Below are 70,691 nucleotides of genomic sequence, written 5' to 3'. Positions count from 1 at the left end.
TAATAGCTGAATCGAACAGATGTCAAGAGTACAGCGGAACACCCTTCCTCAAAATGCCAAGTCGTTAAAAATTTTAATGCCCCATATTTGAAAGCTCTTATACTAAAAAAACATGCCAAGGGGACATGAAGTTTTCATGAAACCAGCCTCACAAAAATGCCTAGCGCGTCACAGACCCAGGGTCGCAAAGTGGATCCCGGCGCAGAGACGCTTGCTTGAGAGTGAGGGCGATCGTTTAAGGGACGGTAGGTTCCCTGCAAATTAGCACAGTCCCCGTCTTCCTTGAAGTAGGGATATAAAAGGATTGCGGGCTTGGTTTCCGAGAGCGCCCTGAAAATCTCCAACAAAGTAAAGGGGTGTATTCGTTTCCCGTGGCGGTCGTCACACGGCAGCAACGATGGACCTGGCTTCTGCAGACGTGCGTCCTCTCCCGGTCCTGGAGGTGGGGGGTCCGAGATCCAGACGGGGCGGCGGCTGGAGGTCTCCTCCCGAGACCTCTCTGTCTGGCGCGTAGACCCCGTCTTCTTCCTGTGTGCACACGTGGTCACCCCTCTGTTCTGGTCCCCTCTTCTTATAAGAACACCAGTCCTGTGGGATCAGGGCTCATTCTAGTGACCTCCTTATACTTTAATCTCCTCTTTAAAGTCCCACGTCCAGCTGAAGGCTGGGGGCTCCCACATGGGTGTCCCCGAGGGACACGATTCAGCCCACAGCACTCAGCAAGAAACCCCAAAATTACCCCCTGCCACGGACAGCATGTCCCTTCGGGAAACCCCTGGACCATGCAGAGCTGCCTCAGCTCCTCTCCCCTGAGCTACGGCCCGTGGTCCTGTTTCTTCTTTCCATGGGCCTCATTTCTCTGACATCCTTCGAAGGCGGTAACGGAGCATGGCCTGTGTCAACCTTGAGCGACATTCCGTCTGCATTGTCACGGGGCACGTCTACAGGGAAAGACGAGCCTTCCCAGACCTTCCGTGACGGCCCCCGAGCAGAGAGCCAGACGCACGGTAAGCACGCGCGGAAGGCGGCTGCAAGCAGGGGCTCCCTAAAGTGCACACTTTGATAAACAAATATCGAATGTTTCCCCAAACCCCTGCTCAGTGCCCACGATCCCTTCCACGCAAGATCAACACAGCCCTCGGCCCGTCTCGGGTAAAACAGCAGCACGTGGCACGGACGCGACCCCAGAGCAGGGACGGCCAACATGGGGGGAGTCCTCAGGAGAAGGGAGAGCCCGAAGGGGTAAGTGGGGATGTCTGCTGCGTTTCGAGTTGGTAGCATCAAAGCACGTCTCCGGGGGCGCCGGGGAAGAAAACATCAGGAAGATAAACCAGGACGACGGGAGGAAGGCATTTGCCTGAGAACTCCAGAGAAGTGACTTCGGTCTGGGTCTTTCCTTAGCAGAGTGAACTGAGGGGTGGTCCCGAAAAAAGCATCCCGGCCCCGCCTGGATCTCAGCATCCCGGCCCCAGCTGGATCTCAGTCTCCCTGCCCCACCTGGATCTCAGACTGCTGATGTCCACAGCCGGGGGACGACGCCTGCGTGACACTTTGAGCCCCCTCCACTGTGGTCACGTGTTACGGCCGACCCAGGAAAATGTTACGCGCACCTTGTTTATGATCCGTCTCACTCTGTCCTTTCTCCCAGGAGAACTCGTGACTGGGAAAGGCGCCACGTTTGTTTTCACCCTGAGCACCTCGGAGGGCCGGGAAGGTCGGCAAGCTGTCCAAACGTGAAGATTCCAGCAAGACATTTTAGCGATTTTTTTTCCTTTGTGCATTCGTGGAACGTCACGCACGGGCTTCGGTTCTCCCACGCCCCTCCCCGCGCACCTGGACCAGCTCCCCGCAGCTGTATTGTCACAAACTACCACATAGGCACGTTGGCTTCAGACCCACATGCATATTATCTTCTACTTGTGGAGGTCAGACGTCCAACGCGGCTGTCCCAGGGGTAGAAATCCAGGTGCGGACAGGGCTGGGTCCTTCATGGGGCGGCTCCTGGAGAGAAACGATTCCTTGCCTCTTCAACTGAGAGGCCAACTGGGTTCCTTGGCTTGGGGGGACACACATCGCTGTGGTCTCTGCTTCCCTCCTCATCCCTCCGTCTCTGACACGGATGCCCCGATCCCCCTTATGAGGACCGTTGTGATGTCACTCGGACACCCAGGGTGGTCCACGATCTCTCCATCTCCAGACCGTTAACTTGATCGCCCCTGCCGAGTTCCTCTTTCCTTAGAAGGTAACGTATTTCTGTGTTTCTCACCTTGGGCTGCAGGCACGTCGTTGTGCCGAATAATGCCTTTGCTCAGCCACCGAGTAACCCCTGCTGGTCATTATAACAACGGTCAATTATAACAATGGTCAACGATGACGATGGCCTCGTCACGGACCTAGGGCAGCTTTCTTAAAACACCACCGTTTCTGGGGTGTGGTGGGTCCAGCACATTGAAGAGAGAGGGCGTTTCGCGTCACTTCCGTGCTTTTCCACGGTTGCATTTAACATGGTGACGTTTCATGTACTCGATGCACCCATTATTAGACTTAACATTTGTCTTTGTATCAAAAACACCATGAAATTTCCAAATTCTGTGTGTGTGTGTGTGTGTGTGTGTGTGTGTGCAGTAGGAGGGGAGGGGGAGGGAAGGAGGAGGGAGGCCGGAACGCAATGTTAGTAAGCAAGCAAGCGTTCCCTGCTAGGACCTGGTGAGTGTGCAGGGCTGCCCAGCAGTCCCCAGGGACAACCCCACATGCCCAGCAGTCCCCCTCCCGCGTCCACATCCCACACACCGTCGTCTGTAGCCTCGGGATCTCAGGAGCGAAGTCAGAGTCCCGGAATCGGGAAGAGGAGCCACTCCCCACCCCGCCCACCTGCTGCGTGGTCCGCCTCCCGCCCCTTGCGAGCGCCCTACCCCATCCCGTGCGCCTCACGGAGAAGGTGCTGGTGATCGGAAACCACCCCCGCTCCCCAGCTCTGCGCACGCCTCCCCGACCGAAAACAGAAAAGGTGCCGGGTGCGCGCCCTGCGCTCTCAGAGAGCAGACACATTCGTCCCCGGACGGGCGGCTCCGGGCGACAGGGGGTCCTCCTGGTCACCCGGCCGCGCAGCGAGGGCGGGCAGGTGGCACGTCTGCGCGTCCGGGTTGACCGCTGGTTGGGGACTCCCAGACACAGGTGCGTCTCCACGTGCGGACAGTGTCCCCGACGCGCGCTCGTCGTCGTCCCGCGGGGGCCCCGTCAGAAGGCTGCACGCACCACAGCGGCAAGCCTGAGGGTGGCGGGCTGGACGGCAGAGCGCTGGCCCTCGCCACCTCCAGTATCTGCACCGTGAGACCCGATGGTCCACGAAATCTCTCACTTGCAGCTCGCATCAGAGCGCGCACGTTTCCTGCTCCCCTGGGGATGCTCAGCGCTGGCCTCTAGCCCGGGGAATTGGAGACAACCCTGGAGTGTCTCCTTCTTGTGCCATCTCCGTTCCACGCGAGCACGAGCTGGTCAGCTCGGGGACACGCACACCTTTGTCACACGGGGACACACACACCTTTGTCACACGGGGGCATTCGCTCTGACTCACAGACGCACCATTGCCCGCCCGCTGGGACCTCCAAACCACCGGCCAGAGACCAAACAGGGGACCCACAGCAACGCCCCATCTGAGCACCAGCAAACAGAGTCGCGGGAGGACAAATGACTCAGTCACCGTCCCTCCCCATCCACCAGGAAGGGCAGGGTGGGGTCGACCACGTGGACCCTCTGGGAAGTTGTCCCCATGCCCAAGGAAGAGAGTCACGTCAGAGGACAGGACACAAAGGTCCTCGTGGGCACCCGCTGGCTGGCCTCCTCCCTCAGACCGGCGTCTGGAACCCAGGACACAGACCGATGCCTTGTACGAGTGTGCACCTGGGGAGCCCGCTGTCCTTACTGTCATGTGGTTTGGGGGGAGACCCACCTGCAGCCCCCAGGACACACTGGGTCACCAGGCCCCATGGGCCCCGTGGGGCTGCACAGTCCCCTTCAGTCCCCAAGGACATGGAATAAAGCACCCACCGCCCCACTCCTTCACGCAGCCTTCAAGCCGGGAGCCCAAGCGCATCCCTCCCACCTGCTTGTGTCTCTGCTACCCCAAGCGCCTCGGGGGGGCCGCGACCCACGCAGCAGCATGAGGACGGAGGGGAGTTTCAGACACCTTCAAGAAGGAACCCCGTGTCCCCGACTCCTCCGCGGGTCTCCAGATGTCCAGATCCCACGGCTCACGTCTCCTCCGGCCCTACGGTCAGTGTATCCAAATGACCCTCCTTGCTGGCAAAGAGGTTTCCCAATGCCAAACCCTGTGCCAGACACTCAGCCTCCGTTCATGCTGGTCATGGAGACACATGGGACCCCAGGCCCCTCGAGAAGCTCTGGCAGATCCGTCATCTCAGTTCCAAGACCATCTGCCGGCACAGTTCCCTCTTCATGCTGGGAAGCCAGCCTTTTCCTCTTGAGACCTTCGCCTGATTGGGCAAGTCCCACCACGAGACCGACCTTTTCCTCTTGAGACCTTCACCCGATTGGGTGAGGCCCACTGTGAGGCCAGCCTTTTCCTCTTGAGACCTTCGCCTGATTGGGAGAGGCCCACCATGAGAGCAGCCTTTTCCTCTTGAGACCTTCGCCTGGTTGGGCGAGTCCCACCACGAGACCAACCTTTTCCTCTTGAGACCTTTGCCTGATTGGGTGAGGCCCACTGTGAGGCCAGCCTTTTCCTCTTGAGACCTTCGCCTGATTGGGTGAGGCCCACTGTGAGAGTGGCCTTTTCCTCTTGAGACCTTTGCCTGATTGGGTGAGGCCCACCATGAGAGCAGCCTTTTCCTCTTGAGACCTTTGCCTGATTGGGTGAGACCCACCATGAGGACAGCCTTTTCCTCTTGAGACATTCGCCTGATTGGGTGAGGCCCACCATGAGGCCAGCCTTTTCCTGCTGAGATCTTTGACTGATTCAGTGAAGACCACCCACACCATAGAGACTTGAATGCTTTACGCAAGGACTGCTCATCTAATGTCCCCAAGTACGAGACACTTCCTCACAGCCCTCTCCATGTGATGTGTATCAACCCAGAGCCCCCGGGACCCACACTCCGAGATTGAGAGAGGCGAGAGCAGTTGGGTGACAAGTGCACCCGTGTCCTACCTAACAGTTTTAGCTACCGGCTGACCTTGACAATCATTTATTAATGGTAACTTTCATCAACCCACAGCAGACCAGAAATTACAGAATAAAATACAGTGACAATAACACTGTGTAAGCGATGCAGTCCACCCCAGGGATGGACGGACAGAACCTTCCCTTCCAGCATTTAGGATTCTATCCATTTGATAGAGACCTGTTTGCTGGTTTTAGTTCTCCACGTAGTAAGAATCTAACTCAGTGAGCAAGCATTTTCCCCGTAAAATATAAACTCAGCTTCTGCGTCGGATACATGTTATCCACTGGCGGGTCCTATTTTAACTCGGGATCTCAACACGCTCGTTTCGGGTCTGTCAGCCAACAGAATAAAACTTCTCGGACGTGGGCACAATCTCCAGTTTATGGCACGTGGAGGCCTCACGGCTGCTCGCAGGCATGAATTCTTTAGGGCCGAGGGGGTAGCGGCACTGCCATAAAGAACTGCGCAAAGCTTGGGGCCCTGGGCCGGTTTACGATGCTCATCAATCCTCCCTGCCTCCCGCGGTGGGATGCCGTTTTACCGCCCGTGCCGATGGCCGTTTCTGCAGGCTTCCCGTTGTCGGCTGGGTTCTGTTTCTAGGGTCTTTTCTTTCTCCTGGAAGGTACGACCATTCTGCTAACACGGTCCTAAATAGTGTGTATCATATCTCGGCCACTTCAGTGACATGCGTGATGCTGCTCTTTGAAATATGAGGGCCCCGAAGGGTGGAAAATGGAGCCGGCAGGCCTGGATTCAATGCGTCGGTGCCCATAAGTCAAGCTTTATCACACAGACCACCCTCGTCACAGATAGGCGGCCACTGCGGGGAGCAGAGCTGCCTGGGGGCATGGGATGACAATGAGCAGAGTGGGTGGCCTCGGGGGACCTCAGAGGGACATGCATGGACACACAGAGAGACTCATACGGACATATAAACACTCAGGTGCACGCACATGCAGACACATATACACATATAAATAGATACACACAGACTTATCACACAGAAACACACAGCTGTGTGCATGGACACACACACACACACACTTACAGCATCAGAGGCCAGCCCTGTCCTCACACACTTTCATGACCACGTTGAGGGGACTTCATCCTTCAAAGGGGACAAGAGCTCCATGGGAAGCCGGAGTCTGCCCCACGATGTCCCGTACGTGACAAAGCCACTTACCTTCTCTGAACAGCAATTTCCTCCAATGGGGAGACAACATATACCTGGATTTTCTGGTGTCCCGGAAGCAATGAGGACACCGTGCGTACAGGAGGCGTTCAACTGTGTCTGCTAGAAACAAAGACTTTGAGCTCACAAGAACATAGCATTGGGTTCTGCTGCAGGCGGAGCGAACTCCACACAACACAAATGTTTCTAAGTAACACACGTGAAACGTGGACCATCCACGCGTCGTGAACTCCCTGGGTGCCTACAGCACCTCCACCATTTCGTGTTTGCAGAAACTAAGGCCCGTCCCAGAAGCTTCATGGGAAAAAGACAAAAGAAGACAGAGGAGTGGCCACGAGTGGACAGGGATGCATGCTTCATGAACAGCGTCACGGGAATTCTTAGGGACACCTGAGAATCTCCAAGACGTGTGCAGGGGACCTGCCTTTCTTGTTCCCTCAAACCCGCCACGCCACTGAAGTCCTAGGCCCAGTACCTGAAACAGGGTCTTTGCAGATGTGATTAAGGGAAGGATCTGAGCTCATCCTGGATCAGGGTGGCCCTAAATCCAATGATGGGTCTCCTCGTAAGACGCAGAAGAGGAGAAGCCACGTGAGGATGAAAGCAGGGATGGGAGGGACGCGGCCACCAGCCCAGGGACGTCTGGAGCCCCCAAGTTGGAAGAGGCAGGAAGGACCCCACCCCTAGAGCCTCCGGAGGGAGTGTGTTCCTGCCCCACCTGGATCTCAGTCCTGCCCCGCCTGGATCTCAGACTTCTGGTCTCCGGAGCTGAGACAGGATGAATTCCTCTTGCTTGAGCCTCCAAGTTTGTGGCACTTCCTTTTGACCACCCAGGAGACTAATAGGAAGCATATTTGTTCCAAAAATAGATTAAACCACGTAAACTACTCATTTACAAACAAACAAAAAACTGATGGTTTTATGCTCATGCAGGACTTTCTTAGGTCCCCAGTGTCTTCTCCCCTTACTCCACTGACATCCCCAAAAGGAATCATTTCCAAGGAACACGCCCTGCCGCAGAGTTTTTGGAGTAAAGGAATTTCGTTTTGGTCTGGGAAGCAGACAAGGATGATTTTGTCATTTTAGCTGAGTCTTATCCCATCTGGATCAAACATCAGGGCGAGGACCGACCTGAACAATACCAGATGCTCAGATGAACAGGGGGGTTGGGATAGTTTTCTGTTCACGTTGAGAAAAAGACAAACTTAGAAGCAAACAAGACATTCACCTCCACTGAGTTCTTTGAGGGCTGAGAAATCTCACATAGCTTTCCTGTCCTCTAAAAACAGAGAGAAAAGGTTGTGCCCATTTGACGAAAAAATACATGGCAAGAAAGTACTTTATTGAAAGACCATGAGCTGACAGATACCTCACTCAATGACAAGCCCTACAAAGCAATTACAGGGGAGAAAAAAAAAAAACAACAACAACAAAACAAAAAAAAAAAACACCTTTCTTCTACCCTTTTAAGTTCTGTCCCTGAGGCATGTGAATTAAACTGAGAAAAGGCAGATTTATTGGAGACAAGCTCCATTTCAAATGCATCTGGGACCTCAGAGAACAGAAATAAAAGTCTCAGAGAAGTGTTAAGCCCAGGGGTTCATATACCCCACTGGATCAAGAGGGAATAAAGTTGGGGAGCAGCCATGAGACACATGAAAAGGCGTTTAGGGGCTTCTAGGTGCGTCACATTGTGGAAAGGTACGTATTTGGGAGAAAGTCATGGCGGAGGGTAAGTGTTACTTTAGTAAGCCTGGTTTGTGCAGACCCAAGCCAGTGCCCACCTTCTGTTTGCGGGGATGATGGTTGTGTCCTGTTCCTGGCGTCAGGGACGATGGGACCCCTTCGCCAAGACAGGTGTGGGTCCTCTGAGAAGGGACGCCGGTGAGGGTAAAATGCTCTCGGTGCATTTGCTTCTTGATTGCCGTCAGCCCAACTGTGCTCTGACCCCCTTCCCCATCGAAGGCATCGCCACTGAAACCGCATGTCTGTGTAAAGAGCGCCAGTCGGATGTCCCAAAATGTCAGAACTTGGGAAGACTGCCTTCTCACACTGAAATGATACACGTTTTTTAAAAATAAGCAGAAGGCGGATTTTTAGCGGGAGAACGCATCAGCCACAGGCGGGAACTCACCCAGGTTTTTGATGGGCGTCCCCTTGGCATCCGTCCGTGGGTCTAGTGTTTGCGTCATGGAGCCATCAGACTCACTCTTCTCTGTGGCTCCTCTTGGCCGATAAGCCCACACCTCCTCCTCGTCTACCCCATCAGCTTTCCAAAGAGACCCCCAAGCGTCCCGAGACCCCCCTGCCATCACCCCTGAGGCCAACCACTAGAGAATTTCAAACACACCATCAGACATCCATCGGCCTGGAAATGAAAAAACACACCAGGAACCAATGTGTGCACCACTGCGTGCACAGCCGTCGGGAGGCAACTCGTGGTCACCAACGCACGGGTTTACAATGTGTTGATTGTGGGGTGTCGTGTTGAGCCGGTGCAAGGCGTGGTGAGGGCAAAGGACATTTGTGATACCTTGAAATAAAGATCTGTGTTTTCCCTGCTGATATATTTCCCCTTAAATGAAGAGACAGCGTCCCACCCATGGGGGATCCGTCATAGGAAAGGAAGCAGGACACCTGTTAGGTCTGCAGGAACAGGGCCTCTCTCCCTCTGGGTTCTGCATGTTGTCTGGGGGCGAGACAAATGATCCAAAAGAATGAGAACAGAACCCCGCTGAGCTCACATTCGGAGCAAGACCCGGCGTGGCACAGGGAGATTCTGAGGGGGCCATGGGTCCAGCCCTGGCGCTGCATTCCCCAACCGGGGGCCCGTCCTTCCGCTCTGAGGAAGACGTGAGCCCTCAGCAGTCATGGGGTGAACCTCCAGCTGTTGACGGTTCCAGGCTCCTGTAAGACCTATTCCTGACTTGCTGGAACCAGGCTGGTTAGTCTGCTAACCAGCACCCAGAGCATCGGGGAGGTGTAGACGGTCAAGCTCACCCCATTCACCTCGTCCAGGACCCAGAGCATCGGGGAGGTGTAGACGGTCAAGCTCACCCCGTTCACCTCGTCCAGGACCCAGAGCTTTGGGGAGGTGTAGACAGTCAAGCTCACCCCGTTCACCTCGTCCAGCACCCAGAGCATCGGGGAGGTGTAGACGGTCAAGCTTATCCCATTCTCCTCGTCCAGGACCCAGAGCATCAGGGAGGTGTAGACGGTCAAGCTCACCCCGTTCACTTCCTGCAGGACCCAGAGCATCGGGGAGGTGTAGACGGTCAAGCTCACCCCGTTCACCTCGTCCAGGACCCAGAGCATCGGGGAGGTGTAGACGGTCAAGCTCACCCCGTTCACCTCCTCCAGGACCCAGAGCATCGGGGAGGTATAGGCAGTCAAGCTCATCCCATTCTCCTCATCCAGGACCCAGAGCATTGGGGAGGTGTAGACGGTCAAGCTCACCCCGTTCACCTCGTCCAGGACCCAGAGCATCGGGGAGGTGTAGACGGTCAAGCTCACCCCGTTCACCTCGTCCAGGACCCAGAGCATCGGGGAGGTGTAGACGGTCAAGCTCACCCCGTTCACCTCGTCCAGGACCCAGAGCATTGGGGAGGTGTAGACGGTCAAGCTCACCCCGTTCACCTCGTCCAGGACCCAGAGCATCGGGGAGGTGTAGACGGTCAAGCTCACCCCGTTCACCTCGTCCAGGACCCAGAGCATCGGGCAGGTGTAGACAGTCAAGCTCACCCCGTTCACCTCGTCCAGGACCCAGAGCATCGGGCAGGTGTAGGCAGTGAAGCTCATCCCGTCCATCTCCTCCAGGACCTAGACGTGATGGCCATCGGTGGTCCACGTACCCGATGCTTGGAGAGAACAGTAGCATTTGTTTCTCCAACATGTTCCGCGTTTGACCCTCACGGTGGCCTTGGGAAGCAGGGGCAGGTGTCTCTGAGTGAGGGAAACTTATTTTACCCCCGGGACATTCAAAGACCCACCGAGGGGCTTCCCAGACCTCCCTGCAACGACCCACATTCCTTTACTTGCGGCCCGAGTCTTCCCTGACCCCGCGGGGCCCCTCCTGGCCAGCTGCTACTTCCCAGACAGAACAAAACCAGAGCAGCAAAGCCTCCGAGAAGGGCCGGGCTTGCCTGTTCCCTGGCGGAGGTCAGGAGAGGCCACGTAGTCCACGCTGCAGACGACGGGCAAAGGTCCAATTTCCCCATGTGCTCCGAGCCGGGCAGCTGGGGACACGGCTCCTCACACCTGCGGAATGAGGGCCAGACCCGGCATTCCGCGTGCAGCCTGTCTGGACACAGTCGGGCGTGCCCCGGGCCAAACCTGCAGCTTGCTGGGGAACGCAGAACGCGGCACCGCGCACGGACCCACGAGTCTGGTCTCTGCCGTGCAAATCCCGCGGCGGCCGCTGAAAACCCGTGGGGGAAGCCAGCAGCCTGCAGGCTGGCCCCGAAACTGAAGGTTTCAGCACGCGTGGCTTTTCTGAGACTGGAAAACAGCCCTTGCGTGGCGCACGCTGAAACGGGTTTATAATGATCAAATATGGTGTGAGCGAAACCGATATATTTATAAACCCTGTGATATACACTGTACATAAAAATGTGATAGGAAAAGATGCACGTTACTTGTATATTATTTTATGGAATTATGAGTACGTATGGTTATATAGTCATGGTCATCACAGATTATGATTGTATTTGATTGATTATATGATCAATCAATCAATTTATGATCATATTGATTATATGATAATCATAACCCAGGTGATATGATGTAATGTACTATTATATAACATAATTATATACTTTATATATTATAAGATAATATATACTTTATATATTATATATGCTTTATATATTATACTTTATATATAAGATTATATATATTTTATATATTATATATACTTTATATATTATAAGATATACTTTATATATTATAAGATACTTTATATATTATAAGATATATACTTTATACTTTATATATTATACTTTCTATAAGATAAATGTATATGTAATACACATTACATAATGTATATATAATTGATATGTAGTGTGATACATTGTATAACCATAGAATTATATACAAGGCAATACTTAATATTACGTTATATTATATTTATATGTTAATTTATATGAATCAATATTAAATGGTTACATAATCATGTACAAGGTTATATATAGTTATATATACTACATCATGTTATATACATTATATGTTTCACAATCGTTTCCAATAGTTATATATCTTATATATTATTACACATTAACAATAGTATTGCATATATTATAATATTTATTAAATGTAATACATAACGCACATGTGTTAAATTAATATATTATCTAAATTATATTATATAACATTATACCTTATATAGAATATACTATATATTATCATGATTATATTATATGCAATATATAATATACCATATTATAATTATATCATATTCTGTTGTACAATATAATACATAATATAGCAATACAGGACTCTAATAAAATAATATATATTGTAGGGACACCTGGGTGGCTCAGTGGGTTAAGCGTCTGACTTTGGCTCAGGTCATGATCCCAGGGTCCTGGGATCAAGTCTCACATCGGGCTCTCTGCTCATCAGGGAGCTCTGTTTCTCTCTTTCCTCTGCCTTTCCCCCGGCTTGTGCACTTTCTCTTTGTCTCCCTCTCTCTCACATAAATAAATAAAAATCTTTAAAAAGTAAAAATAAAAATATATAAAATGTATATTAGATTTTATCTATTTACTTTTATATAATTTACATTAAAAACAGGTACTTTTTTATTTTATATGTTATAAAATTTACAATTGATACATCATGAACAGTGTAAAATCAAGAAGAGAACTATAATGTTATTCGAGGCCCCTGGTATTTTACTTTATAATAATTAAAATAAATAAAATAATAATTTTAGATAAATGTTACATAAAAATAAATAAAATAATAATTTTATAATATATTAGTAAATATAATTTTATCATATATATTATAATATAAAATTAATTTATAAATTAATTTATAATTTTATCATACTCATCAAGCTGTGTGACAAGACTCAAAACTTGTGAGGGGGGAACAGATGTCACTTCCGTAATGAGCTTTCTAGAGGCATGTGTGACTCCTACGCTAAGAGGACCACAGGTTTGCAGGTTCCTTGGTAGACCCAAGGCTACAGGGTACCAGGTATAAAGTGGAAGTGGACATGGCTTCTGGGCTCCGTCCAGCAGCCCCTAGAAGTAGGGACGCTCTGCTCCGTTCCTCCTGGGCCGGGATTAGCTCTGTGATCTTCCCATCTTCCTCTACCTCCCTCCTCCCAGACAGTCCTGCCCACTCCCTGACCCCCAGTCTCCTTCCTTTGTCCTGCTGACCCCACTTCTCCCAGAGCCGATTTTCCCTGGTGTCCTCCTCCAGGAACCACCTGCACCAAGGACACGACCATTTTCACCTTCAGGTTTCTGTGTCCTGATGCCCAACCCTCCCAGCCTTCCACACACCCTCCTGTGTCTCTACCCCAGTCTTATTGTACAGCTGCATCGGTACGGTTCCCAGAGAAACAGAACCAATGGGATAGGTGGATGGATAGAAGATAGATAGATAGATAGATAGATATGATGATGGATTTGATAGATACATAGATGGATGTATGGATGGATGGATGGATAGATATGATGGATGGATGGATAGATATGATGGATGGATGGATGGATGGATGGATAGATATGATGGATGGATGGATAGATATGATGGATGGATGGAGAGATACGATGGATGGATGGATGGATGGATAGATATGATGGATGGATGGGTAAATGGATAGATAAATGATAGATAGATAGACAGATAGATATGATGGATAGATAGATACATAGATAGATATATATGATGGATGGAGTAGATAGATGGATAGATGGATGGATGGATAGATAGACATGATGGATAGATAAAGATGATGAATGGATTAGATACATAGATGAATGGATAGAAAGATGGATAGATAACTTATGGCTTGATACAGATATGATATCATCTCCCTTCCTCCACTTTTTGTTCTATGCAGGACTTCAACTGATTAGACAAGACCCACCCACACGGGAGAAGGCCATCAGCTTTATTCTGTGCACTGATTCAATGCTTGCCCCATCCTACAAAACCCTCACAAATATACCCAGAGTGCTACCAGATATCCAGGCACCCACAATACCTAAAACCATGTTGACAGGTAAAATTAAGCATCGCGTGAAAGCAGTCACAGTCTTGTGGAGAGGCTGATGCACAGAGTGGACAGTCCTGGTGTCTCCCCAAGTCCAGCCGCACAGGAGAGCTCCTGGCTCTGGTGCCCCTGAGTGTCTCATCCGGGAAGCATCCGCCTGCAGGCAGAGATCCCAGAGCCCACCCTCTCCCGGTAGCCTCTTCCAAATTCTTCTCTGTCATAAACCCCGTTAAAAAGGAAAGACACCATTTCTTCCGGGCACCTTGGTGGGAAAACCATTTTTGCTTGAATGGGAAAACCCCGGACACGTCAATGTGCAAAATTCCAAAGAAAACGTTCTCCTCCCATCCCAGAGATACTGCCTGTGAAAACAGTTATCTGTGGGATCAAACCTCCGACTGACTTCCTGCTTACCCCACCCCACAAAAGTCCTTTGAAATTCCTCTCCTATCAGGAAGCAAGTAAGGGTCATGGTGCGTGGCCGGGGCTCACCCAGGAACGCTCGGTTGTCTTCCCACTAAAGGACATGTACCCAACGTGTTTTTCTAAAACCTGGGTTTTCAGTCTTTTTCTCAAAGATGTTTCTAAAGCCCAGACTGGGTTTCTAGGCGAGGCTGAATGGACCATAAACCCTCTGTGTCCACCTTGTGAACTCAGCGGCAGCTGTGAACTCCGGCGGCTGTCAGCACCCATGTGGGCGTCCACCGCTCGGTGGGACCCAGCCCTGCGCGCGGTCTCCTGCGTCCATCAGCAGCGGTGCTGGGTCCTTCCCCCTGAAACACGCATCTTTCATCAGAATGAATTCCCGGGGTTTGGGCTACACGTGCAGTTCGAGCAGCGCGCTCAGCATTTGGAAACCCCTGTGCTGGGGCTTTCGACACATCCCGAGAAACGCTAAACCACCCGTCGGCACTGCAGCCGTATTAGGCGACAGCTGTACGATTTTCTGACCTGCACCAAAGACACAGCGACGTCACATATCAGGTTCCCTGTCCCGGGACCAGGGGCCACGGCAAACTCCATATGGCTCTGCCGTGGACCGGGAGAGGTTTTGCAGAATGTGACAGCCTGTTTGGGGGACGTGGGGGACCGGGGAAGCCAGGTCTTTGTTCTAGATGCCTGGAGTTGCTGTGACAAATGGGTACAACTCACGGGGCTTGAAATCACAGGGATTTATCTAGTTCCCTTGTTCTGAGTCTAAGATCCAGGCAGGGCAGGGATGGTGAGATCCAGGTGAGATCCATTTACATGTTCCTGGAATCCGTAAGCTCATGATTCCCTCGACCCCTGTTTTGGGTAAAGCAGAGTTTTTCATCTTTTTGCTTATCTTTCTAAATTCCCAGACCTGTGTCTTTGGGCCCCTGAAACGCACGCGGGATGTAGCAGGGACCGTGGGGTTGTCCCCAGAGACGTAGAGCAGCAACGGCGGCAGCGGCACAACTGGCCGGCGCCCATCCCAGCCTCCCTGACCTGGGCCAGGTCGTGTGCATTGTCTATGCGTCCCCGAAAGTCCTACCTAACCTGGGAACTGGGTGTGGGTTCGGATCCTGCATCGGGCGTACCCCGAGGCCAGCCTCAAGTCTGAAATCCAGATGCCCCAACGCCAGCCGCGGGCCAACCCCGTAAGGACTTTCTGAGCACAGCTGATACAGACCTGCTCTGTTTCACTTTTTTTTTTAATTGCTTGATTAAACTATAGTTTATAAAACAAACGACTCACCCATTTGATTTGTACAATTCAGTGCGTTTTGCCACTATCGTGACAATCTTAGAACATTTCCACCACGTGAAAACAAACCAACCAACCCGTGGCCTTAAGCTATGACTCATTCGTCCTTCATCTGCGTCCGGCCCCACAGAAACGCTCGTGTCCCTTCTGTCTCTGTAGATTGGCCGGTTCCCGACATGTCACAGCACCCGGGGGGACCCATGATGATGGGGCTTCGGCGTCTGCTTCTCTCCCTGAACTCCACGTCCTCGAGCTCCGTCCACCGGGCGGCGGGGGTCAGAGCTCCGTTCCCGTTCAGGGCCGAGCCCTCGTCCATCCCTGGACGGACCCCATTCTGAGTATCCGTCCACGAGCTGATGCCCACACTGGGTGTTTGTACACGCCGACGGCTGCCTCTGGTTCCGCTCTGGACATTCGGGTGCACGTGTCCGCGTGGACGTGCCTTCTCTTGGGCATAGACGCGTGGACCGGCTCGGTCCCGCCGTCCCTACCTCTCATCGTGTGAGGCCGTGCCAGCCTGCCTTGGGAAGCGGCTTCTGCTAACTCTGTTGGGCACAGATGGCCCCTCGGCGTGTGTTTCCTCTGCGTGGATCCTGAATTAAAAGGTAATTCTTCACTCGACCGGCCAGCATGTTGTTTTGCAGACGCGAAAGCTGTGCCTGGAGGCAACAGGCTGTCCCTGGGTTAGATCCCCGCCGTCCCCGAGCAGTGAGCGCCCCCGCAGCCTTCGTTGTGTTTGGGGAAGTCACTGGAAACCATTTGCAAAGTGCCTGCACACAGGCAGCCAAGGTGCGCCCTGGGAGGGCAGTGGGCCCGTCGACGGGGCCTCGGTAACAAAATCCCAAAGACCAGACACCCTGCACAGCCCACGTTTCCACTTCTAGTCCCGGAGGCTGGGACTGTGAGATCCAGGCAGGGCCGAGGCTCGTTCCTCCTGAGGCCTCTCTCCTGGCCGTGTGGACCCCGTGTTCTCCTCGTGTCCTCACCTGGTCATCCCGCTCTGAAGCGTATGTCCTCCCCTCCTGTTCCCGTAAGAACCCCCGTCCTATGGGAGCAGAACCCACCCTAATGACCTCATCTGTTTGAAGACTCCGTCTCCAAATAGAGCGCCATTCCCAGGCCCGGGGGGTTAGGAATTCCCGATACGCACGTGGAGGTGGGGAACGGGACACAGATTCCCCCAGGATCTGACCGCCAGTGTCGGTGGCGTGAAGTGTGTTCGAGAAAGTCGCCAACCTCGAGTCTGCGGAACACTCCTGTCTGCGACGTCCCCGGCGTGGGTCTCGGAGCGCCCAGCGAACGCACTGGGAACACACACACACGGGTGGGGTCGTGTGGCTGGAACCCGAACCCTACCCGTAACCCGTGAAAGCCCGGAGAAGACTGAGGAACTCCAGGGGAGCCGGGAGGACGGGGCGCAGCCCAAGGAACGAGGTCCCCGTGCGTCTGGCGGCAGGTTCAGGGCACAGAGCCCGGGTGCGGGGCCGTGGGCAGGCAGGCCTTGTCCCGGCTCAGCTGACATATGTCCCCACACGTCTTCGCCAGCGGAAGCCGGGGTCCACCTGCCCGGGAAGCGTCATTCATTTCACTGGAAGTCGTCTCGGGGACCCTCAGCCTTGTGAAAGGGCAACGCGGCCTAATGAGCGGCCGGGACGCCGCCGGCCGCCCACACCCGCCGCTGATCAAATGTCGGGAATGTCCCTGAGGCTCAATTCCACAAACGGGGCCTGTCCTCGCGCGGTCATCTCGTTCCTTCTCGGTCGGCGAATGTCATGGCTTTGGCTGGACAAAGCGCTGGCCCTGCCCTGCGAGCCCACGACGCGGCCACCTCCCGGGGCAGGGCCCGCGCAGGGCGACATCGAGCCGTTCTGGGCACCAGCGATGCCTGCCCAGTTCACGTTGACGCCCAAAGTCAGAACCAACCTCAAACCCCCGTGTATGAAAGTCACATCCGGGGACGCCCGGGGGGCTCCGTCGGGGAAGCGTCTGCATTCGGCTCAGGTCATGATGTCGGGGTCTTGGGATCGAGCCCCGTGTCGGGCTCCCTGGTCAGTGCAGAGCCTGCATCTCCCTCTGCCCCTTCTCTCTCTCAAATAAAACCTGTTTTTTTTTTTTTAAAAATGTGTATGCGTCCTCCTGCCCGTGTCTGTTGTGGGGTTCATTTTCAGAGGGAACCAGGAAGCCCAAGAGGGTCCAGGAAATAGGACAGACTCTCTCCCCGAGCGTCCTCATGGGGACGATGCCTCGACACACCCAACTGTGGTTTTGCTTTCCGTGTCGGAGACATACACGATATATACGAGAAAAAATACAGAGAGATATGGTGTATGTATATATGAGAATATACGTTTTGTGAAAATCTCGAACGTTGCACTTTCTGGGAAAATCCTGCAAAACAACTTCCTTTCAATAAATGAGACACGTGTTCTACGGGTTGACGTGAATCAGCTGATTGACGCGACACGCCGAATGAGCACAGTTCCTAGGCCCTGGACCGGAGGCATCCGCCAGGGCTCCCGTGGCCCCGTGTCTCGTCCCAATTCATGAGGATTCAGGCAGAGCGCACACGAGCGTTTTTACGGTGCTAAGGGAAAGGAATGTGTGGGGTTTTGCACACAGCGTGGTCGACGCCTTGGGGAGAACCTGCAGCGGGGTCTGAGGGGCGGGTCCCCGTCGACAAACAGGCCCCAGAGCCCAGGAGCAGGGACAGAGGCGATCCCGAGCAGGATCCCTGGTTTTGCAAACCCGACGTGTGGCAATGCCCCTTGGTGTTGGGTTTTCTGTCCTCGACGTCTGGTTTGAAACTCAGGACGTGCCCACAGTGAGTCCATTTTGCTGAGCAGACCACGCCTCCAGTGTGGGGCCGGAGAGCACAGACGTATCACTGACCCCACGGCGGGACCCCCACGAGCCCGATTCTACTCACAACGTCCCGAAGGAGAAGGGGTCGAGGACGCACACATGCGTCCATCCCCATCAGGCTGGTAAAAGCAGGAGCACAGGCGGGCGTGGTGCACGGCGGGAGCCGACAGACCCTCAGCCACAGGCGTGGACGTAACACATATGCCCGTGCGCGTGAGGAGGACGTCTTGGGCCACTTTCACGGCCAACAGCCTTTCGAAAACTGGGTTTCTGGGCTGAGTCTTGAGACAATACGTCAGCGTAGGAAACAGGTGAAGCCACCATCTGGTTGGCATTAGCGTCCCTCTGGGCTTCCGGAACACAAGCCAAGAGCGTGGGCATCGCTTTGGAGGAGCAGCAGAGACCACGTCCTAAATGGGGAAGCCGGGAGGGTCGCCCCACCGTCCCGGAGACCGGGAAGGGACGGCCCCCTCCGACTGCGACCCCAGTAGGAGATTTGCAGAATCAAATCAAACTGACATCAAACCACTTCATCCCCACGAGAACCCGCTCATTTCTCCTCGGATCCGCGCAACGCCTAACGGGACACAAGAGCGTGGCCACCAACCCTTCCCAAACCCGGTGACCTTCCACCGGCGGCCGCCGCACACTCTGAAAACGCACTGAAGACCGGGGACGCCCTTCCGGACAGCAGCCTGAACGGCAGCCTCGTCCCTAGACAGCCTCAAGACACCCTTACCCTAAGCAAGTGAGAGACGTCCCCCGCCGCGTCCTCGACTCACGGAGAAAACGCAGCAAGTTCACAAACGGATCACAATGCGATGTTTCCAATTTCCCGGGGTTTCCGGGCCACTCGGCCCCTCCTGGACCGAAGAGAAAAAGCCTCCAAATGACAGGCAGTGCCCACAGCATCTACCCTCCGTGGATGGAATTACTAGTGAGTTTTCCTACCCTTTACTCGTTTGCATAGAGTCTGACGTTTTTCGAGCTGTGAACGCTGTTGGCTTCTGCCCTGGGTGACAGCTTGGGTTGTGTTCGGGCGACACACATGTTTCTTGCACACGGAACCTCTGTTGTTCCGGTGGCCCTAAGAGACGCATGGGTCACCTCCAGTCCATGGCTCCCTGGTGTGAATCAGAGGGACCTCCTGGACGGTGCGCCCAAGGCACGTCGCCCCTGAATATCCCTCAATGTCACGTGGATGACGTTGGCTAGAAGTTACTTAACACAGAGCAGGTGCACAAAGGACACTCAGACCCTCCTGGGTCCCTGGGAAAGCAGGAAATATATCTGTCATGTGAAGCATCCACTCCGTGTACCAAGAACCAAGAAGACACCGTGGTCACCAGAAACGAGGACGTACAAGTCAAGAAAGTGATAGAAACAACCCTTAATTTTTGTTTCTCATCTCATACACTGCCTCCGATCTGGTCAGAACTCACAATACCTCCCAAACACCTGTTTTCCTGATACTGTCTGTCGCTCAGAGATACACTGCCTAATTGGTCATAAATGGATAAAAACTCCCTGCCTCGGTCATTTTTGGGGTCTCAATGACATTCTTGGGCTTCTGTGCACATGTGATAAAACTTTGCACTTTTCCGTCACGTTAATCTGTCCCGGATCCACTTAGTTCATAAACCAGCCCGGATATCCCTGCAAGGACGTGGGGAGAAAATCACTCTCTGCCCAACAGGGGCCACCATGGGAGGGGACACTGAAGCCCACACCCAAAGGTCAGCATGAGCAAGTCACCACTCATGGGTCATAAAAGAATCCCAGGAAACAGGCATTGTGGAAGTCTTAGGGTTGGAGAACGATGCAAACGCCGTTATTCCTGAAAATGCTTCCTGGTGTTCCCCATATAGTAGAATGAAGACTGCCCTCCTTTGTAGACAGAAAAATAATATCAACTTTTATTTCCAAAAACATAAACGATCATAAACCGGCCAAAGCCAGAAGGCATTAAAAGCACTGGGCTGCGTCAAGGACTTCAACGAGACAAATTCACCAGCGGCCGCCAAAGCCAAGACCTGGACGTGGCCTGGACGTTCATCCGAGAAAGTAAAGCCCATAAAGTGTGCACTTCACTCATCGTGGGAGAAACACAAAGGAATGAAAGGGTGCGTGAGGACATCAGAGGGTCACTGATAGGAGCAAACCACGAGAAATCACCTGAACGTCCTACAAAAGGAGAGACCGTTGCGTCTCTTCACACAGACATGAAAAATCACATCCGCAATGCAGTGTTCCTACACCGGACCCGTCCCCATGGGCAACGGTAGGTTAAGGTTTAGAAGTCATCAGTCAAGCACGAGTGGACGGAGAGCCCGTCTCGACCCGGAATCCCTGCACAAACGTGTGTCTCCAGGCTCTTCCGTCACCATCTTTGTCCTAGAGTTGTGTCCGGCTGACATTAAATTGTAGCTGCAGGAAGGTGCCGGGAATACCCCAGGACATGAGACCCGTGACACATGCTCGTCCCCATGGCTGACGTGCTGGATCTGTGTTCCCTCCTGAGTACAGAACGGTGGTGGTCCAAACGGCACTTTCCCCAGCCACCGGTGTCACGGGGTCCTCGGTTTCGGGAGCCCTGCCTGGCCATCACCTGGTGCCTCCTACCCCACAAGCTCTCAACCCCAACTGCACTGTGTCTTCAACACCAACCTGCTCTGAGGGGTCCCATCTGCTTCCTTGCAGGAGGTGCTTGGGAATCCCCCCACTGATGCCCCGCAGGGACACGTCCTCTTTGTTTGATGATGACACATCCACCTTCCAGCCCGCGCCACCCATGTTACAAGCTCAGTCTGTGTTTCAGAGGTGGACTCCCCTGGTCAGGGTGTGCAAGCGGCCGGCCCATCACCCATCACGATGGACAATCTCACCTTCCAAGACCCATAGGCAGCAGGGCCGAGAGGAGACGACGGATTCCCAACAGACTCCCTCAAGTCAGCCAAGGCACCAACTCCCTTTCCCATCTGCTACTGGGCCTCCCCTGTCGTGGCTCCGTGACCAGAGTCCCCACGTGGCCTCACAAATTCTCTGGAAGTTGTCACACACCCTGGAAATGGAAAATCCAACACAAACAGGAAACTCTGTGCTAAGGAGATCATCTCCGCTACCGTGCGTTGTCAATTCCCAGCATAGACGTCTTACAGGGGAGGGGGAGGCCACCACCGCGGAGGCTGGTCTCATTAAGGCAGCATCTGTTTACACAAAGATAATCCCGCATTCTTCCCCCAGGATGAATTTCTAAAGAGACGTCTGGTTGACCAGGCGGTCCAAGAACTCTTGAATCAAGGGCGCCCCCTGCCGTGCACTGGGACAACCGCTCATTGACACCCAGTCCCCTGACGCCTCCGGGAAGTGGCTTCCTGAAAATGTCCCCAGCTGCTCAGGCTGGAGTTGGGGCTCAGGTATCTGGGAACAATTTTACTATGAAGCATTTTTTTTAAGATTTATTTATTTATTAGAGAGAGATCACAAGTAGGGGGAGAGACAGGCAGAGAGAGGGGGCAGCAGGCTTCCTGCCGAGCAGAGAGAGAGCCCGATGCGGGGCTGGATCCCAGGAACCTGGAATCCTGATCCAAACTGAAGGCAGAGACTTTAACCCACGGAGCCACCCAGATGCCCCTACTATGAAGCATTTTTTAAAAAGCAATTTGAATTACTACTTTCCCAAACCTGACTATTTTTGTAGGCTTTTGAACCTACTAACCTCTTTTTATTTAAAAACAAAACAAAACAAAACAACAAAAAAACCCTACTATGCGACTTTGTGTTCATTAAGGAAACTCTGTGGGACGCGTGGCTGGTCAGTCAGGGGAACATGTAATTCTTGATCTCTGGGTTGTGAGTTTGAGCTCCAAACTGGGTGTAGACGTTACTTAATAATAAAATGTTTTAAAAATAATTAAAATTATTTAATTAAAATTAAAATTGACATAATTTAAAATTAAAATTATTTAAAATTTTAAATTTTAAATTAAATTTTATTTTACAATTAAAACAATTTTAAATGAAATTAAAATGATTTAAAATTAAAATTAAAGTAATTAAAATTTTAAAAATGTAAAAAGAATTTTTTAAAAGATTTTAGTTCTTTTGGAGAGAGGAGGAGAAAAGGAGAGGGACAAGGAGCCTGAGAGCATGACCTGAGCTGAAACCCAAAGCCGGACTGAGTCTGCTTACCCCCCTGAGCCCTACGAAATATTTGAAAAGTGAGAAAGGACGATATTGTTCAGCTGGTGAGGTCACGTCCAGTTTGCATAAGGAGACAATACCTGTTTGTACAGCTTGGCACTTAGGGAGCCCCTGCTTCCCTTCTGGGTGGGTCCAGTGGCTTAGACTCCACAGATGGGACCCTCCGCGAAAGGGGATCCCCCAAGGGAGGGTAATGCACCCCCCAAGTGCATTAGGGTCGCAAGAAGCAGACGTAAGAGGGTCGGCTCAGGGAGAAGAAGCCAAGCACCTGCCCAGCCCCGGGGAAGAGCCGAGGAAGAAGTACCCCGGCCACTCTCTCTGACCCCGCCCCGTTCTGTCCCGCTGCTGCCTCCCATTGGCTGAGCCCACCCGGAAGTCATTCTGTCATGGGGCCAGGCAGGTGTCAATCATACAGGGCGGAGCCGGCTCAGCCTGGATCAGGGGGATCCCATAAGGCGTCTCCAGTGGTGTTTCCGGAGCCATGGACCTCTGCTACCTGCAATAATGTATTTCTACGTGGTTTTTCCTACAGACCCGGCGGTTCTCTGAGGGCGTGGGGGGTGTGGGAGTCGTAGCAGAAATAATGGACAAGAGATCACTAGTCTCCAGATGGGGGGCGTCGTGAACCTGCCCTCCCACACGCAAGGGGGTTCTCACTTGTGCAGGAGCAGACCCTAAGAAGAGGGTCTACAAGGAACAGGATTTCCTCCGGAAAATATTCAGTTTGCTCCCACGGTGGAAGCTTATACTGTCCGAGAAACACAGGGAAGACCGGTCCAGCCTGCGGGCACAACCGTTTGAAACACGGTGTTTTAAACTCAAAGGGACCATACGCCCCTGCGTTTTTCGGGGACTTTCCCTCTGAACGAATCTATCCCAAACAATGCGATCTACCGTAAGACGGTTGAGTAGACATTTTGAATGATGTTTCAATTTTTTTTTTATTTTTTTCCTGGTACTTTGCATACTATGTTTGTTTCCATCAGTCTCTTGTCTTAGATGGGGAGGAAGACGTATGGCTTTCCTAAAATCGTGATGTCCATAAATGCCTCTCAAGGAATGTTGGCGTCTCTTCATAGGGAAAGCACAGGCGACCTCTCTCCACCTGAGGACGTCTAATAACGGTTGTCCTCAAACTATTGACAGTCACTCTGGCCCCAGGTTCCCAGAACAAACCTCCAACAGATGTCGGGACAGACAAGATATTAAACACCCATGGGCGTCTGCGGGAGGTGTCCCGGTTGCACGGCGGCAAACACACAGTGAGGAATTTGCACAAACTCCAGGGGGCTGTCGCTCTATGCACATGGGTATAATTCATGGATTCTTCCTGTCAAACTGTGCTCCGTGCATCTGATGACAGGAGAGGCAGATGGTGCGATATGTGAACGGATAGAACCTGGGGTCTTTACACAGTGTTGAGTTCGTGGTGTCCCAGAAAAACAAACAAGAAACAACAACAACAAAAACAGTGGGTTTGCAGGGTCTGTGACACTGGGGTTCAGCCCGGGTGTCATTCCCGAGGGTTTGCAAGTTGGGGGAGACACGAATGTGGCGTCATGGGGAGGACGTGGTTTCATCATTGGACACCCAAGATTTTGACATAGGAACCTGTCCTTGTCTGGAGACTTGGGCTCTGCCGAGGGAGTCTGACCAGAGGGTGTTTTGTGGACCAGGCTCCCCTGGGAGCTGCGGTTTCATGCTCTGTTTCAGGGTTTGGACCTCGTGGGCATCTACGTGGCTTCAGGGGCACAACGAGGGATGACGGGATCCTATGCATTCTATTCTCACATTTCATAAAAAACGGAACCTTACACTATCGTGTCCTTTCCTGAGTCCCTTCTGTCTCTAAGCATGATGTGTCTGTGGTTCATCTCTGTTGGCCTGGGTCACTAGTCTTTGGTGTGGTTTTGGTTTTTGTATTGTTTTTTATTTGCTTTTAAAATATTTCCAAGCGTCCGCATGTTTTCCGCAAACCGGGGAGGCACTGCGTTTGTAAGCGAAGGAAGAAAGAAGGGGCTTTGGTGTGGCTGACCAGCCCCTGCCCTCATGGGACATTGGCTGTACGCCTTGTTTCATGGTCTGCATCGTGCCGTCCTGCCCACGTCCCTGCATCACGGACACAGCTCGGGAACACGTATGTTCAGTGAGAAATGCAATGAGAACCATCTGGTCTGGTTTCATTGCCCCTTGATGGGTCTCTGAAACCCAGATCCAGACTCATTTGTCAAGCGTGCTGGGCAGAGAGCAGGGAAGCTGAGCCCAGAGCATGCACAGAACGCAGGAAACGCCCGGGATCGGACCCCGGGGCAGCGTCTGCAGCGGGGCAGAGCAGGGAGGCGGGAAGCAACCTGCCCCACCTTCCACGCACACCTGTCCTGCCCGGGTTTCCTCAGGAAATGCTCTGCTGAAACCTCCTGGAACGCGACGTCCAGCTCATTAATGGGAATTAACGTCAACATTCTGCACCTGTTGCCCGGCCCCCTCGTTGGAAGGTCCTGTGGGAGAGCGAGCAAGACGCCCACCTCCGTGGCTCAGTCCCTCCACCCACAAACTCGGAGAAACGTGTTTGGTTCCTGCACCACGTTCCCGCGACGCTCCCGGGGCCTGGAGCCACGAGACCAGCCCCAGGCTTCTTGAAGGGCCGCACATGGGCAGGAGATGGAGAAACAACTCTCCAGAAGCAAACGCTCTGAGAAAAGGAAGGTGGGACGCTGCCGTCCCTCATTGACAACAGGGAGCCAGTCGCCTCTTGCTCTCCGTGTAGAGGACTGACTTGTGCGTATTGCGATGTGTATTAATTGGTATTTGGCCTTTACAGCGGAAAAGGATGAAAAGGTACTCTCGGACGTTGTTCTCCTTTCCAGGACACCTGACGTTTGAAGGAGTAACGGCTGCTTGTCTGTTGGGGGTCTGCTGTCTGCAGGGTTCGGGGCCTCTGCCGGATGCGGGAGCCCGGGCCATCCGCGGCCCCACGGCGCCACCTGCTGACAGACGGGCAACCCCAGCCCCCGCAGTCCAGGCGTCGCCGTGGCAACTGCAGGAGGACACACACACACACACACACACACACACCTCTCCTGCCCTGCATGCTGTCCCGAGAAGCAATGGGGTCGACGTCAGAACAGGTATTTCCTGGATCCCTGGAGGGTCGCTCCTGGAGAGTCCACCCGGGCCCACGGAGGCCAGAACCACTCTGCACCCCGGAGCTGCGTGGCACCATCCGAAGTAGCTCCTTGCACCGGCCACGCGTCCCCATCTCCTCCGGAGGAGACGTGGACCCTCCGGGGGCCGGGCTTCCCGCTGTCCCACTGTGGGGTCGGCCTGACCCAAGCCCTCGGCCGGCCAGGGTCGGGCAGACTTCTATGCATCCCTGAAACGCGACCTTGTCCCTAGAGCCATGACCCCTGGCAAAGCTCCAACGGGGCCACGTGTTAACCCGGGCCCTCTCAGCCTCAGCGCTGTGGACATCCGGGACTGGACCACTGTCTGGGGCATCCTGGGCAGTGCAGGGTGATGAGCCTCGTACCTGGTCCCCACCCTCCACGAGCAGGCAGGACCTCCTCCTCAAGGGACGGCCCAAGAACGACTCCAGACCGTACCAAAGTCACCCCCATTGAGACTCATGGGTTTCAGCCCCTTCAGACTCACAAAAGGTCAGAGATACACGGGGCCCGATAGAAGAACCAGTCCCGTTCTTTAGTGGGAAGCCTGCAGGTCCAACGAGGCAGATGTCCTGCCCAAGGTCAGCTTACTCTCAGATGCAAATCCTGGGAAAAGACATGGCCAACCTGCATCCTTCCTGCTTGTAGGGACCTCCTACAGCGTCAAGATTGTCTACGGGTTCCCTGCAGCCCTGTGGAGGTTAAAAGAATGTGTCCAGGTCTCAGAGACAAGCATGTGAGTGCCGAGCGCCACGGATGCTGACATCAGGGGCCCGGGCACCAGGCACCTCCCCAGGCCTGGCCGCACCCAGGAATGACTCTGGCTTTAAGCAAACTGGCTGAACTCCCGGCACGGGACACTCTAATGGGTCCCCTCGAAGCCATGGTTTGCCCGTCGTAATTCCCTAAATCCTATAGCACTTGCCAGTAGGTGGGATGGGTACTGGCTTCTCTGGGAAACTCGATACCTAAATTCAGGGCAGAAAATCCTGTACCTGGTGCTCAAGAAGTTAGTGTTTGGGGGAAAACACACACACACACACACACACACACACACACACACACAGGTGTGGAGACATCCATTGTTCAAACGTTGCAATTGAACGTAGAACAGGCAAGTTCATAGACACGGACCGTAAGATGCTGGGGGCCAGGGTCTCCGGGAAGGGATAGGGAGTTAGTGCTTTATGGGGACAGGGCTTGCGTTCAAACACGAGAAAGTTCTGGAGACAGACCGTGCCCGTGGCTGCACGGCATTGTGCAGCCACAGCCCGTGGCTGCTCAGGGCCACTGCACGGCGCACCGGAAAAAGGTTCAAATGGCAAATTTCACAGCATATCTGCTTTGCCACAGTAAAAGAAAGATGAAAATAAATCGCCGTTATTGTGCCAAGGGAGATAGAGAAGGACAAAGGCCGTATGGTTTCGCTTGTACGTGGGACGCCAAAGGACACGAGAACGAAGGCCATCGACGCAGAGAACAGAGTCACGGTTTGCCGATGTGGGAGGCGGGGCGGGCGAAATGGGTACAGAGAGCAAAAGGCACAGAGGCCCGGTGCCCACTCGGGTCAGCGTTGCCCCCCACGTGCAGCCTGCGACATGCCCCTGCCCCACCTGAGATCAAGACAAAATCTACAGGAGCGGAACTCGCAGGAGCAGAGAGCAGAAGGCGGTCCCCAGGGGCTGGGGGAGAAACGGGGCGGTCGATGGCGCTCCCAGGGCACAGACCTCCCGTGAGGAGCAGAATGAGTCCTGCGGCCGTGACGTCCAGGAGGGTGACGCTAACGGACTACCCCACGCTTGCCCGCTGCTGAGACAGAGGACTGAAATGTCCTCAGAGACGACGGTGTAAGAGCCACCCCGGGAGGAGTGTGGGTTCGCGCGACGGCACTCATCCGTGCACGGCGTGGACGAGCATGGAAATACCGTGTGGTGCGGCTCGCCGGTGTACAGCTTTGTCCGCTACGTGCCAGAAATCCGGGAAAATGGCGTAGAATGGGGTGGAATGGAAGAGAATTCGGCAGAATGGAAGGGAATGCGTTACGAGAGACAGAACAGATTAGGACAGAGCACAACAGAGCAGAATACAACAGAACAAGACAAAATCAACGGGGTGATGGGCAGTTGACAACAGTCAGCAGAGACCCCCACTCCGCGGTCAGCCCCCCAGCAATGAGGACGCTCACGGAGACCCCCGTGACCGAGGGTGTCGGTTGGGTCGGCCGCTGCAGACCCACGGGGAGCTACCTCCTTGCGAGGATGGCATCGTAAATGCCCCCCGTTCTCCTGCACTGGACGTCCCGGAAGCCGGCGGGAGCCAGGAGCGCGCGGTACTGGGCGGGGGTCCGCTCCCGGCCCTCCGTCTGCACCAGCATGTTCAGCGAGTACAGCTGCGTGGTCAGCGGGCCCCGCCCGTCCGCATCCAGGAGGCTTTCAATCACCAGGACGCCGCCGCCTGGGACAGGGAGAGACGGCCGTGAGCGCGGGACCAGCCAGCCTGAGGACGCCCGCTCGACCTCGGAGGCTGCCTGCCCCATCCCCGAGCCCAGCCGGCCATCCCACTGCCCCGGGCGCCTTTGCGCCCTCATGCGGCCCCACGACCCACCTGGTTTGCAGGCGCGATGGACCCTCGCCAGCAGGTGTGAGCACCGCGTGTCGCTCCAGTCATGCAGGACCCTTGCCAGGATGTACAGATCAGCCTCCGGAAGCGGGTCTTTAAAGAAATCTCCTAGAACACAGGCAGGTGCCCTGGGGTCAGTCTGTAAGTCACCCCCGCATGGCCGCACCTGCACCCGGGATGCAAAAGTCACCTGACGGTGTCGAGCTGTTCTCACGTCTTCCCAGCCGGGATGGGACAAAAGAGGTTTCAGGGAAGACAAGAGAACTTGGGACGGTGTTTGGGGTCCCTTTCCATCCTTCAGATCTACAAAATGATTTTATTTTTATCTTATTTCCTAAGGTTGCAAGTACACAGGTCTCCAAGCCATGATTTCAGGATACCCCGAGCCATTGGTCAGCAGCTCCTGCCTGACGCGTTGAACCAAGTCAACAGTCCGTGCATGTTTTCCTCATTGAGAAACCAACTCAACTCTTGTCACATCTTTCCTGCAAGAAGTAACAATTTTGGAAGAAGTCTTGATTGGCCTGTGGTGAGCGGGGTCAACCGGCGGCTGAATGTTGCCCAAACTCTACAAATTCGCAGGAATTTGGGAAGACTGTGCACTGGATTCCACAGTGGTCAGTCCAGCACTCTGCCCTGTCCTGGGGCCCAGAGGCATTTCCTCATCAGGTAGGGTAGACCACAGGGGGAGTCCTCCAAACGGATTTTCTTCCACCAGTCACAGAAGACGGGGGTCGGCACACTCTGGCCCGGGGGCCACGTTTGGTGGGCCGTATGTTTGTGTGCAGCAGGTGAAGGAGACAATCCAGACCCCAGGATGAAGAACGTGCGGGCGGCTTCCACCAGGTTTCCCTTCATGACCAATGACGAGGACGGCAGAAGCCCAGCTCAGCTGTGTAATACCAAGGTAATCTGCTCTCTCGCCCGACCCCGCAACCTCTGAGGTCTCTGTGTTTCTCCCATTTTCCAGATGAAGCACATAAATTCATCCCAAGACTTGTGATAAAGATTCCCGGAGGCCAGGTTTGGGGTGAGGCGAGTCGGGCACTCTGCTGGGTGCAACATTAAAGGGGCCCCAAACCTGGTCATCAAGGTTTCTTACATTTTAATGTGATGTTTTTTAAGAAATGAACAGTAACCCCCCCCCCCCACCGCCAAATATCCATGATGGTCAAAGCTTGGGGATGTTACGTAAAGCCAGAATCCAACCCTACAGGTACACGACGCCCACCACGATGATGGCGTCTGAGCCTCAAAATGTCAACGTCTCCCTAATCTTCTGAGTCAGCAGATGTCCCCGAGCTTCCCTTCAACCCAGTTCACGTACCAGCATGGATTTAGACACCCGCATGCAGGTCTCGGGGTCTGTGTAAGAAAAGCAACACCAGCTGGGGCTTAAGCCACTGGAATCCGTCCCCTCCCAGCTCTGGAGACCAGAAGTCAGAGATCCAGGCGGGGGGCAGGGATGCTGAGATCCAGGCGGGGCAGGGCCGGGCTCCCTCCTGGGGCTCCAGAGGAGGGTCCTTCCTGCTTTTTCCATCTTCTGGGGCTCCGGGCATCCCTGGGCTGGTGGCCGCGTCCCTCCATCTCTGCCTCCGTCTTCATGTGGCTTCTCTGCATCTGTGTCTCCTTTTCCGTCTCTTACAAGGACCCCTGTCCTTGGATTTAGGGCCACCCTGACCCAGGACGAGCTCATCTCAGATCCTTCCTTTCATTACTCTGCAAAGACTCTGTTTCCAAATAAGGCCCCATTCGCCACTGCTAGGTGGACACAAATTTTGAGGAAACAGTCTTCCATCCAGCCAAATGCTCGAGAAAGAACCAAGCGTAAGGACACCATCTGGCCGTACGCTGGTTTCCAAGCGTCGTGGACAGTAACTCTAAGTTGAGGGCGGTTGCCTGCAGGCAGGGGAGGCCATGCCCACGGCGCAACCTCGGCCCGACCTGAGCCCCCGGGGGAGGCATCTGTGTTTCCCGGGGCACACGCAGAGGGCACGGAACCAACCCACCTTCACGGAAGCTGATCCGCGGCTCGTCCAGGAATGAGAAGTGCTTCTTCGCCGTCTGGACCACCTCGGGGATGTCGAACACGGTGACCTGACACCCGGGGTACAGAGAGGTGCACTCCTTGGCCAGAGCCCCGGAGCAGCCTGGAAGCGGACACGGAACAGGACAGGCAGACGGGAAAGTATGAGGAACATGCGTCTTGGCTCACCATGGACCCCTGGGGGGGCATCCATGTGGGTCACCATGACCCCGTTCTGCGGGCTTCATAGGCAGACACGCACTTGGGAACCACGACAGTCCCATGCGGGGCTGCCCCGTTATCTGAGGGTTCTGCGGCACAGAGAGGCCATGGAACGTGCCGACAGTCCCACAGCAAGCCGAGCACAGGGGCCGCTTGTGAATAAACCACCACAGGGCTCCCAATCACGGCGCCCTGCTCCCAGAGACAGTGCAGGGGACGTTGCCCTGATGTGGGCTATGGGTCTGAGCACCTCAGATCTGGGGACCAAGGACTGGGGGGCCCCTGGATGCACGGGGCAGCCTGTCCGCATCCTGGGCAGCTGGGCCCAAGGCAGCGAGCCGTTGTGTTGGTCCAAGGACGGAGCCACACCCAACATCAGGCTGGCGTTACCCCCAGAACGTGCTCCTGGGCCAACGTGGTGTCGGGAGCCCTTGAATCCCCGTCTAATGGGGTTCATGCTCCTTGTGCCTCCTCTATGGGACCAGCAGGGGTGGTCAGGGCAAGAGCACCTGCTTGAAAGGGACCAAGAGTTAACACCTCGCGGCCCTGACCTCCACCCACCCTTTAGGACGGGGACGACCCACACCCACCAGTCTTGCGTCTGCTCTAGGATGTGCCACACCCAGTCTTCAGCCCCAGCAGATGCCAAGACATGGGCATCCCTCTCCTCCGTGGTAGCATCAGGACCCCCAGAGCCCAGAACACCCGGCAGCCCCGGCAGCCCCACACGGCACTGTGTCTGCCTGGGAAGGCAGTGTGGGAAGGTCGACTAGATGGCCCAGTTGACTGCTTTCCAGGAGCTCCGTGACTGGTGCACCCCACCATGGTCTAAGCCTTTCGTGTCCCACTGAGCAACTCAATGTCGACCCCTGCATGGCCTGGGCACCAGCAGGGCCCTGGAGGTATAGAGTATCCGTCCCAACCCGATGCACAGAGTCAGAACTGCAGAGGGTCCACGTGGTTCCAGGAGAAGCTGGGACCCTCTCAGCCTGCAGGACGCGCTCGGATGCTTTCTCCCCGATCCTGAATGGCGTCCCGGTTGTCTTCCCCCGCAGCTGACACTAGGGAGCACGCGAGCCCCAAGACACAGCTCCGCCTGTGGGGCCAACGCTCACCACCAACGTCACAGATGAGCGGGAACGGGGACAGGTCAAAGGCGGCCAGCACGCGCCTCCCGCTGACGCTCCAGACGTCCTCCAGAGCCCTCATGAACTGCAGCCGCTCGCCCTCGGATCTGCACGCAAAACCACGCCGGTCAAGACCGTGTGGACATCCAAATCAGGGGAGAAGCGTTGGCCGGAGCAGGGGACTTGGATGAGGGCGAAGACCAGGACGGGTCGGGAGGCACCAGCCTTGGGGACTCTGCACCCCTGCCCACCCTTCTCCCCTTTCCCGGCCCCGGTCTGCTAGGAACCCTGCACAGAGCCATCGGGGCACCGACACCTGAGGGTTGTGGAACCAGACCCTACGCCAACAGCAGCGCCATGTGCATTCTTAGAGCCGACCTGGTACCTGGGTGACTCTGACCCAACCAAAACCCATTCCTCATTTTTCTGCATCACTGTTCCTTCGCGTAGAGCCCCTGGGAAGGAAGGACAGATTCCCGCCTGCCTAGGACACTGACCAAGACCAAAAAATCTGTTGTCTTTATTTTTTTTTTTAATTCTAAATATCAACGTCCCTGTTTTGCTCTGATTGGACCCATATACTCCTCGCGGCGAGTGTGTTGAAAGACCATCCCGCAAGCATGGGCGCTCGGCGTTACCTGTAGATAGCGGTGAAGAGCTCATCCGAGGGAACCCCAAATGCCTCTGGATACCGGTTCTTGCCGTCCCTGCAAACAGGCAGGACATGGTCACCCGGGATCTGACACGTTCAGGGAGCACCCGTTGGCGCACACGTGGGATCACACAACCTCACCTCCCGTCACAGACAGGACAAGGAGGAGACAGGAGTCTGTCACCAAACACACGCTCTCACCCCCTTCTGGGTTGGAACACAAGTCTGCTCAGGGCGACAGGCTGCACCACGAGCCCAGCTCTACCATGTGAGCAAGGAAGCAGTGCGCTGTAAAGACCGTCGGAAGGAAGTTTGAAAATAATGTGCGGTCAGGGGACGCGGAGGTCCACAGGACTCATCGGCTGGCCTCTGGGGACAGGAGAAGCCTTGCTGGGCTCTTATCAATACCTATCAGTATCTGTCATCTATCTATACCCATTTTTCAATATCTATCATTTATATATGTCTTCTAATGCATATCAATATCTATCTATACCTATCAGTATTTATTCATCTATTACCTATTAATATCTATCAATACCTATCCATCAATATCCATCTACTATCAATCTCCATACCTACCTACCCATATACCTATCGATCCACCTATCATCCATCCATCTATCCATCCATCCATCCATCCGTCCATCCTTATACTGTCACACATCCATCCCTATATCTATCTATCAATCATCTATGTGATATAGATCCCTATACCTATCAATCATCCATTCATCCATCCATCATCCATCCACCATCCATCTAATGTCCACCCATCAAACCAACCATGTATCATCCACCCATGTAGCCATCCCTATACTGTCATCCATCATCCCTATAGCTATCAATCAATCAATCATCTGTCCATTCAACCATCCTTCCACCATCCATCCATCCACCTGTCCATCCATCCAACCATCCATCCATCATCCATCCACCCATCTAGCCATTCCTATACTATCATCCATCAACCCCATAGCTATCAATCTATCATCTGTCCATCCAGCCATCCATCCATCACCCATCCATCTCTATATCTATTATCTATCAATCATCTATTCATCCATGCATCCATTCATCCAACCATCCATCCATCCAGCCAGCCAGCCATCTAGCCATCCCTATATCATCATCTAGCCATCCCTATAACTATCTATCTATCCATCCATCCCTATATCAATCATCCATCCACCCATCCATCCATCTGTCCATCCATCCAACCATCCATCCATCATCCACCCATCCACCCATCCCTGTACTATCATCCATCCATCCCTATATCTATCTACCTACCAACCTCTCTACCTGCCCATATATGTATCCATCCATCTGTGCCACTGCTTTCCAGTTGCAGGTGATTCTGCTGCCAAGATGCACTCATCAATGTCTGGGGACATTTGTTTTTTATTATCACGACTGGGGAGACTGTAGTGGCATGTGGTGAGAGGAGACCAGAGACAGCCCTACGCCCTGCAGAGCCCAGGACACCCCACCTCACAGAGTGATCCAGCACCAGGCACCCACATCACTGAGCCCAAGAGCAGCTGTGAGACACACAACCATCGCGATTCAGGCAGAATCTTGTTGTGCGACATCTTCCCCACCTTGTCTCCTTGGCCCAGGGCCCTTGCCCTGGAGAGCATCAAACCACAAGGACTCCTAACTGGGCAGATTTGCATTTCATGAATTCCTTCAGCCAAGACCACGAGGGTTTCTCACATCTGCTCTGGATGTCCAGACCTAGCGGTGTCGTGTTTGATCTACAAGAAACCTGGCACTTCAGCTACACAGATACCACGAAACCAGCCCCCAGGGAGCCCTGGTGCACCGGTCTACGATGTCAAGGCCATGCCCACCTCACAGCCTGGGCCAGGTGGCCCCAACAGAGGTACGTCGTCCTGGCCAGGTACCGCAGCATGTCGCCTTGGCACTTGGGACTGGCCCTGACCAGGTAGGTGCTGGAGAGCTCCGTGTTTTGATACAAGGCTGAAAACAAACACAGAGAACACAGAAGCCTAAGTTAGATTCCAGGTCCTTGACGTGTGCTGGCGCCGGCATTGGCCACGTCAGGACTGAAAGCAGATTCTCACTTGGGGGCATCAAAATGCTTGCAGCCACCGCCGGGGGCTCATCTTGAAGAGCGGGGGGGCCGCTGGGCACCTGGCACACCTGGTCGATTCCATTTTGGCAAATTCCATTGGAAGGTCTGGTGAAGCAGGTGGAGAGGGCAAGGAGGCTGATGGGAAACCCTATACTATAATCCGTGGGCTTTAAAATAGCCCCTGATAGGGACCTACCCTCTACTGGTGATACAACCATCTCCAAAATGGGAATCACGTGGACGGAGCAGCGACTGTCTTTCTGCCACGCTCAGCCAAGCAGCAGGCAACCAACCTCGGGTGAACGCCATCGTTCTAACAATGCCCTGCAGACAACGTGCAGCCCCAGGACCACAACGGCCCTGGTGCTCCTGGGCCAGTGCCCTGCTGTGAGCTACCCCATCCTGCAGCATCTGCAAATGGCCAGTCCCGTGCCCAAGCCTACCTCCCTATCTCCTCTCCTGGGGACCCTGCTTTCCACGGAGCCCCCACTGTCCTGCATGACGTGGTCCCCAGCTGGGTGTTGGCACTCACTCCATGCCCCAGGGCCAAGGGACAACTGATAATTGTGCCAGACGCCACCTCCACTAGCATTCCCTGCCCCCGCCGTGTCCTGGCTGGGGTGTCCTCCTGGGGTGCGAGCTCAGGGTCAGCCACCCCAGTACGTGTCATGGGCAAAGATTGTTCTCGGGGAGTGGCGGGCGCTGGTTCCAGCTAGCTTGCACCCTGTACCTTCTGGATTTTCACACCCAGGCACCTGAGAGTGGTCAACCCCCAGAAAATGCTCAAGCTAACCCATGCCTGCTATTTGCACCCCAGAACCCCAACGGCTGCATGACTCCGTGCCACGAGCACAAAGGCCACTGAGCACCGCGGCCACAGCCAGGCCAGCGCCCCTGTTCTTGGCTGCTCTGGCTCAAGCAACGCTTTCTACATTCACAACGTCGTGCATCTACAATTCTGAAAATGGCCAGAACGAGTGAAACTTGGAATGTTGCAAAGTAAAGACATGAAAAGAAACCCCTAGTCATCTCCATATTTCACAAGACGGAAGCCGTTTCAACACCGAAATGAGAAGGTACTATCCTAAGGAATGGCAACCCTTTAGCGGGACAAATTTAGCTTGATGAAAAGGACTCCCTTGTGATTTTTCCCCCATTTTTTGCTTGCTCATTGGATACTTTGTGAGGGTACCGATGTGTACACCAGCATGCAGAGACCTGTCTAGAATGAGGTCTGCAAAACACAGCCTGGGCGCTCAACCCGGCCCACTGCTTGTCTTTGTAAAATAAAGTTTTATTGACACCCAGCCACGCCCATTCATTTACGTAATGGCTACATGCTTACCTTTTCCCCTCCTGGTTTCGGCCTGAAGCAGCTTCAGGGACACGCAGGTGTCCAGCAGGAGTTCCGTCCCACGGGAGCTGGTGCCCAGTCGCGCAGCCACGGCCACCGCACCCAGGGGCTCCGGGGCCTCCGCGAGAAGGTCAAACACGCCCAGCTCAGAGGCGGCAAACAGAACCTCGGAAACAAGGGGCCAGCTTTGAGCGCCCTAGGAGCCGCCCTCACCCCAGGAAGCCAGGGTTAGGGTTCGGGTCATTTTTGTGGCGAAGACATGTCATTTTGTGGCCAAGCATGCATTACGGACAAATGGATGAGGAAATTATGGTCCAGGCACACAGCGGACGATGACGCAGCCTTGAGAAGGAAGGGCGGGCGTTCTGCCCCTGCTGGGACATGGGTGGGCCTTGAGGACATGGTGCTCGGGGACATCAGCCAGACCCAGAAGGACAAATCGTGTGTGATTCCATGCATGTGGGATCCCTAGCAGAGTCCCACCCACACAGTTTGGGGAAGATGGAAAGTTCTGGAGATGATGGAGGGAGGCGGTTGTCCAACAGTGTGAATGAGCTCAGTGCCCCTGAGCTGTGCACGTATAAACGTTGGAGATGGTAAAATTGATGCTATGGCTATTTTAAAATGATAAAAAAATTTTTTCAAAATAATTTTTTAAAACTTAAAGAATAAAAATAAAAATTTCAAATTCAGCGTTTGAACTCGTTAACATTTTTAACTTAAATTTCAAAATATAAAACAAAATGCGTACAATTTAAGCAAACATCCAAATATTTTAAGCAGAATAGCATAACTAAAACGAAATGAGAAGAAAAGAAAAGAAAGGAAATGAAACGAAACACGCTTCTACTGTGCACGCGGAAGGACCTGTTTCTACGGCTCCAAGTGCTGTAGGGTTGACCAGGTGTCCGGACTACGGCATCTATGAGACAGGTTGGTCCCCAGGGAGGGCGAGGGCCGGTGCTGCCGAGTGCATGCAGGGTGCCGCAGGGCCATTCACTGGCTGGCCGGCTCGGGGAAAGGGAGAGTCTGACCAGGTGTGGGCTTCTGCGGCATCCCCCCACCCTGTCTGTGTTCAGAAGCTCGGCACTGAACCCCTCCCTCCCGGGATGCCCAGAACAGCATCACTCGGAAAAGCCAGCAGCCTGGGAACCATTGTAGGAAAGAAACACCCTCCCCAAAGAGAACACCCAGGGAGGGATAGGGCCCCGTACCACCACCTGCAAACCCACATTGAGTTTTCAAGACCCCGGTCCTTGCCTCTCCACGGTTAGCAACGATCACCTGCGCATAAGGCATAAAACGTGGCTAATTCCATGCATTTTTTCCTCCTCCTACACACAGTAGTAGTTTTGGATGCGCGGTGCCAAGACCGGGGCGGCCTCACCAAGATTGGCCGGGTCGGAAGCACATACTCACGTCCCACGTGCGCAGACGGTCCTAGAGCGCAGGTGCCTCCCTCGGCCCTCGCTCCAAAAAGTGATCGGCACTCGTCCAATATGGACGTGAACGTGGAAAAATGTGAGTCCCGTCTCCGTGCTTCGTGAGGTCGTAAGCAGGTTGGTGTTTGCGTTTTCGCTGAGCGCACGGAAATCCCGACACACGCACACGGCCGTGGCGGGGGTGTGCAGTGATGCTGCGCTCACTGTTACTCTGTGGAGAGGATCCTGTTAACTCGCATTCCGAGAAAGCCGCGTTTTTGGACCCTAGCCCGGCTGACACCTGGGGCCGCATGGCTGTCTGGGGTGAGGCGTCCTGCACCGTAGGGTGTGGTGTCGGGTCTCTGGTTTCCACCCGCCACACACCAGCCGTGGCAACCAAAAATGTCCCCAGACCCTGCCGAGTGTCCCCTGAGTGGGGGGCCGTGTCCCCATTTGAGAAGCCCTAGAGTAAAGTTCTATCAAGGTTATCCAGATGCCCCACCTATAAAATTCAATTAAGCTCATATCAGGTTGTATCCGTGTGCGTTCTGTGAGGGTCGCACAAACTCTTACGCTAGTAACATTGTATCAAGTCATGTGAGGGACCCACTCCTCGTTCTAGTAACATTGTATCAAGTCGTTCTTCCGAGAAGGTGGTACGAGCGCGTCCTGTTAATGTTGCACGAACTCTTCTCCAACGAACCTGTACGAAGGGCTCTCCTCCGGCTGCTTCAAGCCTTATTCTATCAAGACAGCGTTAACGCTCGCTCGGGTGAGGGGTGTCGCTTCTTATTTTGCTACAGTCGCTTTCACTCCCGTTACGACTCCATGACATCTTGTGCGGAGCCCTTAGGAACTCCTTCTGCATTTAGATTTTATTCACTCCTTCTATCAAGGTCATACTGAGTTTTATTCTATCACAGTCATATTAAGTACTATTCCGGGAAGGTTATATTCAGTCTTACCCCATCAAGGTCGTATTCAGTATTATTTTATCAAGATCCGATTAGGTTTTATTCTATCAAGGTCACGTTAGGTTTTATGGTATCAAAGTCGTATGATGTATTATGCTGCCAAGGTTGTATTAGGTTTTATTGTATGAACATTGTACTCAGTTCTACTGTATCAAGATTCTATTAAGTTCTTTTCTATGAAGGTTGTGATGGGTTTTGTGGTATCAAGGTTGTACTAAATTTTATTGTATCAAGATTGTATTGGGTTTTATTGTATCAAGATTGTATTCAGTTCTATTGTATCAAGATCCTATTAACTTCTCTTCTATGAAGGTTGTGTTGGCTTTTATGGTATCAAGGTTGTATTAAGTTTTATGCCGTGAAGGTCATGTTCCATCATCTTCCATTAACCTCGTGACAATGGGGTAACACAGCATCACGTGTACTGATACCAACAGCAACGCGAGTGAGAAGAAACCGCCCCACCTGGTCTGGAAACACCCCGCGAGCACAAGTAACTCACGTCTTCCAGCAACAGAAACGCAATGAATTATTACGATTGTTTGGTCGAAGCACGGTCCTTTTCCGCACCTCAAAAACTCTGCAGGAGGAATGCTTAACCCGTTGGGGGGCCGACAGACCGAATCGGGGGGGACCTGTGAGCTCAGCTGGGGATGACGTGCGGCTTCCGTATTAGTGACCTCCGCCCAAACTCAGCACCCGCTTCGGTTATGAATTAAGAGAAAAGCATGGCTGTGTTACGATGCCTGTGACTCGGCGACCCAGGGAAGCCAAGACGTCTTCGTGTCTCGTGGAATCTGCCCCAGGGCACCCGAAATGCCACTGGCAAGCCCACGGCGTCATGGTGCCCGTGGGTGTGGCCCCCGCCGTCTGCACACTTCCCCCCCGGGTCTTGGAGTCCCAGACCTTGTGCCCCAGCACCCCAGCGTCTGCCGTCCTTGGACATCTCTCTGCCCTGTCGATGCTGAGCCAGCACACGGTGAAGCTGCGTGTCTCCAAATTAGAGGCTCACTGCAAAGAGCCGGGGAGGGTCCCCCCAACCCTGTCCCATGAGAGAAGTCCAGCGCCGCCCTGCCCAGCAGCTGTGAACGTTCTCCTGCCGTCTGCGTCCACACGGCTGTGCACGTGGACACGTTCAGCACCTGAACCCCGGAGATTTCCAACACAGCATGCGTGTGTCCCACCAACGTCGACCTCCCACTGCCAAGATCCTCACCCCCCAGCCCGACACTGATGGAGCTTTAAAATATAAAATCTAGGGATGCCTGGGGGGCTCAGATGGTTAAGCATCTGCCTCCGGCTCAGGTCATGATCCCAGGGTCCTGGGATCGAGCCCCACATTGGGATCCCTGCTCGGTGGGGAGTCTGCTTCTCCCTCTGCCTCTCTCCCGTGCTCGTGCGTGCTGTCTCTCTCTCAAATAAATACATAAAATCTTTAAGAAATAAAATATAAAACTAAAATTCACATAGCAGGAGAATCAACATCAGGTGTTTTAAACGAAACAACTCCCGGGCGTGCGCCTCGTTCACAGCCTTGTTGAACCACCGCCTCCGTCCCGATGCAGAACGTTCCCGTCCTCCCAAAAGGACAGGCCGTGCCCGTTGGCCGTCCCTCCCCACCGCCCTCTCCGGCGCCCAGCGACCACCACCCGGCTTCCTGTTCCTGCGCATTTGCTGTTCTCGGCGTTTCGCGTAAATGCCATCACACCCCCACGTGGCCCGCGTGTCTCCGGTTTCCGCACCGGATCCGCTCAGCCACAAGAAGGGATGACATATTGACGTGTGCCACGTTGTGGACGGACCCCCACACTCGCCTCTAGCTTAAGCCATCACCTGGCTGTTTTGTGTGTTAATGGACGCGCATCTGTATGACTCTGTCACAAAACACATTTTCAGTATTTCAATCCCCGTCTTTGAATAAACATTGCCCCATGCCCCCGTGGGCAAGTTTCTGCCCGGACACCTGCCCATCATGCCAGGACAGTCCACCCCGAAAGGACACTCTGTACCCCTTAAGCGGTCACTCCCCATTGCCCTCGCCCAGCTCCCGCCAACGGGATCCAAGCGTGCCCTGCAGAATGTTCTCCCCGCGCTCCTACCTGGGAGACCATGAACCCATTTGAGTACTCGGTCAGCAGACGGTACGCCTGTTCCTCGGGGGAACTCATCTTTGTCCCACGCCAGGCTGGCCTTGAGAGCTCCCGGCTGTCCCAGCTGCACGGAGTGTGGCTGTGTTGGCAAGCGCTGGGGCGGCCGGCGGCTCCGAGCGGCCGTCCGCGCTCCTCGCCGGGAGCCCAGTGAGAGCCAAAGGCGGATCACTCCGGAAAATCCCATTAGCCCTATTAAGGGGATGACAAAGCTTGAGGGTCCTTGCTGGCTTCCTGCGGGCTCCTTCTGTCCCCGCTGCGCACACAGCCCCGAACAGCCCGCACCTCTCCCCTCCCTCCGCACACCTCTCCCCTCCCTCCCTACGCCCTCAGCGATGGAATGGATGCAAAACAACAGGCTCGCTCATGGCTACCGTGGATGACTCGTTTCAGGCACTGAAGACTCTCCAGCCCCCCTTACATGAGCAGACAACGGGGTATCATTAATCTACCAGGGCTACTGGCCTCACAAAGGACACGAGACCCACTGGGCTAAAACCAAGGGACTTATCCTCCCCCAGCTCTGGAGTCCAGAACCAGCACTGAGGTCCAGGCGGGGCAGAGCCGTGCTCCCTCCACAGGCTTCAGGGCCTCGAGGCTCCTTCCTCCCTCTTCCAGCTTCTGGGGCTCCAGTCGTCCCTCGGCTATGGCCGCGTCCCTCCCATCTCTGCCTCCGTCCTCAAGTGGCTTCTCCTCTGCGTCTGTGTCTCCTCTTCCATCTCTTACGGGGACCCCTGTCGTGGATTTAGGGTCACTCTGGTGCAGGACGAGCTCATCTCGGATCCTTCCCCTCATCACATCTGCGAAGACCCTGTTTCCGAACCAGTTCCCATCTTGAGGTTACCGGGATCAGGACATGCACATGTTGGGGACACATTCAAGGGACACATTTAACCCACAGTGGACAGGGTGAGCTCAGCTGCTTTCCACAGCTCAGGATCCTTCCAACGTCGTCTCAAGTCACGTCCTCCTTGGCTCTCCAAAGCCGGCAGATGCCCTCGACCCCAGTCCACGGACTTGGGCTCTGAAACTGTTACTAATCGTGTGTCTTGCCGCTGCTAACGGTGCACGGGAGGGACTCTGGTGAGGGCTGTCTCCGAAACGTGGCCTCTGAAACATGGTCACGTTATTTGTCCCCCCGGCCCATGCCGTCCATCTGTCGGTGTCCAAGATGGCGGGAGCAGCTCAGGTGACAGACGGCGGAGGCCACACGTGGGCAGTGGGCTCCCGTAGAGGAGAGCCACGACCTGTCCCCGTGCTGCTCCCTCCCAGACCTCCCCTCCCCATGGGTCTCACCGGACCAGAGCCCCTGTGCCACCCGGCCACTGCTCCTTGGGGTCACGCTCAGCTATTCTCTATGAATGCCAGCGATTTTCTGCAGGGAGCATTATCATCCCGGTAGCCACGATCTCCGGGCCGCAGACATGAATTCAAGAGACTCCGTGCAGACAGCGGGGGATGCGGGCGACCGGGCATCCTGGGGATGTGCTGGGAGCAGGAGGCACGGCGGTAGCACTGCGGGCACCGGGTGAGGGGTGGACGGGGCAACAAGGCGGCAGCCTCAGACGCTGGGGCTGGCCGGGGGGCCGGGTCCACGCTGGGGCAGGACTGGCCGAGGTGCCCATCAACGGGGACATCACGGCAACTGGGCGGGAGGGTCCAGGCTGCACGCAAGACGGCAACGCCCAGTTCACGCGAGGAAGGACGGCGGGTACGTTCCCACCCCGCCGGTGCCGGCAGAGCAGAGCGGGAACAGACAGGAGGCAGGCGGGGTCTCGTGGCTGCAGGAAGGCCCACCTGCCATTTTCGTATTTTATACCGTATTGCCTTGTGTTGTGTTTCATTTCTGTTCATTTCATTTCCTTATTTTATTTCTATTCATTTTTCTATTTGCATTTTTTGTTTCACTTTTTATTATTTTATTTAATTCATTTCATTTTTCATTTTATCATTTCCTTTTTATTTATTTTATTATATTATCTTACTTTATTATATGACTTTATTTTATTTTCTAAAGAGATTTACTTATTTTAGGGAGCGAGACAGCACAAGCAGGGAAGCAGAGCACGGGGGAGACGACCTCAAGCAGAGGGCTCCAGCGCTGGGCGCAGAGCGTGACGCAGGACTCGATTTCGTGACCCTGAGATCACGACCTGAGCCGAAATCAGAATTGGACGCTGAACCGACCGAGCCACCCAGATGCCCCTATATCGCTTTATTTAGAAAATTCATATATTTGTTTTATTTCATTTCACTTCGTTAAGACTTACGGAACCAATTTATTGTTTTTCATCTCATTTCACTTTATTGACTTTATTATTTTTGTAAGTCAACTTAATGTCCCCTCTATGAGGCACCGTCTTCCCGGCGTTGTGCGGTCACCATCCTTTGTCCTCTGATCTGACCATCCCTCCGTGGCTCCCTGCGTCCCACATGCGCCGAGGTCCACCCCTGGGCTCCCCGGTCAGTGTGCTGGCGTCCAGCTGGTGCCTGGGACCCCCTCACTTGCACGGTCTACACCGCATCCTGGCAGACAGCCTGGTCGTGTCTCTGCAGCCCTGCACACACCACCACATACAACTCCTTTCTGCAGCGCAGCTACCAGAGTATGGACTTCTCCTGCGTATGGACTTCACGTCAGTTTGTCAAGTTCTCCAAAAAATCTCCCCGATATGTCGATGGCAACGACCCTGAAGAGGGTTGCCTGGGTGGCTCAGTTAGAAATGACCCCGAGCGGACATTCCAGCGCTACGAGGTTTCCTGCCTCTCGCGTTCACGGTTGTCCCCGAGGCCGGGGGTCCTTCGTGGTCCTTCAACAATATTTTCCACGTTTTATGGCGCCTGGAGTTCCTGGCAGATCCATTTCTCAGTGCCCAGTAGCTTCTCCGCTCTCCTGGATGCTTTGTCCTCACTGGGACGCCTTCTAAGGGGTCACCGCTGATGTGTAGAGTCACGGCGGGCTCTCGTCACCCTTGATGCATAGACACACGACGCACGGCGGGATCTCCTCCCCGCTGACCTGCAGAGACGCTGCGGACTTCTGTGCACCACTCTGCGTCCTGCAATCTCGAGGAGCAAACCAACCATCTCCAGGTGTCTTGAGATTTTCGTGTGGGTGATTAAAATGCCCGCATGCAATCAAAATGCGGCTTCTCCCTTTCCAATTCGAAGCCTGAGGGGGAGGAGGAAAACCGACATTGGGTACGTCTGCAGAAACCTTTAATCGACGCACGTCTCTTGTGATTATTCCCGTATTTATTCAGCTAGGGATTGACTTCTGTATCTTACTCATTTATTTTGGCTTTAATGACATGCCTGGATAGTGGTACCACGTGGCCTGGTCCCCGTCGTAGGGCTTAATCAACTTGAACTTCCAGTCCAGCTTGCTTTGTCTCGGAGACATGAAGGCAAGTCTTTCAAAAACCGGAAATTGCACCATTTGCTTGATAATCCATACAAAAGCAGTTGGGACCTGTATGAAAAGGTCACGTATCTGAATGCATTGTCACCCACTCATTTTTGGTTTTTCCTTGTCCTGCCTCTTCTCGGCCCCAGTATGTGCCCCCAGCGGTCTCTCGGGCCCTCTCTGATGCTCGATTTCACGAGCAAAGCCCAGATGGCGGCTGTGGGCCCTCCTGTGGCCTCTGCTTCCCTCCACCCCGCACTCCTGCAAGCCTGAGTTCAGCGTCCGCTCACCATGCCTTGTCCATGCCATGCCCCATGTTGGGGACAGCATCACCTGTCTGGGGGTGCAGGCAAGGCTCCAAGGGAGAGCTCTACACCGTTGTGACAAGGAGCCGGGCCTGTCCTGTGGTTGGGTGGGCCACGGGCTATATGACAGAGCCTGAGATGTCCTTGCACAGCTGTGTGGATGGAAGCAGGTGGTAAGACTCGGAATGATGTTCGGGTGTGGGAGGGGCTCACAGGAGGGACAGGACGACCCACCGCCACTCGTATTTGCTCGATTAAGGTGCAAGCAGCCCTTCTCAGACAGGACGCCCCATCCCAGCGGGGAGGATCTCCCCGGGATCTTCCGTTAAGGCGATTACTTTAGTAATGAGATTGAGGGCTGAGACGGGCTGGAGACTAATGCCTACAACTCAAGGTCAGTGCTCATGTCCTCCCCTTCTGGAAGCAGAGTCCCGAACACGAGTAAACAGAGGACTCCCATGTCAGAGCGGCTGGGAATGGACAGCCACCCCCTTGCATATCTCAACCACTGGTGCGGCATCCACGTTCGCGCGCCCAGGCCTGAGCGGTCCGTGCTCCTTGTGGGAAGAAGTGAGACGCCGTCTTGACAGAAGACACTTCCCACCACACGAAAAACAGAAAAAGGATCTGCACGGACAGGAGTTTGTCCAAACATGAACCAGCTCATGGGTTTCTTTCGGGGGGAGGCAAACACGTTCTCAGGTGTGTGCGTGCTGGTGGCCGCCCATGTCTCTGTGCCCAAAGACGCTGGATTGTGGCCTTCGCACGGGTGGACATTACGGGATGTGCAGTGTATGTCAATATAGGTACTTTTTGGAAGACATTTTATTTTTAAAGATGTATTTATGTTCAGAGTGAGAGACAGGGCACGTGCACGCGGGGGAGGAACAGAGGGAGGGAATCTTCCAGCAGACTCCCCACTGTGGGCCCCGACACAGGGCTCGATGTCCCAACCTCACAACCTGAGATCAGGATCTGAACCGAAACCAAGAGTCGGACGCTCAGCCGACCGAGCCGCCCAGGCGCCCCAAGACTTCATGCTTTTAGCAGCAGTCTGCGGTCCCCAGGAAAGCACGACGGGACGCTCGGAGGCGTACCATACACCCCTCACCGTCACGCATGCAGGACCTCCCACGGACACTACCGTGAAGGAGAAAGGCATCCTCGGAAATCTGCAACAAGACCATGGAACGGGGGCGTGGATGATCCTGATCAAAACGCACCACTGATGTTCTGTCCGCAGCGTGGCCCGCCTGCCCGTTTCCTGGGGTCCCCACGTCCACAGGAGAGGAGGACACACACACGGGGGTAGACCCAGAGATGGCAACGCCTCCCCTGCTTCTGAGCGTGCGGGGCTGGGGGAGAAGCCCCTCTGCTTCCCCCACGGAGAGACGCTCAGGGGGTGAAAATCGATCACAGACAGAAGCACGGATGTGTCGAGACGTTGAGGAGCCCCACCAGGCCGGCCTGACGGCCACAAAGGACACATGAGTGACGCAGACCCACCGGTCTGTGGAGAGAAGACTTGGTGGCATGGCTCCCGCGGGAGGACCGGCTGAGTCCCTCAGGCTCCAGCCACGAGTCCCTCGCACGTCTGGAAAAACACCTGAGACGCGCCGGGGTGAGTCTGGGAAGGTTGACACGCGGGTGAGCTGACGACCCACACTCGCGTCGGGCTCCTTTCTCGAGGCTCAGGTCCCACGACGCGATGTGGGGAAACACCGTGCGGAAGGTGACCCTTGGCTCGCAAAACCGTGCACCTTGGTAGCACGTGGGCACCAGTGGGGGAGGGTGTGTCCACAGACCCGCACCTGTGTCAGCCCGGAGCCCTGGAATCAGGCAGATGGCCTTCGGGATCTCGTCCACGCTCCCGGAGGGACTCTACTGGGCACATAAGGTGGGAAATCACGAGCCTGGTGGGTCAGCGTGAAGGTGACCGAGGCGTTAGGCGGCGGATGGCCTCAATTCTAAAATCACGTTATTGATTGATTTTATAGGTGGCCATCGTGGCAATGAGGACGCTGTCTGGGGTTGAATAACATCCCCGTGACTTTCCTGGACCCTTGGGAGGGGTCTTCCCAGGACAAGGGTGTCTGCAGATGGGATGAGTGAGCAGACATCCTGCGAGCAAAGAGGAGGGAGCAGCCGGTCCGCCTGGCCGGAGGGCCGTGTGTGCTGGAGTTGGGAAAGGTGCAGTGTGGCCGGCGGGAACGTCTGTCCACCCCACCAGTGACAGAAAGGGTTGGGCTGGCCAGAGGGCTCGAGAGTTCTTGCACACTCTTGTCCCTGAACCAAACAAGGGCTCCTTCGATGCCTTCCCAAAGACGAGCCCACGCGTGGCGTCTTCACACCGGTTAGGCAGGTTCCACCGTAGAAACTGCACATGGTCAACGACCGCAGAGAGCGGCACTGCGGGTGAGCACTGCCGGGAGAATGTGCGCTTTCTTCTCTTTCCTGACGGGAAGACACGCACGGAGCTGCCCCTGTGAGCCTGTCCGCCACGGGCCATCCAGATGCCGGTGGGGGGGACGGACAGAATCCCGGCCTCTTGGGATTTATGTTTTAAAGACGACAAATAGTGAGCAAAGAAAGAGGTTGAAACATCCGTGTCAGCGGGTCCTAATGTGCGGTGTGGCAAGAAGGGGAGGAGGGCGCCTGGGTTTGGGGAGGGGGTGCGATTTTCTAGCAGAGTGGTCGGGGGGCCCTGCACATCTGAGTGCCAAGGGAGGCAGGTGACCAAGGGAAGAGCAGCCCAGGAAGAGGAATGGCAGGTGCAAAGGTCCTGGGACAGTAGCCCATGTGACCTGTTCAGAGAAGAGTGAGGCTCTGGGGCAACAGCATGTCTGACCTGTTCAGACAAGAAGAAAGGAGCAGGAGCGAGTGCAAAGGCCCTGGGGCAGTGGCATGTGTGACCCGCTTAGGAAAGAGGAAAGGCCCTAGGGCAGTGGCCTGTCTGACTGTTCAGAGAAGAGCAAAGGAGCATGGGTGGGTGCAAAGGCCCTGGGGCAGCAGCATGTGTGACCTGCTCAGAGAGGAAGGAGCAGGGGCAGGTGCAAAGGCCCTGGGGCAGTGGCATGTGTGACCTGCTCAGAGAAGAGCAAAGGCTCTGGGCCAGTAGAATATATGACCTGTTCACAGAAGAGCAAAGGCCCTGGGGCAGCAGTGCGTCTGACCTGTTCAGAGAAGTGCAAAGGAGCAGGGGGAGAGAAGGGGAGGAGGGGTGCTGGGTGTGGCAAGGGGGTGTGATTTTCTAGCAGAATGGTCGGGGAGGCCTTGACCATGTGCGTGCCCAGGGAAGCAGGTGACCAAGGGAAGAGCAGCATAGGAAGAGAAACAGCAGATGCAAATGCCTTGGGGCAGCAGCCCATGTGACCTGTTCAGAGAAGAGCAAACAAGCAGGGCAGGTGCAAAGGTCCTGGGGCAGCAGTGCATGTGACCTGTTCAGAGAAGAACAGAGTAGGGGCAGGTGCAAATGCCCTGGGACAGCAGCCCATGTGACCTGTTCAGAGAAGAGCAAAGGAGCAGGGCAGGTGCAAAGGTCCTGGGGCAGCAGCCCATGTGACCTGGTCAGAGAAGAGCAAAGGAGCAGGGGCAGGTGCAAAGGTCCTGGGGCAGCAGCCCATGTGACCTGGTCAGAGAAGAGCAAAGGAGCAGGGGCAGGTGCAAAGGTCCTGGGCCAGCAGCGCGTGTGACCTGTTCACAGACGAACAAATGCCCTGGGGCAACAGTGTGCCTGACCTGGTCAGAGAAGAGCAAAGGAGCAGGGGCAGGTGCAAAGGCCCTGGGGCAGCAGTGCGTGTGACCTATTCAGAGAAGAGCAAAGGAGCCCCGGAGGACAAAGACAGCAAACAAGAGGAGGCAAAGAGGAGGGTGGCTGGAGAGACCCCCACTCTGCAGAGTACCGCACGGCCCCACCAGAGACAGAGCCCAGTGGAGTGTTGCCAGCAGGGACCCCCTCAGCATACCGCATCCCGGGACGGTCCTCACAGCCTCCCTTCACCCCTGTGGCCTCCCTGACGAGATGCGATGGCACAGGTGCTGGGCCCTTGCCGGCAGGTGCACACACTACAACACATCCCTGTCGGGGCCCGCACGTGGGTTGGGAAGGGTCGGCGGCCACGTGGCGCACCCGGAGCCCGGCACGGGGTATCGTCACAGGGGCTCCTGTGGGCAACGGTGGCGCCCAGAGCAGTGCGGTGTCGGGGAGCGAGCGGGAAGGACGGGATGGAGGCCAGGCGCCCGGCCAGCATCAGCGCCCAGCCCGGGACGGACGCCCGCCGGAGCAACCCGGTGGTCAGTCACCCCGTGTCTGGGCTGCGGGGGCTGGGATACTAATGCCGGGGCTGGGGCTTAGGAACAACAGTCGTGCATTTCTCACGGTCCCGGGCGTGGACGTCCGACATCCAGATGCAGGCGGACTTGGAGTCCAGGCAGGACCTGCGTCCTGGGTCAGGGATGCCTGTCTATCCTGTGTCCGCTCACAGGGGGAGGCCCGGGGGCCCCTGGGGTCTCACAGGACAGTTATCCTGCTCGTGGGGCCGCACCCTCATGAGCGAATCCCCCCCCCAAGGCCCCGCCTGCTAATCCCACCACCCTGGGGGTCAGGATTCAGACATGAATTCTGGGGGGACACACACACTCAGGCACTGGCCATCGTGCTGGAGCGGTGGGGGGTGAGGCGAGCCCGGGGGCCATGCCAGACGGGGACGGCAGCAGAGGCGGCCCCCTGGAGGGCCGTGCACAGGATGTGGGCAGAGGGGACGGTGCAGAGGCATCTACGTTGTGCAGGACGCCGGTGGCAGCCTGCGTGTCCGGCACGCTGACCACAGGGGCCTGAGGACGTGGCGTCCTCGGGTGCAGGGGGGCCGCCTGGAAGAGGAAGTGGGACCTCCGGCTCCCTGCTGTGCGCCTGGGCAGTGGGGCCGTTTCCCCCCCCACCCCCCACCCGGTTCACCTGTACTTCCCCAGCCCCGTGGGAAGCAGGGAGAGGTGAGTGCGGGGGCAGGGGCAGGCATTGACCCTGCACAGCTGGGGAAGGAGGCGTACCCCGGGGCGGAGGCAGAGGAGGAGGACGCCGCGTGGACCCTCAGACCTGCCAGGGGGAGCCTGCGCCGTAAGCGCACCCCCTGTGCTACCGGCACAACTGCAGGGCTGAGACCAGGCCCCGTCCTGCAGCAGGGCTCTCCCAGACACCCCTGCGCACAGCTCGTACCATCAAACCCGTTCCCAAACATGCATTTTATCTCGTGTTTCCCCAAAAACGCAAGCAGAGAGGAAACATGTTAAAGAAAGTCTGGCTGCCGTCTTCAGAATGCGTCCCGATCCCACCGCCCACCCCTCGCCCGGTGACCCCTGATGCCCTCAGGTCTAGAGAACATCCTGCCCCGTTCCTGCCTCCGGGCACAGCTGAGGGAAACGGTGCCCCCGCCGGGGCAGGGGCAGTCAGTACGAACGGCGTGAGATCAGGACGACGCAGCGCACCCTCGGTATGGGGGAGCTTCTGGGCAAACGGGCCGAGGCAGGCGGGGGTCCCAGCTGCAGACACGGGGACATCGACGGCCCGGCACGCCCGCAGAACCTCACGCACCCTAAGAGGGAGCACACCGGCATCTCCTGTCTCCCCTGGTGTCTGAGTAGGGAGACCGTCCTCTTGTCAAAGCCCAGCCAGGGAGAACCACAACAGACCGGGGGGCGGTTTTTAGGTCCCCACCATGACCCCTTGGGGGTGGTCACCAGGAAGAGGGTCAGGGCAGAATGCTGTAAGGGACAGGGACGCAGAGACGGGGGGAGATGCCCACCTCCCACCTCGCCCAACACGCTACGTGCAGGACAGTGCTTCTGGGGCTGAAACACCCCGTTCCTTCGGGATGTGTTCTCTATTCCCAGCCCGCCCTGTGCGGGCACAGTCGCCTCACAACAAACAGAAAATCCACGTGCGTTTGCAAGGACCAAATCTAATCGGCGACACGTGTGTTCCCACTGCTGTCCACTCCCGCCGATGAGCCATCACTGGCCCCTGAAGCGCCTACAGAAAACGGATTCCTTGGGATGTAAGTGGAAGTGTGGGGACCATGGAGGAATCCCACCCCGACTCCTCCAGAGGACGGGGGTGCCACCCCAGGGGAGCCCAGATGCTGTCCGTCCTTCGTGGCAGTCCGGCATCCACGGTGACCCCTCTCTCACCGCAGAACAGGTGTGGGGGGGCAGCTCAAAACCAGGCACTCGGATTCTGGATCCACACTCGGGATGGTGTCGCTTTGGGGCCTGCAGAGGTACGTACTACAGCACGACAAAGTAGCTCTGCCCTTCAAAGGGCAGACCACGGCCCGAGGGGCAGCCTCTTGCCTCCAGCCATGACCCTTTTCCTAACACCCTGTGATGTTGTGGGGGGGCGGCTAGGACTCCACCATCAACCGTAACGGACGCCCCTTCCCAACACACGCCCCTGTTCCCCATTTGCCTCTACGGACTTGAGCAGAGGGGAAACCACCGAGAGTAAGAAGGAGCGTCAGGAATGACCCAAGTCCGTCCTCCCGAGACAGGACCGCCCCTAACGTGTAGGCGCCCGCTAACAGCGAGCGGAATCACACAAGGCCAACGCCGGCGGGACGGCGAGGACAAAGTGCTCCGGCGCTATTACGGGGATGTCAGCGCCGCCACGGTCAGTCACGGGCAGACGCCGCAGGCCCACGGGCGGTGAGGGCAGAGCGGCCTGGACAGCACGGTGACCCGTCCACCTCCCCTGGCGCTCAGGGCTCGGACGTCCAAGAGCGGGGAGGGTAACCAGAACTCAGATTGCCAGTAGGTCTCCCCACCCTGTGGGTCTGGGGCTGGCGTTCTGCAGCTTTCCCGGTGTTCTCCGGGCCTGCACCGTCACATGTAAACATCCCCTGCTCCCCGAGGGCCGCACGCTGCCCGGTTGCACGTCCCCTGCCCTCTCTCCGGAACCTCTTGCCCCACACGCCGGCTTGTTCCAGGTCGACGCCCGTCGCCAGAAGCCCCCTCCCCAACCTTGCTCTCTGCAAACCTTTATCACGTCGTGCCCACCTTCAAGCCCTCCGACCTGTCCTTTCCAGGTTGGAAGCGACCCGGTCTATGCGTCTGTCTCCTGTCGGCCCTCCCATACTATCGCCTCCCCGGCCACCCTGACCCCTGACCCCTGAACGCACCACGTGTGTTCCCATTGTCCAGAGCAGCCTGGAGAACATCGGTCACGGAAACCCACCTCCGTGAGCTCAGGCAGACAGCTCCCCACGCCCCCGAGACCTACCCCCCCGCCGACCTCAGAGACTTCCCAACACCTGGTCGCAGGATGTTCTGAGCCCCTGACGGGGCGAACGCTCAGAGCTGGGCCACAGGGGTCGTGACGGGATTTCTGGGAAGCCCGTCCCATCCCCGAGCATCTGAGCACACCTTGCAGCCTGGCCTCAGCAGGCGACAGACCGGACGGAAGCCGCGTCAAAGACAGACGCAGGTCTGCGGCGTCCGTCCTGGTCTGGGACGCCGAAGTGAGCTGGGGGGCAGGAGGCCCGCGGCCCACCGTCCGTGCGCGGACGAGATCTGCGTGCCCGTGAAACACGGCCGGACGGCGGCGCTGCTCCGGTGCGGGGTCCCAGCAGCAGTGCCGGCCCCGACCTGCTACGAGTCTCGGTGACAGAGGGACCACCCGTACGTTCACTCCCGTGTAAAACCGGCTCTTTGGTTTTGAAATCGCTGCTTTCGTGAACTTGCTGAAGTTGTGCTCGACCCAACGGATCGGTTCGCGGGACCCAAGACTCTCCTTTTCCACGGGGTTATTTTACAGCGACAGCCGCGCTCTGACACGCGCCGCTGCCCGTCGGTGGTTCTAAACAAACGTGTTTCTATCAGTCCCCAATCTGCCAAATTAGGCTCCGTTCACTAACAGCCCAAAGAGCTCAAACAAACAAACAAGAGTACACAAAATGTCAGTTCATTGGAAAAAGATTTTATTCCACAAAAAATGCAAACTGGAGTAAACACCGTCTTTCCTAACGCAAACATTACAGCTATTTTTAAGTATTTCTTGAGCTTCACTTGGAGAAGCAAACGATTATAAAATTTAACAAGTTTTTAAGCCTTAAATCTGTTTGAAATGTTCCAAGTAAAAATAATTTAGCAAAACGGCTTCTTAAAAAAACCACACACGCTCACCTCGTGTAGAAACCAAAGCTCCGCACCGACCTTTCTTGATGCCTAACGACCAGTTTGCAGCACGGGTGTTTCGGGGGCGGAGGGGCGCGTCACCGAGCCGGACCGCCCCCCACGCCTGCAGAGGCGGCACCGGTGAGCGCTGAGCTCGAGGACTCGCCCGGCGCCACGCGGGACGGCACGCGCCAGACCACCGGCTTCTCCGGGCGTCCCGCCAACCGCGCTGCCCAATCACTTAAAATTACAAAACGAAAAGGAAACAAAAGAGCCAGGGCGCGGCTTTTTCAAGTTTTCGGGGCCCTGTGGGACCCCAGCTGTCCGTCCTTGACAGTCTGTCCCCAGACGACAGACACGTGCGTCCCGGGCAGTCAGTGCACGCGGGGGCGTCCCCGACGGGACAGAAAGGCCGCTCGGCCTGCGCGCACGTGTCACCGCTGCCGGCCGGGGCGCCTCTCCTGCTGGAGACACACGGGCGACGTTAAAGCTATCGGATCAACAGTTTCGAGGAAAACTACAGGTAGCGCCTGCGGACGGCGCGCTCGAAGAGGGCCGGCGGCTCCTGACGAAGGAGACGCGGCCGCGTGGCCCTCCTGCGTGGCCGGCTCCTGGGCGCCGCGCTGCGCGGAGGCCGGGCGGAAGAGGAGCGCGGAAGCGCCGCGGTCCCGATCTTCACCCGGCGGCCGCACGGGACGACGCCACGCATTACCTGTTCCAGGTGCTGCGGTGCCGGCTGGGGGACCCTGAGCGCGACCTGTCCCGCTCGCTGCGGCGGTGGCGGCTCCGCTTCCGGCCCGAGCCGCCCCTGCGGTCTCGGCTCCTCTCCCTGCGGCTGGACCGCTCTCTGCTGTGCGACCTGCGGGACCGGCCGTGCGCGGGGCTCGCGCTCCGCCGCGGAGGGCTGTCGTCCTGGCGCGAGCGCTTCTTGTGCTGCCGCCGCTCCTTCCGCGGCTGCCTCCCGTCCTCGCGACTGCCCGCCCGCCGCGGCCGGCTCCTCTCCCGCTTGTGCCTGTCGTCCTCCGCGCGGCCCCCGCTGGCCCGGCCTCGGCTCCCGCTGGGCTCCCGGTTGCACTTGTCTTGCTCGGAACGGATGTCCTTTTTGGGCGCGTTCTGGTCCCAGGCGGCGGGCGGGCCCTTGGGCTGCTGGTTGTTGTCGGGAATGCAGGCGAGGACGCCGGGGCACCTCTTGTCCGGGGAGGCGTCCCCCGCGGCGGCGAGGCGAGAATCGGGGCCTTCCTTGCACGGGGCCTCCTCGGGGACGCTCCCGGTCCCATTCCTGGGCGTGCCGTCCGCCTCCGGCCGCGGCGGGCTGTCCTTCGGCGTGTCGGGGGGCGGCTGGCCCGCCAGCGGGTGCAGGGCGGCGGCGCCCACGCAGCCGGCCGACACGGTCTGCAGGATGTCCAGCACGGGCTGCAGCAGCTGCGCGTGCGAGAGCGCGAGCTCGTCGCGCGCGCGCGGATCGTCCGCCTTCTTGCTCAGCAGGATGCTCAGCAGGCGCTCCCGCAGCTCGCGCTCCCTGCGCTGCAGCCCCAGCGCGCGCTCCTTCTCCTCCTCCACGCGCCGCAGCTCCGCCTCCTGCCGCCGCCGCCGCTCCTCGAGCTGCTGCAGCCGCAGCGACGCGTCCTTCCGCTCCCGCTCCTGCAGCTTCACGGCCTGCGGCACAAAGGGGAAGGCGGCACGTGGACCTCTGGGCGCTCCCCCGCGCTCCGAGGAGGCGCTGGGTCTGCAGGTGCCCCGAGGCCTGGGGGAAGCGGGTGGACGCTCTGGCCAGAGTGCGGCCTGCCCGTCCCGACTGCGCCCGGGCCGCCGTGCGTCCGAGCGAGAAGGAACCCCGCGGCGAAGCCACACGGCACAGCCCCCGGGGCGGGCGTTTCGGGTGGGGCCCGACCCCTCCGAGGCGCGCATGGGGCCTGCTGGGAGGTCGCACGCGGTCTCCAGCTACGGGGAGCTGAGACGAGGCGGACACACGCTGCCGCGGCCGCCGCGGGAGGTGCGGGCCCGGCCTGGGTGCGCGTCTTCAATATTCACCATCAAACAGGAGCTGAGCTGCCGCGTCTCAGCGCGCCTGCCAGCCTCCTTCCCCGGGACTGATCACAACTGTAATTAGACAACAGGTTACGGGGTCGCCCCGCGCCCCACTCTGCGGGGGCACGCGGCCTGCCCGAGCACGAGCAGCGCCCGGCGAGGTCCCCGCGTGGCCCGGGCCCCTGGCTCGCAGGAGTCACTGGCCGGGCCTCCGGAAGAAGTGGAGCGGGCAGGAGGAACGAGGCGGCGCTCAGCTCTGAGGCCCTCATCTATCGGGCACCCGCCGAGACCTGTGCGGTCCACGGCTTCGGAGGAGGGACGTGGCCCACCCAGCCTCCCGCCTGCACCCTCAGCTCCCCATGGTGCCACAGGGCCCCTCTATCGCCAGGCCCAGCCCACACCCTCCCGCTGCTCCCGGCCACTGGCTTGCGGGATCGCAGGAAAGCCCACCATCCTGCCGGCCCCGGGCACAGCACCTGCAGCGGGAGAACCACGGGGGCCCGGGGACCCTCGCTGAAGTCAGCTGCTCCCTCGGTCCGGGGAAACGGGGACCCTCCGCCCCAGCGACCCGAGGGCTCTCGGACCGTGCCAGAGATGCGCAAGCACGTCCCGCAGATTCAAAGCTCTATGAGCTCTGTCAGACGGGAACATTATAGAACCTGGACCGAGGCAGGAAGGCCCCGACCCCGAGGAGACAGCGTCCCCGTCCGTCCGGATGCTCGTCGTCACCCGTGGCGGCCGCCGGTGGCGGGAACGGGACGGTGACGCCAGCCCCCGGTCACAGACGGCGGTCGGCAGCCCGGAGCAGGAGGCGGCGGCTCCCAGGCTGCCCGCCCGCACCCTCCCGCGCCCGCCGCACCCGCCCCGCACCTTGGCCCTGCTGAGCAGCTCGGCGATGAGCCGGATGGACTGCAGGTTGCGCTGGGCCAGCAGCAGCTTGCGCTCCTCCAGCCGGATCTTCTCCTGCAGCTGCTTCTGCTCCTGCGCCTGCAGCTTCTCCAGCTTCTTCTGGCTGCGGCGCAGCTCGCGGTCCCGCTGCTTCTGCTCCCGCCGGCGCAGCTTCTCCTCGCGCTTGCGCTCCCGCTCCAGCTCCTCCAGCTGCTTCTGCTTCCTGCGGGGACACGCCGACCGCTCCCGTGAGCGCGGAGGAGCTACCGCAGCGCCCCGCGGGGGCTGCACGCGGGGGCTGCACGCCGGGGGGGACGGCACGGGCGTCCTAGCGCGGGCACGCGCGGGCGCTTTAACCCCGCATCCCCCACGCGGGCTCTGCTCAACCCGGGGAACCGGAGAAGCGGACACGCACGCAGACCACGGGTTTTCAGAACCTTCGCAGGGACGGTCCTGCCAACCAGCCGGCAGCCACGGAGAAAACAATGGGGCGTCGGACACAGAAACTCTGGGTTTGAACGAGGCCCACCAAGAGCTGCAGAGGCCCACGGCGGCCTGGGAACCTCCTGCCACAGCGCCAGCCGGGGCGGCCAGGCAGGACGGACCCCTGGGGCCCCGATACACAGCGCTCCTGCCACCCAGGGGAGGCGGCACAGGAGCGAACATGGGGGCAAAGCCCATCCCCGGGGCGAGAGCGGGGGGCGGGGGGGCGGGGGGGGCAGGGCCATGAGGACACGGTCCAGCGCCCGCAGCACGCCAGCCTATCGAACACCACGGGGCCCGCGCCGCGGACTCACTGCACACGGCCGTTGGCTCAGACACCGCCGTTGGCTCAGGACAGAAGGGCTCAGTGTGCACGCGGTGCTCTCACATGCTCCCAGGGGCACAAAGCCCATCGCTGGGGCTCCGCAAGCAAGCCGCGGGGCGCCGCGGAAACAGCGGGATGCACGTGTGCACGGTCTCATAAAAGTTCTGGAACCATTTTGCTAAGGGAAAGACTAAACGCAGAAAACCGTGTACCCTGGGATCCCATCTGTGTGACATTCCAGGGAAGACAAAGCCACAGCGACAGAAACCGAAAACAGTGTGCCCGGCAGTGCTCTCCTGGACCGGGGGTCCCTAAGAGCGCACTCTCCGGTACGGGAACAGTCATGTCGCCGAGAGGAACCACCCGGACACGGCAGGTTGTTAGAAAACAAACCCACGCGCAGTGCCACCGATTAGATCTTTTGTTTCTGGCAAGGGAAGGGGGCCCCAAAATGAGGATCAAAATGCAAGCAGGAGAGCCGCAGGGACCCCAACAGGGAAAGTCTACAAACCGCGGGGCATGTTTCCCTGTCAACCTCCCCCGCACTCCAGCCTCAAAGCTGGTCAAATAACTGAGACGCAGGACAGCGCTGAAAACCGCCCTAGGGGGACGGGACGCACGAGGGGAGACCTCTGGGCCCAGGAGGCAGCCAAGACCCTGTAGACCAGCCCCACACCCAGGGTGACGCCAGACCGCGGAACACGCGCACCCCACAGGACGGACAAGGACGCAAACCCCTTGTGGCCCAGCAGGGACACGGCCCAGCATGGGGCCGGGCACTCCCACTGGCCAGCGGGACAAGGTGCGGGGCCTCCGCGGGCACGGAGAGCCGCCCAGTGTCCGGCCCCCACCAGCCCCGAGAGCCGCGGGTCCGAGCAGCCTGGGGCGTCCTGCCGGCGGGCACAGCTCCGAGCAGAGGCGGAGCCAGAGGCCCGGGGCTAGTCGCCTGCCAGAGCCGGACAGCCGCCCGTCACGCTCCTCCCGTCTGAGACTCGCAAGCCGCCAAGTGAACACGCGCCAGTGACCGAGGCCGGACGGGCGCCAAGGCTGCGCGAGGCGGGCCCGCACACTCAGGCCAAGAAAGGGCCATGGCGGGCGGCAGCGGGCTCCGCGGAGCCGGCCTGGCTCCCTCCCCTCCCAGCCCTCACCCCTAACGAGCACAGGGTGAGCTCAGCAGAGGCACTGGCTGCGGCCTGGGAGCCGTCCCCCGTCCGGAACCGTCTGTCCTCATCACGCCTCCAGCCCAGACAGAGCAGCCTGTCCTCCGAGGCCAAGTCCCCGCTTCTCCCGGGGGTGAAGGTCCAGGACACGGCGCCTCTAGTGAGACCCCGCATGCCTTCTGAGAGGGTGTGGGGGTCACGGTCCGTGCTCTGGGGGACAAGGACTAGGCTGCCATGCACGCGACACGTCAGAGGTCTGACAGAGCCTCCCGGCTCGGCCTTTCCCGCTCCGCCCCAGGAGTCCACGGACACAGGGATGGGGGCTCAGAGTGAGACCCCCACCACCGGCCTGGATGCAGCATCTGCACCACAAGCCCCAGGCGTTGGCCACACTCTGGGGCTGACTCCCCGTCCCAGCCATGCCCGCACATGAGGCCCCGCATGTCCTGCGAGGCCAGCAAGGCACCTCTCCCTGGAAAACGATGCGGAGCCAGGGCAGGGGTAACGCACGCGGTGTGCACCCGCGGGCCCACAGCTGGACTTGGGAGCGAAATCTCAGTCCAGAGTCGCCTCTGTGTCTGGGTCCGAGTGAAGGCGCCCCCGGCCGCAGGGGAAGGCGGACTGCCCTGCCCTCCACGCACACGCAAACCCCAAGACCGCTGACGGGGACGGCTGCCCCATCTGACGCGTCCTGCCCGGACCCCCGACAGCATACGAAACGGAAACCGCTCATGGGAAACACACCGAAACCTGCCAACAGATGTGCGAAGAGCGGCAGGGGTGGCGGAACGTGGAGAAATGGCCCAGAACGAGGGGACGCCACGGCTCAGCGTCCTTCCACAGCGCAGGACCGTGGACGGGCAGCGCGGGTGACCGGGCGCACCCCCCCCCCCCCCCCCGTCTGAGTGGCCCCGGAGCCCAGCGATGACAGCCTGGCCACGGAAACTGCTTCCCCTGGGACGCGGCCGAGGTCACCAGGCGTCCCGTCCCCGTCGCGAACGGAGCTTCGCCTCGAGCGCACGGCGGCCCCGACACGGGACGTTGTGCAGGGACGGCGCGGCCCAGGCCCCCGACGGCGCATGCACGGACGCGCGCACGGGGAAGCGCAGAGGCGCGCGCACGGAGACGCGCGCACGCCCGGGCCCGCGCGCACCGACCTCTCCTCGGCGCGCTGCCGCTCCTCCGCCTCCTTCTCGCGGCGCTTCTGCGCCTCCCGCTGCTGCTCCAGCTCCTGCAGCTTCTGCCTCTCCAGCTGCCGCTTCTTAATGGACGCGTCGCTCAGATGCTTGGTGGAGTCGAAGGAGACCTTCGGGGGCGAACAGGGCAGAGCACAGTGACCCGCGAGCAGGCTTCAGACCCGCGGCCGGCGCTGCCCGACCGCACGGGACGCCCGCATCCCGGAAACCCCGCACTCAACGACAGGGGCACCCGGGACGCGGGCCGGACCCCTGGGACGCGTCGGAGCGCTTGCAGCCACTTGGCGGCTCAACGCGGAGCTCCCCGGACGACCCCGGGGGGAGCGCGCAGCGACACAGACGCGACGGCCTGCCCCGATTGTCTGGAAACAAGGTTCCCACTACCAAGAGCGTGTCCCCTCCCGCGAGCAGGGCCCCACCGTCCCCGTGGACTGACACCAGGGGGCCTCCGCCGCGCGAACGAGGGCTGCCCGCCGTCCCGCGGCCCCCGAAGCAGCCGCGGGGCCGCCCCCGCCGTTGCGCCGGACCAGGGCAGGCGCCGGGCCAGGCTCACCTTGATGTTACAGGCCACAGCCTTGCCGTCCTCCCCCTTGTACATGAGCTTCATGCCGCGCAGGGCGCTCATGGCCTGGATGAAGCCCACGTACTCGCGGTACTGCACGTACGCCTCGAAGTTCAAGTGTCCCCCGAAGCTGAAGGTGTGGAAGTTGCGGCCGGTCATCTCCTCCCGGTAGGGGTCCAGCATGGGGATGTCCACGTTGCGGATCTCCCCGAACTTCTCGAACACCTTGACGAGCACCTCCTCGCTGGGCTTCTCGGAGCCCGACTCCTTGAGGGCGAACCACCTGCAGGGCAGGCCCTCCAGGTGGATGGTGTCCGGCCGCTCCCCGGGCAGCGTCTCGTTCATGTCCTTGGCGTCGCGGAAGAAGGAGTCCCAGTCGTGGCGCGTGGGGAAGTCGATCTTGAACTCGGCGGCGCGCACCTTGAGGATGTCGGAGAAGCCGCTCAGCTTGATGGTCTTGCCGTCCAAGCAGGCCAGGAAGGACTTGACCAGGCTCTTGTTCTCCACCTCGCCCTCGAAGCGGATGAAGTCCATGGTGCTCTTGGAGATGCGCAGCGTGGAGAACTGGTGGTTGTGCACCATGCCCTTCAGCCGCTCCATCACCTCCCAGTTGGAGATGGACTTCCCCGGCTGCTTCAGCTGCGGCAGCGCCACGCTGATGGTCATCTTCGTGATGGGCTTCAGGTACAGGCCGTACGGGGGGCACAGCTCCACGGCCTCAGACGTGTCGTGCACGATGGTAGCCGCGGCCATAGCCGGGACCTTGGGCCTGGAAGACAAACACGGGCGGTCAGGGCAGCGGGCCTGGGAAATGAGGGTGCCTGGCCGCCTCACCCCAGGAGCGGGGCTCGAGTTCACGAGACACCACCATCTCCCCACGCCATGTTTTGTGCGGCTGAGGTTTTTTGTGTTTTTTCTTTTGAATCAGAGAGAAAAGAAACCGGGGCTGGAGAAAACTTCGAAGACGAGCCTCGGGTCACCCAGTGCCGGCAGCAGCCCTCCCAAGGCCGCAGAGGGAGCACAGCCGGCAGCTCCCACTCCCCTGCAGGGGGGAGAGGCAGGAGCCGTGCACGGCTCCAAGGGAGGCCGCGGACTGGAGGACACGGGACAGGAAGGAACTCAGCTGCAGACTCCGGGAGGGTCTGCCGAGACTGCGGCCCTAAGGAAACAGGAAGTTTCTGGCCACAGTGTCTGCTTCAACCGCTCCACCGCGGCTCACGTATCCTCCACATCTGCCATCAAGTAACAAGCGGAGAAGGGCCCGTGCAGACCGCCGGCTCCTGGGCGCACCTGTCCTCCTCCTGTCCTCCCCCTAGACAGCACCCTCCTACTGGTCCAACCAGTGCCACTTGTGGAAAGCCCAGCTCCAGCAGGAACCCAAACAACCTGGGAGGCTGCGGCCCCCACCCCCGCCCCCTGCTGGGAGCCTTCCAACACGGCCTGAGGCTCGCTCCGCCCGGGGATGATGCAGGGCGGAAGACGCACCTGGATCCTGGCCGGGTGGAGGGGGTGGGGGGCCTCCAGACAAGGGACTTCTGCAGGGCAGGAGATCCCTCTGGCCTGATCTAGATGGCAAAGGGGGCCCCCACACAGCGGCTGGTGCAGGGCAGAAGAGGCACCTGGCTGGGTCTAGGGGGTGGGGAGGCCCCAGACAAGGGGCTCATGCATGGCAGAGGAGCCCCCTGGCCTGGTCTAGCGGGTGACGGGGTGATCAGGGGATGGTAGAGAGCAAGAGCCCCCCGACAGGTCTAAGGGGTGGGGGAGTCCCCCAAACAGGGGCTGGTGCAGGACAGTAGAGCCCCCCAGCCCAGTCTAGGGGACTGAGGGACTCTGGGCCTACTTGTGACCCAAGACCTCCCCCCAGCATGGTCCCCATGGCCTCAGCCACCCTGTAGTACCCAGGCCCCCCTTCGTCAACCCCGTACCCCGATGACCTCCAGCCCTCAAACTGCCTCTGGGCCCAGGGTCTGGCCTCTCCACAGCCCCCTGGCACCCTCAGCTTCCCCCAGCCCCAGGGACAACGCCAGTCCCCCACCCGTTCACCGTCTATGACCCGCAGCAGCCCCCAGGACCTCCCGGGTCTCTAGTGTCCTCTGTGCCCCCAGGAACCCCAGACCAATCCAACCGGGCAAGGCCTCTCCTTCCACCCCCAGAATCCCTGCGGTCCCAACCCCCCCCCCACAGAACCTGGCCCTTGGACACTCCATGCCCCTCCCCTTGCAGCCCACCACCCTCAGGGATCCGAGCCCACAGAAGTCCCCGGCCTCCCAGCCTCCTAACCGGGGCCACCAGTCCCAGAGACGTCACAGGCACCAGTTCCCAGAGCCCCCAGCACCCCTATGCCCCACCCCCTGGTACCCCCACCCCTAGCAGGCCACAGCCCCCCCCCCCATCCCCGGCCCTCCCAGATCGCAGCTCCCCCTCCTGCCCCCAGCCTCCAAGGCCCCCAACCCGGTCCACTGGTTTCAAAGACCCCGCAGGCAGCAGCGCCTGCAAGCCCTGGGGATTCCCGGCCCTCCTGGACCCCCAGCTCCCTGGAGCCCCCGGCCTTCACAGCCCTCGTTTCCTGCCACTGGCCCCAGAGACACTGCAGGCGCCAGCACCCTCTCGGCCCCCCAGCTGCTGGCACCCCCAGTCCTCTTGTGCCCCAGCCTCCCCAGAGCTCCCAGTCTGCAAACACCCCGGCCCCTCACAGACCCCGACGCCTCCCAGCCCCCCGGAGCCCCCGGCCCTCACAGACCCCAGCCCCTGCAGCCCCCAGAGCTCCCGGCCCTTGCAGACCTCGGCTCCCCAGAACCTCATGTTCTCAGACCCTAGCCCTCGCAGCCCCCCACAGCCCCAAGAGCCCCCAGCCCTCGCAGACCTCGGCCCCCCAGAACCTCATGTCCTCAGACCCCGGTGCCTCGCAGTCCCCGCAGCCCGCGCAGCCCCTGACCCTCGCAGACCCCGGCCCCTGCAGCCCCCAGAGCCCCCGGCCCTCGCAGACCTCGACCCCCCGGAACTTCCTCTCCTCAGACCCCGGCGCCTCGCAGCCCCCCGGAGCCCCCCGGAGCCCCCGCGCCTCGCAGCCCCCCCGGAACCCCCAGCCCCCCAAGACCTCCGGGGCTCCCGGCCCTCAGACCCGGCCCTCGCAGCCCCCGCAGCCCCCCGGAGCCCCGGGACCCCCGCAGCCCCCCGGCCGTGGCAGCCCGCAGCCCCCCGCAGCCCCCGCCCCCCAAAACGTCCGGAGCCTCCTGTGCTCAGACCCGGCGCCCCAGCCCCCGGCCCCCCCCAATCACCCCCGCGGCCCCCGCGGCCCCCGCGACGCCGGCCCGGGTCGCGGCAAGGCGTGGTCCCGGGGACTCGCTCACCGGCGCGGGGCTCCGCCTGCGCCCCCGGCCACCGCCGCCCAGGCCCGAGCTCACCGCCGTCCCCCGACGACCCCGGCAGCCGCGGCCTCTCCGCCCGGCGCCGCCACCGTCCGCCGCAGGCGCCCCCGACGCCACCCGCCGCCGCCGCCGCCGCCGCCGCCCGCCCCTGTGACGCATTTCCGCTTCCGGCGCCTGGGCCCGCGGAAGCGGCCGCGCGGCGGCTCCCTGTTTCGTCTGCCAGCTCTGGCTCCGCCCCTAGGCGGGACTTCCGGGAGGCCTCCGCGCCGGGGGGGGGAGCGGGGGGCGGCGGACGGGCTCGGGCTTTGCACTGCGCGCGCGCGACTCCGCCCCGCCCCCAGGCGCCACCTGCGCGAGGGGTCTAACCGCGGGCCTCACCTGCGGGCGCGCGCGCGCTCCCCGGCCGGAAGCCCGGCAGGTGCGGAGCCTGCGCGTACGTCGGATCGCGGTCGGGACCGCGCCGCGCAGACAGCACGACCGTAGCGTCGGTCTGTAAGTCACTCGGTTACCACGGGTCGCTCGCACCGACGACGTACGTGCCTGGTGGACGGTTACTGAACACGCAAAGTGGGGGACAGCCTCCTTCTTCCCTCCGTCTTCTAATCTTTGCCTTCATCGATTAATCTCAAAAGACATGAAATCGTGACCCATTCCGCCTCTCCTACTTTCAGGTCGTTAATCTCAAGTTACGTAACATTTAAGGAGCCGCAGGAGATACATTGTACATGAATATGTAACAATAGCTCTTGACTAGTACTGTGCCTGCGTATGATCCCATAAGGACATTCATTACACGCCAGCAACTCATAACCCCAAGTTATGACACATGCTGCGTAAGGCATGTGTTTCTGAGGCCCCCAATAGGTCATCATTCTGGGGGCGCCTGGGTGGCTCCGTGAGTCAAGCCTCAGACTGTGGATTTCAGCGGGTGTCACGATCTCGGGGTCATAGGATCGAGGGTTCCCCCTCCCAGAGCCCCCATCAGGCTCCTTTTTTGAAGATTTAAAATCTTTTTTTAAAGAGTTAAAATCTTTTTAAAAAAAAAGAAAGAAAGAAAGAAACTATGTCACACGCCTGCAAAGTGAAAATCCAGGGTAGGAAAACACAGATCTGTGTTGTTCAACACAAGGTACTGAAACGTTACCTTCGGAGGGGGCAGGAGTGGGTGAGGGGACCCAAGTGTCACGTGGGGCTCCTGAGCATCTGGGGCTCTGGTATGTGTGAGTCAAGGTGTCCTATTAATAAGCCGCCCAGAAAGCAAACACGATCATGATCTCCTGACAAGGAGGCAACAGAGGGTCCGGGGTCCCCCGGGAATGAAACCACTCTTTGAACCCGGCCGGCGTCTTTGCCATCTTTATTTAACTTCCGCTTTGTGAAACAGAGACTTGTTTGGGGTTCTCGTTAAACCTTGTCCCCAAGGCTGCTTGCAAGACGATGGTGCCGTTTCCCCGGGGAACTGTTAAATTTGGAAGCTGTTTTTCCACGCCGCTCTCTGAAGCGTTTGCAGAGCAAATTAAGGAATGAGATACTCTTTCAGAACCTGCACACCTCTGAGAAGCGGTCATAATAATTTCAAAAACATTCAAGGAAAATCCTTTTGCGTGTTTGAGCAAGATATTCCTGTTCTGGATACATCTCAAAAACAGAAAAATAACAAACTCCTGTTTATCTAGAGCCCTAATCTTGTGCCCTCGTATGGCCTGGGCATAGCTGTGTAAATCACTCTCATTGAGTGTGAATGACGGCGGGGGGGGGGGGGATGATGGGATTCACTCCCAGGATTTTGTGGCAAAGGGGAAGGAATTCTGCAGTTGTAATCAAAGTCCATAATCAGTTCATTTAAGCGAATCAAAAGGAAAATGAATCGTGGGTGGGCCTGGCCTAATCAGGTGTGGAAATCAGTATTAAGAAGGGCACAAGACTTGAAGCAGCAGAGATACAGCCTGGTGGCCTGAAAAAAGAAGCAAACTGCCTTTCAGAGAAGATCCTTTGGCAGGAATTAGTGGTTTTTACTGCTTCAACCTCAGAGAATTGAATTCTGCAAATAATCAGTTAGCTTCTAAAACACCCCAAGTCTCGGAGGAGATCCGCCTCCCCCTTACTGGTGGCCGACACCTGCTTTCAGCCTAGTGAGTCCCTGAGTAGAGACGCGGTTAGCTCATGCCTGGACTCCAGACTTAACAGAAACTCTGGGATGTTTTAAAATGTGTCTATCACGTTTCTATCACATATGGTGTATGTAGGGGGAAGGACTGGAATAACAAAAATGTATCCTTCCTAGTGCTGGAGAAAGTCTGAAATCAAGGTGTCAGCAGAGTTGGTTCCTTGCAAAGCTCCACTCTCAGTTCCAAGCGTGTCTCCCAGCTCCTGGTGGTGGCCCGAAATCCTGGCTGTTCCTTGCTTGTGGCCCCATTACCCCAATGTCCGTCATCGCACAAACACCTTCCCTCCGTGTGCGTCTGTCTCTGTGTCTCCACTTCTCATTAGGACACCAGTCACGTTGGGTTAAAAGCTCACCATAGTCCACCACGACCTCATCTTCATTTAACTGATTAGGGCCGACACACAGCGGGACCCAGCCCCTTGCTAGACGCTGGCGTTCAAGGAGGCACCACAAGAACTGAGACCAGCCAACTGGTCTAAATGCAGAACCAATCCAAGTCTGGCTTCCCTCGAGATTTCACACTTCCCTCCAAGCGACACACCTCCTCCTCTATATTGATATCTTTCGCTTTGACCCAGATTCAGAGATTCCATTAATCTGTTCCTACAAGAAAAGTGCTTGAGGATGTAAATGTGTAGATCTATAAACGGGTGCATATATGAATACCTATGAATCTAGCTAATATCTATCTATCTATCCATCATCTATCTAGCTAATATCTATCTATCTATCCATCATCTATCTATCTATCATCTCTCTCCATCCCTCTCTCCATCTATCCAACCAACCACCTATGTACTCATCAGTTTACCCACTCATCCATTCTTTTACCCACCCATCCACTCATCCAAGCATGCACCCATCCATCCATCCTTATGTGTATGCATCCATCTGTCCACCTACCCACTCAGCCCCTCCACCCACCACCCATCTACCCATCTATCCATCCATCAACTCATCTACCCACTTCTCCACCATCCACCCACTCACCCACTTCTCCATCCCCCCATCGAGCAAACTAGACATCCCGCCATCCCTCTCCCCATCCGTCTACCTCCTCAATTCGTGTCTTTGAAGCCTTTATTCAAGACAACTCCTTTCCAGCAGGTGGCGCACCCACCACCCTCGTGAACTCTGGCGCGAGCTCTGTCTTCTTAGTCCTTGGCTTCAGGCCAGACCAGACCATTCACAGCTAAATCAACTGTGTCCAGCTAAATTGCAGGGGTCAGGGGTAAGAAGGACAAGAATGACCCTGAGGTCCCCAGCTCTGGCCACTGGGTGAGGTTGATGACTTAAACTCCATGGGGAAATCAATTAGGAGAAGGCTCAGTTTGGGGCAGGAAGGAGGCAGGTGGATCCAATTGGGATGATGCTGGTTTGGAGACGCCTGCAGCCCTGATGGAGCTGTCCGGTAAGATCCAGAGCTCTGAGTGAGTCCAGGAGGAGGAAGAACCATGACGTCGGAGCTGCAACCATGAGACACAAGGAGAAGAAACTGTAAACAGTCCATCCCTCCCTCCCTCCCTCCCTCCATCCATCCATCCATCCACCCATCCATCCACTTTTGCCAGTGTCCATGTGTGACAAGAAGCACGGAATATTGCAAACCAAAGAAGCTCACTGAGCCTTGCTGTCCAGTTTTCACTGATACTTGATGACATAACTTCCTTGTGGTTAACTTTAGTCTCCACCTCCTTCTGGAGGCTCAAGATAATACTTTTAGTCTTCATCCCCTCTCGGAGGTTGGAACGAATAAAGCATGTTCCAAAGGCTTCCTCGTAAACCAGTTCACTACATGGTCAAGTGACCAAAGCCTCCAGGCAAACAAAGACAGGACAGGTCATGTCATGGTCTGGATATCACCTCCTAGGATCCAGGGGCAGAGGCCAGACCTCCTTTTATGTCAGGTTGAGTCTTCACCACAGGAAAACAAAGCGCAAAAGTGCTACAACTTCTGGTAAGCGGTTTGAAGGCAGATGTGAAGTGGTGATATAAAGCATGGTCAGGTCAAGGGCGGGGTCTCCTCAGGAGATCATGGTAGAAGCCCTAAGGGCGGATGTGCAGGGCTTGTTGAAGGAAGTTGAGGGGATCCTGGTCTCTCGGTGCAGAGTGGTCTCCCCTACATCTAGCCAGGTCTTGGGAGTGGAGAGTGATAGAATGTGCTCGTGGGACTTTCCATGAGAGAGATCTTACCAACCTCCTGTGGGCTCCCAAGCAGAATGGAACTCTTGTGGGTGTAGGGACAAAGCTGAACCCCACAAGCAGCTGTCATCATCCAGGTGGTGTCTGTGGTTGTCTTGCTGGGATAAGATCAATTTTATCTTCTACATCCCCTCTCCTTCATGGCCTGTGCAGATCGTACAGAGAAACGTGGTATTTCCGTGAGCCGAATTGTTGGTTTGTAGAATATCCTCCTCTGTTTGTTGGAAGACTGACTCTATATTTTCTGCATGGCTTGTTCCTGCTTTAGAGACATGGGTTTAGTGTCTTACTACCTTGGGTTTAGAAACATGGGTTCAAACATGGGTTTAGTGCCCTCTCTGGGATTTCTCAACAAGAAGAGTAGAAAATCGGATGTTGTAGATATGAGATCAAAGGGCAGCTTCAGAACAGGAGACAAATATGCAAACCAAGATACAGAATGTCTCACTCTTTCAGGGAAATGACATCCTTGTACCTTTTACCAAAATGCTGGGCTTCCCTTTTCTTTGTAGGGTAATTGGGGTATGATTCAGAATAGCCTGTAAGATGCCTGGCCACGAGGAACAGAACCAGGAAGGAGCACAGCCTTCAGAGAAAACTGTGCAGGGATGGGCCATCTGGATGGAAATGACAAATGACAGTTGGGGGAGGCCCAGGGTAGTTGCCCCATTATGGGGCCTCCAACAAGTAAGACCTACCAGAGAGACCCACAGGCCGTGTCCAGTCCAGAGACATCACTGAGAATTCCCATGACCAGTTCACTGAACTAGGATCTAATGTCGAGGCACTGGCAACCTCTGTCTTCTCTATCCACTCATCTGTCTGTCCGTCCATCCATCCATCCATCCATCCATCCACCTATCCATCCATCCATCCATGCATAAATACAACCATCTTTCCATTCATTCATCCATCCATCCATCCATCCATCCATCCATCCGTCTGTCCGTCCTTCCAGCCACCTACCTATTCTTTTCATATTTCTACCCTCTTGACTTTAACGGAAGCACGCTCATCACAAATATTCTCAAATCCTCCTTCGTCACTTATTTCATTTTTCAACTGAAAGTGTTGCCACATTGGACAATTCCTCTTGACCAAATGGCCATCAACCTCTCGTGATGTTTAATTAGTTCACCTCACCGGTCCCGTCCTTATCTCAAACAGTAACGTTTAGGTCATCATGGATGTTCGTGTCTGTGTTTGTTGTTTTTACGTGGTGCCTGACAGAATGATCGTCACGTTGGTCACTATGTTTGGGGCACATGTTTACATCGCTGGGAGGCAATCAGCCCACACAGAGAAAGTCTCTGGTGGTTATTTGTTTTCTACAGCAGCCAGGTTGCTATCCCATGCTCGTCACCGAGGCTTGCAGGACCCCAGGTGCCCCAGCATTCAAGGTGGGGCTTCCGTGGGACTTCCGCTCCCCAGGGCGAGGAGGGAAGGCGGGGCTGGTTCATTTCCTGCCTTCTTCCGGTTGCATTTCACCTTATCACTCGCCAGGCATTGTGTGGCCCCCATGAGAAGACTCCCATGCAGAACTCCGGGGATGTGTGGAGCTGGAGTGGGGCTGGCCGCCACGTTCCCCCTCCGCCCTTCTATCTGGAAGGGCTCCACGGCAGGCCTTCTGTCTGGCAGGCCACCATGGCCGAGACCCATTGCCCAGGTCCCTCCATATCATGGCCAGTCTCCTAGTCTTCAATGCAAGACTGTCCTGTCCTGGGCAGCTAGAGAGACAGAAGCTAACCTTATTGCTTTTTCCCTTGTGCATGGAAAACCCGTGGAGTCTCGCCCCACGGGGGTAAGGCTGGCTTGCACAAACGGATGATGGTGGACCATCTGGTCAGCAAAACCAGACATAAGTTCGATCTTTCCACTGCAGTACTGGTCCAGAGAAGCGTGGTGCCCTCTCTGAAGGTTCTGAAGGTCACTCAGTGCCCAACAGACAACCACAGGTCTTCCCGCCCCTCGTGAAGGCAGCAGAAATAATTCAGCAGAAGTAACTCAGCAACCTGTCCCATTGTCATGGTGCATTTTATCAAACATGTGCCACCTGTGTGGTCTTGCAGGAACACTTGGCCCATTCACCATTTTGGGGAACACTTTTGCATATTGCGGAACATGCGAAAGATATATTAGCAGTGCAACCAGGAGCCCTCCTCCCTTGACCCTGGTCCCAAGCTCGGTGGATTAAAAATAAGTATTTTTCCTCATTGAGGTGAAGTTCACATCCCATAAAATTCACCATTTTAAAATGAACGGTTCAGTGACATTTAGTACACTCACTCGGTTGTGCAAATACCAGCTCTATATAATTCTAGAACATGCTCGTCTCCCCAAAGGAGACCCCATCCCCATAAAGCAGTCCTCCCTGTTCCCCTCCCCAGTGCGTGACTGTCACTAACTCACTGTGTGTCGGTGCATTTGCCCATTCTGGACATTTCAGATAAATAGAATCAAATAGAGTTTGCCCAAATCTGGACTTCATATAGATAGAATCACACAGTGTGCAGCCCTTCACGCGTCCGCTTCTCCCACAAGCATCATGTGCTCAAGGTCCATCCATGTGGTAGCGGGTGTCAGACCTCTGGTCCTTGTTCATGGCTGAGTCATATTCCCTTGTAAGCCCCACCCCCCGGCCCCGCAAGGAAAGAAAACCTGTTATTTTAGCTTTGAAAGAAAGCAGCAGGGCATTCTGCTGACTTTGTAAACTGGGTGTGTTTTCAGCACACGTGCTGGGAGCAGGTGTGAAGCCAATGGCATCCGCCTGCAGACGACCAACTAGCATGTACCCAAATACCTGTTCAACCTCTCAAGACGTAGAAACCGGCGTGTTGTATTAATGATGACGGGGAACAAGTGATAGAACCCAGCTTGGGGTATGCTACCATCCTCAGAATCCACGGTATGTTCCACTGCCTGCAAGAAAAGAAATGGTTTAGGCATAAACCATTGGTTTTATGGTCCAATGGTATAGGCATAGCCATTGGAAGGTGTTGGGGGATCGACCAGTGCTTGTACTTTCCTAGCATTCCCGCTTCCTCTCTTAGGTCCTCTGGTGGTCAGCTCCCTACAGATAGATTTTCTCTGGTCTCCATGAATCATACAAGCAAAGAGGGGATCCCTCCTCTTCTTGGGCCATGAGGCCATCCGTCTGTGACGGGTAATTTTATGTGTCAGCTTGGCGGGGCCACGGTGCTCAGATGTGTGGCCAAATACTCTTCCGGGTATTTCTGTGACGTTAACTTGTGAGTGAGATGCACACTGAAATCAGAGGGCTTTGAGTAGAGGACATTGCCTTTCTTGACATTGGTGGGCCGCATCCAATCAGTTGAAGGATCTACACAAAAAGAAACTAAGCTCCTCCCCGCACCCCCACCCTGGAACAAGAAGGAATTCAGCCTGCAGAAGTATTCAGACTCAAAGGGTAAGCCTTCGCCAGGTCACTAGGGTGCAGGTCCAACCTGTAGATTTTAGACTTGCACCTGCACAAGCGTGCGAGCCAGTCCCTTAAAATAAATGTCTATGTATCTATCGTCTGATTGGCAAAGCTCGAATCAGGCGTCTGAATCCAGTATCTACCCTGGTGCCTTCAGCAGCTCTGCCAGAGGTCAAACTCCAGATGGGGACTGGAGTGGAGGAGGGTGTTTCTTAGAGAACGGTTGTCAGGTAAAAATTGGGAGTAGGAAGGATGGCACAAGGAATTCTTTGAAAAAAACGAAAAGCGAATTTGTATGGTATTTATCTTCCTCTGGCTGACTTACTAAGCAATGGTGGAGGCGGCGAGGAAAAGACGGGGTGTCATCCAATATCAAAGCCACCAGGAAAAGGCAAACACTAGGAAAATATAGGGGCAAAAGAATAAAGAGAGAAAAAATAATGTGGAAAATCAGGTGAGCATATAGTATATACAGATGTTATCATATATGCATGAGTGTCACACAACAGCTGAGCATCCCCAAGAGCCTGTTGTCAAGAAGGTTAGCTGGACATGGACCCAGGAGGGACAGCGTGGATGGACTCCTTTTAGGACACAGTTTCTCTCCCTTGGCACTAGTGACATGTGGGATGGGTCATTTTCTGGTGTAGGGCATCCTGGCACCTGTAGGGTATGGAGCAGTGTCCCTGGTCTCCACCCACCGCTTGCCTGTAGGATGTCCTCCTCAGTGTGATTGCCAGAAATGTCCCCTGGGGACAGAATTGTCCTTGGCTATAAACCACTGCCATAGATAGA

General features: G+C 56.7%; 2 protein-coding genes across 3 annotated transcripts; both read right to left on the bottom strand.

Annotated features, from left to right (window-relative positions):
- Positions 1–27,803: 27,803 nt before the first annotated feature.
- Positions 27,804–40,225, bottom strand: ASMT (acetylserotonin O-methyltransferase; the record flags this gene model as incomplete). The annotated part of the gene is made up of 8 exons (XM_080794908.1): positions 27,804–28,015; positions 28,166–28,288; positions 30,190–30,330; positions 31,544–31,662; positions 32,194–32,262; positions 34,064–34,193; positions 35,654–35,828; positions 40,157–40,225. The coding sequence occupies 8 exons, from the start codon at positions 40,223–40,225 to the stop codon at positions 27,804–27,806; spliced, it is 1,038 nt and encodes a 345-aa protein (XP_080651034.1).
- An 11,635-nt stretch (positions 40,226–51,860) lies between these two features.
- AKAP17A (A-kinase anchoring protein 17A) lies at positions 51,861–62,227 on the bottom strand. Of its 2 annotated transcripts, none has more exons than XM_080831209.1 (5): positions 62,125–62,227; positions 58,712–59,489; positions 58,120–58,268; positions 54,977–55,217; positions 51,861–53,734 (listed from the first exon to the last, which is right to left on the bottom strand). In XM_080831209.1, exons 2-5 carry the CDS (start codon positions 59,471–59,473, stop codon positions 52,787–52,789), a joined length of 2,100 nt encoding a protein of 699 aa, XP_080687335.1. In that variant the 5' UTR covers positions 59,474–59,489; positions 62,125–62,227; the 3' UTR covers positions 51,861–52,786. The 2 variants fall into 2 exon arrangements, with proteins under 2 accessions (XP_080687335.1, XP_080687334.1); XM_080831208.1 differs by having other exon boundaries at positions 62,071–62,214.
- Positions 62,228–70,691: the final 8,464 nt, after the last annotated feature.

The sequence above is a fragment of the Martes martes genome (genome assembly GCF_963455335.1).
Source record: "Martes martes genome assembly, chromosome: X".
Lineage (NCBI taxonomy): Eukaryota > Metazoa > Chordata > Mammalia > Carnivora > Mustelidae > Martes > Martes martes.
The sequence above is the reverse complement of the archived record's forward strand: the minus strand, read 5'-3'. Positions and strand labels throughout refer to the sequence as shown.

What these genes read in the sequence shown, in the direction of transcription:
- AKAP17A (XM_080831209.1), bottom strand. Translation starts at nt 59,473, where the DNA reads ATGGCCGCGGCTACCATCGTGCACGACACGTCTGAGGCCGTGGAGCTG. An exon ending in CGGCAGCGCGCCGAGGAGAG is followed by an intron (nt 55,218 to 58,119) that starts GTCGGTGCGCGC and finishes GTGTCCCCGCAG; the next exon opens with GAAGCAGAAGCAGCTGGAGG. An exon ending in AGCTGCTCAGCAGGGCCAAG is followed by an intron (nt 53,735 to 54,976) that starts GTGCGGGGCGGG and finishes TTTGTGCCGCAG; the next exon opens with GCCGTGAAGCTGCAGGAGCG.